Below are 72,089 nucleotides of genomic sequence, written 5' to 3' on the forward strand. Positions count from 1 at the left end.
GTTAAAGCAAGACTGGACGCATGTTGTCTGGGAAAGGCCCCGGGACCAGACCGTGTCCCAATTGACTTTTTTCACAAAAATCCAGACTTATGGATACCACTCTTGACAAACGTCCAGAACAGTATAGCCCTCGTAGGCCCCCCTCCTTCATGGTAATCAGGGGTCATTGTACCCATACACAAAAAAGGTGATAGGGCCAACCCTAAGAACTACAGACCAATCTCCTTGCTGGATACAACATAAAAGCTTATGGGCTGCCTTCTCCTATCTAGACTAGAGGGATGGGCAAAGGAGAAGAACACCTTCATTCAGGCCCAATATGGATTCCAGCAGGGAAGGGGCACTGTGGATGAATGCTTGAATTTAGAAATGACCATAGAAAAGTATACTAGAATGAAGAATGGGAAAACCTACATGGCATTCATGGACCTGAGTGCTGCGTTTGATTGAGTTGTCCATGATAAGCTATATAATGGAGATGATGGGGGTAGACTCAGCTATATTAAATTTTATCACGCAGTCGTATGTAAATTAGACTGCATCAGTGCGCTACACCAAAAATGGAGACTACTCGTTCTTTTAAAATCTCCAAAGGAGTACGGCAGAGATGCGTATTGGCTCCATTTCTCTTCTCCATTTACACAAATGGAGTTGAGGAAGCACTCATCATGGCCACGCGGGATGCCCCTCTTTTTGAAAATCATATGCTACCAATACTGGCTTATGCGGATGACATGGTGCTAATTGCCAAAACAGGCCTTGGGTTACAAAGGCTGATAACGGCATATGTCACATTCATGGACTCACTTTATCTGAAAGTGAATCAAGCAAAGTCTTTTATAATAGCAGCCGGGCCAACAAAAAGAGAAAAAAATCCACAATTCCATGCAGAAGCGGAAAAAATAGAGGTAGTAGATTCTTTCCCATATTTGGGGATTCTATTCGATAAAGATCTGACCTGGGCGAAACTGATGGAAGGAAGAAAGTTTGTGATGGAGAGGATGCTGTAAATTCCTTTGCTGGAAAACTGGGTGCTAAAGCCCTATTACCGATCAAAAATATCTACCAGGCAACAGTAAAGTCAGCAATGACCCATGGAGCCGGCGTTTGTGGCGTAGTGGCACCAACACCACTACAAACGATTGAAAATCATTTTTTAAAATCCATAGTGGGCCTCCCTTCATCTATTGCAAATAGTATCCTCTACACGGAACTAGGTTTGCCCTATATTTCAGATTACATACAACTAGCCCCACTCCTCCTTTGGCACTCAATATGGAGAAGAGATACAGTGCCACTTACCCAATCAATAATATGGAGCTGTGTAATTATGGATAAGTGGAAAAGGTCTAGGTGGCTTAGTTATGTAGAGTCAGTGCTAAGGGAGATTGGCCTCCATGAATTATTTAAAGATCCATTGACCTGTAAGAAGGTCTCCAAGCAGAAGGTTGCCAACATGTTCCTGCTAATGTCTGAGTACAAGAGTTGAGAACGCAGCATGTTGTTCCTTTGATGTGGGAATGGCAGCATTAACGATATTTCTTACGTGATAACGTTTGGGTTTAATACGAAAACCACTAATAGTATGTCCCAAGTATTCCACTTCAGATGCCTTAAATTTGCACTTATCAAGGCAAAAGCAAGACCCTTATTAGACAAAGCAGTAAACACTTGTGTTAAATTACTGTCATGTTTGTCAACATTCTTACCATAAACCAGTATATCATCCTGAAAAGCTATCACACTTGTTAACCCCTCCAGAGTTTCTTGTATCAACCTCTGAAAAACAAGGCTGCACTAGCTAGGCCAAACGACATTTGCCAATATCTGAATAAACCTTCAGGTGTAATAAGGCAGTAACATTTCTAGATTCCTCATCCAAAACAACCTGGTGGTACTCACTGGCCAAGTCAATACAGGAAAACACCTGTGGGCAGATTTACAAGCCCCATGTGCCACATTTACACAGCCGTTGCATCACTTCTGTGACGCAGCAGCGGCATAAACCATGCGCCACGTTGCGCCTTATTTACAACGTGACGCATCTAGGGAGATGTGTCATGTTGTAAAGCCCTGTGCCACATGAAACTTGTGTTAGATTTCATGTGGGCATTCCAGTGCAGGGTGGACGTTCTGTCACAGGAACGCCTCGTAAAAGTGACACAGTGAAATGTACAATATTTCACTGAGTCACTTTTTCGTCCATGCTGCGTCAAAACTCTGCACCTGCTTGAAGCAGGTGTAAGGAGTGATGCAGCATGTTAGGTATAGGGCGCCCCTGAGCATTGCTGGAGCCGCATCGCGCTTGTTTTACGACTCCAACAATGCGCCGCCCTTACGCCACAGGATGCGACACACATCGCCCTATCCTTGCGCCACGGTGCGCTGCATTGTAAATGCGGCACATTCATGTTGGCGCAGGGAGGGAATTGCGTGTCGCATTTGTTCTGGCACATCCCTGCTGATTTACAGAGATGCGCCAGAACTCGTAAATCTGCCCCCTGGGCTCCAGCTAATGTGGACACCATCTCATGCAGGTTGGGAAGTGGATGGCCATCTACCCAAATCACATAATTCAAACTGAGTAAGTCTACCGAGAACTGGAGTTAACCAGAAGATTTAACCCAATTCACAACCGGAGAAACACCTGCGGTGATGATTCTATAGGTTCTATGATATTTTTGTCACATAAATCTTTAAGCATGTCTTTGAGTGTGCTTCTGCAAGAGAGTGGAACAGTTCTTACCCAGTGACGGATGGTACAGCATTATCATGAAGTTTGATAGTGTGTTCAAAACCTTGGTAGTCCTCCAATTTGCTACTAAAAACACTTGGAAATTGTGTTTTTAATTCTGAAATAAAGTTGCCACTGACATTATCGAGGACTTTTAAAGGTTCTACCATGTAAACCGGAGGTTTAACTCTAGGATCAAGTCTAATCCATATCTGCTCTTTCTGAGGCCACCCTAGAAGTGATTGTCCTGACTGTGCGACATACACTTTACCGAATGTGTGACGTCCAAGGAATTCCAAATTGGCCCACAAATATCCGACCAGATCAATTTTGTGTCCAGTGTAACCTCCTGGTGTGACATCAGGAGTAATTACCTTCTTTTTGGGCCATTTGTGGTTTACAACTTCTAATGCAATAATGCTATAACATGCACACGAATCAACAAGAAATATTAAATCTCACACGAGGGAAATTTGCTGACTCCATCACTTCCACAAATATTGATAACAGTGTTAATATCATTGTCGTAATTTTCATAGATGCTATCACTTTCATCTGTATCTTGTATCATGTTTACCCTTCTATACATTGACCTGAAAACTTTGCTGAAATGACCCTTCCTGCAACACTTTGAACAGGTTTTATCAATAGCTGGACATAATTTAGAAATAGCTAAGTGTCCATTACTTCCACATCTGTAACAAACTAAGACGCTCTTCTTGTTTTCACTCCTTACCCCTTTAATCCTTCCTTCAGTTTTTGAATTATTCCCGATATTTTGTGAAAAGAGTTGCTTTGGTTTGTCAGTTTCATTTGGGACCCTAAAAACAACACTTTTCTCATTGCCTCCTATCTTTTTAACAAAATGTTCAGAATGTTCAATGGTTTTAGCTATACCGATGGCAGAATTTAATGACATATCGGATGTAGTCAACAACCTTTCTTGCACTTTTTTGTTGTTTGTTATTAATATTTGATGCCTGAGTACTTGATCGTAAGCGATATGCTCCAAATCGCATGTTACTGCAAGAGACCTAGAGGCTGAAACAAAGTCTTCAATTGACTCGTCAGGTTGTTGTTTCCTAGAATAAAAGATGAATCTTTCCATGACAATATGTTTCTTTTTCCCATATCTTTGATTAAGTTGCAAAGATGCATACTCATAAACATCAATGTTTCCAGGATTCACTAATGGAGGTAAGTTTTTGAATGCTTTTAAACCTATCCCACCTAAACAGTGTTTCAACGAAGCTAATTTTCTTTTTGGTTCACATTCTTCCCCCTCAAGTACTTCAACATAAGCCAGAAATACTGTTTCCCAAATTTCCCAGTCCATTAAAGGTTCCCCAGGAAATGCCAGAAAAGAAGGAGGTGGAACAATGCCACACATAGTTGATACAATATACTAATGAAACACAATGCCAGATATAGTTATAGAAATAAATTAGCAAAAGCAGAAAGTATGTAATAAATGAGATAAAACAATAAAAGTAGTCACGGTGGTCATTTACCAATATGGACAAAATGTGTGCATAACACAGGATGAAGTGTATGCAGTATGTTTCTTGGTTCCCATGATAAAACAACACGAAGTGCCTCCGGAGATAGCTGCTGGCTTGCTTAATGGAAATCCAAAGTATCGTGTGAGTAGCAAAGAGGAAGATTGTACAAAACAAAGTTGTGTTCCCAAGTTCAACAATAGTTGGAGCATATTCTCAAGGACTTATTGCCAAGTTATCAGCACTTTAGGGCAGGAAAAGTGGCGAAAGAATTATCGCCCCATTCTCATGCTGGTGCAAACTGACGATACCGCCAGTTTTCCAGCGATAGCTTCCACAAAAAACATTGGCACGGATGAGAGCGAAAACTAACTCTAATGATATGCAGAGTAGGTGTTCCCATGCAAAAACACAGGAAAACAACACTTCGCGATATTCTCAACGACCAGAAAAGATCTGCGATGCGATCCAAAAACAGGCGATAAGGCGCGTTAGCAGCAGGGATTTAACACCTGCTTTTTGCCGGTGTAAAGAAGGAAGACTGCCTGCAGTATGAAAGGTAGCCCAGCCCAGAGCCACATCTGAAGACCAACACATGCCATGGAGACACTGATCATGCCGCTTGGAGACCCAAGAGGTCCACAACACCCACCGCCACCACCCCCATACACCACCAGACCACACCTCCCCCAGACTACCACAGAGGCAGCGCAGAACAGGACAGCGGACGTTCCAAAAACGGCATGGCCCTACAGCCACACAATAGCAGAATGTGGGAAGAGGTGGGAACCAAGTATGTGTGAAGGAGGCAAGTCACCCATGAATAAGAATGCATACAATGCCAAGTGTGGCGGTGATGTGCTGGACAGACCTCAGTCTGCAGAGCACAGACTGGTCCATGTGGACATATGCTGCTGGTGTTTGTAGTGTTGTGGACAGTGAAGTAAACCATCTCACCTCAGACAGTGGGGAAGACCTCGGTCATGTAGCTGTGTCGTCGTCCCTGTAGGCGTAATCGACGTAAGCTGGTCCGGCGTACGCCAGTCCAGCGTAGGAGTGTGAATAAATAGGCCGGGGGCATGGTTCACTTCTGGGATGGCCAACAAATCTGCCAGGGTGGCGTCCCTCACCCTGCCATGAGTCTGCCACCATGACCACCGGCCTCATCGACACAGTCCCATGCTAACCCAGTGGCACAGCACCGCAGAGTTATGTCTGTGCTGACTACTGCCTTCGACCTACACTGCGGACAGCAGGGCTCACAATTCGGATCGAGTCGCGATTGCAGATGACGCAGTCCAGTGGGCAACAGACATTGCTACCAATGTGGCCCGCCCAGACCACGCATCATCGCTGGCTGCGCACCCCCTGAGCGCTTCAGGTGCCACTAACTCTGTGCACCACAAGTCAACGCCACGTGGCTGTGGGCCTCTGCTGACCTCTGCCTCCGGCCTACACTGTGGCCAGAAGGGCTCACACACATCCAATCCATTCCTGACCTTCACAGACAACGCATCATCACTGGTTGCGCACCCCCTGAGCGCTTCAGGTACCACTAACTCTGTGCACCACAACCCTTGGACCCTTTATGATTGCGTTACATACTGCGGACCCAACAATGTCACCTCAGGCAGTGTGGAAGACCTGGGACGATGATGATGAAGATGAGGCAGGTGTAACACACTCCACTGCAGCAGGAATATCCAGAAATGACACAATCATTGACAATTTCTTCACATGAGAATGCTCAGCTCTGGTGCCCCTACCTGAGTGCACCACAAGTCATGGCCGTGTCTGATTGAATATTGGGTGACCCCTATACTTGCTCCAGCTACCTCCATGATGCTTCACAGTTGTTTGTGTTATGTTGGTGTTTCTGTTTCCACTCTAATAGTGATCACTGTTCAAGTTGTTGCCAGCACCAACCACTCCCTGAGGGCTGGCTCACACTCACCCTACACCCATCCAGCACAGGCATCACTGGATATGTGATCCTGGTTATAAAAAGGGGCCGGGCGCACGTGACCATAGCCAGTTCCACTACCTATCCAAGTGTGTCTGTGTGGTCATTATGCATGAATGATGGCCTGGGCCCAACCAAATTATATTGTGCTGTGGACAGGGTATGCAACCGTGTCACCTCAGGCAGTGGGTAAGAGCTTGGACATGTAGCTAAGTCGTACCCCCTGTAAATGACAATGTTGCAATGTAGCATGCACCCGGAGGGCGGGCTCGCACGAACAGAGTAATGAAGGAGCGCAAGACTGCTCTGGGTCCAGGATCATACATAGGAAGTGTTGTGTGTATCTGTATTGCCGCAGCATGAGCCAAATGCCTAGCCACATTAGCAGTGCCAGTTCAACCACGCATGTATTCTACATCTGTGTCCGCACTATCCTTACCAAAGGTCTACACTCACGTGGCCCACCACCTTCAACGGCCAACATCACAGTGTCATTGTCAGGCTTGTGGACATGCACAGACATGCATGACAATACTGTGCCGTAGGAGTGCAAGTGATGCAATCGCGTAGCGCACATAAGTAAATGGGTTCGGGGGAGGGAGGAGCAGCTGTGAGGCAACGTAACACACAGTGATGCTGCTCATATGCGACATGCAAGGCATGTCAAACATGAATCCCAAAGTCGCACACATCCCAAACCCCACCCCCTCAAGCCACACTACATTTCCTGAATGCTAGCAGATGACAAAATAACACTAGGGATGAAAGCTCCTTTGTTTGAAATATGAGGCGGGAGCCCATCTGCACCTCCGACCTCAGAATTGCATTTGCCCGGCACACCCTGACAGATACCATAGCAGCTGATGACAACTCCCACACTATACACAGCCCGATGAAAGAACAACGTATACACACCCCACAGACTGAAGTCCTTGCTCGAAGTTATCTTGCATGGAATGGCCTTCACACTTACTCCCACACCATCCCAGGAGTACAACCGTTGCACACTAAAACAACTCATTGATCCAAGCTGTGACATTTCATCCACAGAACTGGCGCAGGTCAGAACAGTGCCGCTTCGTATGCTGCATTAACTGGGGGCACTGCCATTGGCAGTGATGCAGATCAGTTACCGCCTAAGCTTCCGCCTTCCAACGTCACCTGCTTGTGTTGCATTGTCGATTGTGCATATTCGAGTGGTGCATGGATGTCTGCCTATCCAACAGGACGGTAGCTGAACTGGATTTTGACATGTGTGTGCGCCCCCTGTAGGCACACAACCAGGAGTGTCACCATGATACCCATTTATGGGATGCCATGATAGTTGGCATACATGCTGCCAGCTGGATCTGGAAGATTGCACAAATCCTTGCAAGTTGGTGAAAGGGGGTGGACGCAGCACATCTGTCCGGACCTGTTAATGAATGGACTAGCCGTCCTGTTTGATGAAGTCGACAATGACCTTATGTTGGAAATATTAGCCTACGAAGCTGCAATCGCTTTCATGGACGAGTAACTACGTACATGCAGCCACTACAGATTTTAACACATTACACATGTCCCGACACCTTGTTGCATTTTGGAGATCTGGTCACATAACCCACGACAACAGTGGACACGGCTGCATTTGCCTGGACTCCGAATACATGAGCGGACAACAACGTGGCTTTACACACACCTGTGAAAGGTGAGGCACTCCCCCGGAGTGGACAGCAGCGCTTGGCAACGTTCCTCATTCTGACATACTGCTGCATTGGTCTTCATGTTGTGGCACTTATCTTGCTCATTCTGACACGCATATGATAATAAAGGCCACGCACCATCACTTGTATTCAACAGTAATGTGTACTGATTTGAATGAAAATGAGTTTCTCAATGCCTATCTGGGTCACGGCCATACCTGCGCATCGATAGCATTACCCAGGGAGTACCATTGTGTGGAATCGCTGTCCGTACATTCATCCATACTTTCATTATTAATTGATCATGGCCATGACACATCTGTGTGAATTGGAATATTTTATTCACATTCAGGGGAGTATTGAAGCTGGACTAGTACAGGGCCATGCAAACCCCATATTTACATTGTTGGCCTGCAGAGGGCCAGCCAGAGTCCTTTCGGGATTGACAAGTTCATAAGGAGGGGAAGACTACAGTCTGCAGTGTGATTGCTGTGTCACTGGTAACCAAACCAAATACGGCAGTTCATGTAGCGGTCCAAGGTGAGTGTCACTGAGTGTATAGCGGGACAGTGGGAGGTGTTATTCCAGGGCATGTTGCAGAGGGCAGAACCAAGCTGAACCGGGCCATATGGCGGAGATGAATGGTACCACTTCATTCTTACCACAAAGCCAGATTCATCATCATCTCTGTCCTCTGATGTGTCAGGTGCCTCACATGCGGGTGGTGGGGTTTTGTCTGCATCACTGTGTGGCAGTGACACATCATGGGCCGGGGTGGAATGTCTGCCGCACTGTGTGGTACAGACACTTCAGGGGGCACCAGCATCCATCCACGCCAGACGTTGTGTTGGCAATGCCATGACAATGATCTGCAGGGCATGGAAGATCACAGCTACATTTCGCTGGTGTGCAGCCGTGGCAGCCATTTGTGAGGCTTGCATCCATGTTCTCCATCATCATTAGCATGTGACGCAACTCCTTGCTGACATCGCTGGGGCCACTCTGACTAGACAGTTGTTCTTGGCTCAGAGTCATGACTCCAGGGATGCCAGCCATGGCTTGTTGTAGATCAAGGAGTGGACAGTGGGTGTCCGTTAGTGACTGTAAGTGGTCCCTGATGGGACTTAGACACCCACGTATGGCATCTAGTTTGGCTGCCATGAGGTCGAACCCCGCCCGCAGCTGGTCAGACATCTCCTCCTGGCACCCTAACACATGGAGTTGGAAGGCCATGTGGGGATCCTGGGAGACAACAGTGGTGGTGGGTGCTTCCTGCTGTGTGGTTTGTGCAGGGGGTGGGGTCTCATGGATGCAGCTGGGCTGCCCTGCTCCTGGAGGTGGGGTGCCAGAGCTGTCCCTGAGCCGTTGTAGTGTGTCGGTGTAGATGTTGGGGAGGTCCTCTTCATCATCAGTGCTGAGTTGCTGGGTCTGCTCTGCAGGAGGTGTTGATTTTCCCTCTGCAATGTGAAGGGGGAATACAGATTGACATTGTGTTCACATGTATGTTCACTCATTGTACAAGTTTACTGTTAGACTGCATGGCAATGTACATAGTGACTGTTTATGAGGAGACGCCTATTTGAAGCGAGACACTTGGCATTTCTACACCATCAAGGATGTGAGGTTGTACTTGCACATTGTCATCTCACAGTTTCCTGCTATGCCAAATGCAAATTGCCATTTTCTACACACAAGCGGCAGCAGTTGTGTCCTCTGTTCTGTTGTGAAAGTGTTGCAGTTTGTACCACATTGTTGTCAATGTTGGGGTGCTCTGCATCTTATGTGTGTGTGCTGCATTGTGGGTGAGTAGCCCCATCGGCTCTGATTTGGCTGGCATTTATTCCTTTCAGGCGGTGTGCCTTTTACTTTTCTGCTCATACAGTGGTGAGATGTTGCAGACTTTTTTTTTTTAAACTTTATTTTTGTAATTTTTTTGGTCACACAGTTTTACATCAGAAAATGCAGTAACGTTACACAGGTGAGGCACAGGCACAGTACAAACAATGCATGAAAGGAAAAAGAAATAGTACATTTCGTCCAAAACATATCAAGGTTGGCATAACAATCAAAGGAAGCAGGATAGTCAAGTACATTTCGTAGCACAATGATTCCCTTTTCCTGCACACCGCAGATCCCACGAGTCTCCAACAATTCAAACGTACACAGAGTATTACACGGGCAGTCTCTTCAGTTGGGCCCAGAGCCGCAGCATAGTGTGCGAAGGTGAATCAGACACCAATTGTGTCCCCCCCACCTCTCAACAACAGCACACGGTGGTACCTCGTACAGGCTTAGCATTGTTGTATCTATCTTGATGGTCTGGTATGATGTTAGGTGGGTGTCCCCTCTACAGAGTTTGCAGCACTCCTGGCAAGGTATCCCCGTAATGGAGCCCAAATGTCACACGGTCGAGAAGCAATCGGCAATAATTCCGAATAAGTATTTAATTGATCTTGACAATATATTAAATCATTCATCCAGTCTTTAAATTTAGGGGCTCTGCCTCTACCCCAGCGACACGCCACCCTCCTTTTGGCCACCAGAAGGGCCAGCGCAATAAATCTGCGATGTGCCGCTTGTATGGGCTCTACGTATCCCAGTAGCGCCAGAACCGGGGAGGGATGTATTGTAGTATGAGTCATCTCAGAAAGTGCGTTTATCACCTGAATCCAGTATTGGTTTATTGTGTCACACGCCCAGGCGAGATGTAAGAAGTCCGCCCCAGAGGCATGACACCTATCACAGTTGTCCGTTGCCCGTAGCTGAAATCTTCACATTCGGGCTGGGGTGTAGTATAGGCGATGTATGAATTTATAGTGTGTGATTCTGTGTCTACTACTAGCCGAGATGCGTTCTGTGTGTTGAAGGGAGAACATCCATTGCCTGTCCGTGAGGGGGCTACCAAGCTCTTGATCCCATCTTAGCCTAGCGGGTAGAGCCGTGTAGTCCATCTGCGTGTGTACTGCCCTGTAAATTGTCCATACCAATCTATATGGAGCTTCCAGTTGGAGTAGGGTCTGCAAGGGGGCCAACACCACCGGTTCCTGTGGAAAGTCAGGTGTAAGTGCTTTCACACCTTGACAGAGCCGGATATATAAAAACACTTCAAGTGGAGTGGGTTGTATCCCTTCATATAATTGCTCCATGGTGCAGAATGTACCGTTGCGGTATAGATCACCCAGGTCAAGTCTCGTACTTTGTGTACCAGTTTGCGGAATCCCGGTTCCTGTAATAGGGGCATATCCGGATGGTAGCTCAGCGGTAATGACGGAGCATATAATAACGTCTGGCCTATTTTAGCCAGTATTCGGGCCCATGCAGTGGCCGTGCTAAGTACTGTCGTAGATGTTTTGTCCCTGCCGGAGACCGCCGCGTAAAGTGCACCATCTATAGGGATAGGGTGGGCTAACCAGTGTTCAGCAGCTAGTTGGGGCATGTACCTGGGCTGGTGCACCCAAAAATAAGCATAGTGGGCTTGTGCTGCTTGATAGTACAGTTCAAAATCGGGTACTCCGAAGCCTCCGTGTGAGTAGGGGCGAGTCAGGGTGTCCCATTTGAGCCGAGGCGATTTCCCCCCCATACTAGTTTTATGAGTTCAGAGCGAAGCTGGCTAAAAAAGGATCTACCCGGGTAGAATGGGATGTTCAAAAATAGGTACAATAATTTCGGAAGGATTACCATTTTTATCAGGGAGGCCCTGCCTGCCATCGATAAAGGCAAGGTGATCCAACGCGCCACATTATCCATTATGCGATTCATGGCAGTGCCATAGTTGGCGCGCATAAGCTCCTCTCTGTCCTGCTCTATATGGACCCCTAGGTATTTAAAATCACCTTCGCTCCAGGTAAGAGGGAAGTCCAGGTCAAACCGCTCAGTAGAAGGTGTAAGCGGAAAGATGCAGGACTTACCCCAATTAATCTGGACCCCTGACAGTCTACCGAAGCGCACAAATTCTCTGAGGATGGGGTTAAGATTTACGCAAGGGTTTCGGACGTATAAGGTGATATCATACGCATACAGTGAGATTAAGATTTGTCGTTGAAAGCATTGGAGCGCACTGTCATTATGATGTTGTCTCAGTTTAGCGGCCAGGGGTTCCGTGGCAATCGCAAAAAGGAGAGGGTAAAGGGGGCATCCCTGTCTAGTCCCCCTCGTGATGGGGAATGAGGCAGACAGTTTACCATTAATAAGAGCTGTGGCCATAGGGCGTTCATATAGGAGTTGAATCCAGGCGATGAAAATCGCCGGGAATCCCATTCTCTCCAGCACTCGGAACACATAGTCCCATTCCAGGGAGTCAAACGCCTTGGTGGCGTCAAGAAAGACGGCCGCCATGGGCAGGTCTTCATGCACCGAGTTGAGAACAGAAAAGAAGGTACGTAAATTGTGGGAGGTAGCCCTGCCAGGGACAAATCCAGACTGATCTGGGAGTATCAAATTGGGAAGTAGAAGGCTGATGCGGTTAGCAATGAGCTTGACTAGCACCTTAACATCGCAATTTAGTAAGGACAGGGGGCGGTATGAGTCACACATATGCGGTGACTTGCCTGGCTTAAGGAGAGAGATAATAAGAGCAGTTCTCATTGAGGGCGGTAGGTGGCCCACCTCCAGGGCATCCTCATATACCTCTCGAAGTACAGGGGCCATAAAGTCGATGTAGGTTTTGTAAAATTCTATCGGGATTCCGTCCAATCCCGTGGCTTTCCCTGATTGCATTGCCATAATTGCGTCCCGCACCTCATCTAGCTCAAAAGGCGCACTCAGGAAGGCTCTTTGGGCCTCACTGAGCCAGCCCAGTGATACGTCTGCTAGATAATCCTGTAATTGCAGTTCTCCCACTCTAGAGGAGGTATATAGTGCGCTGTAGTGGGAAACAAAGGAGTTGAGGATTTGCGTCGTGTCCCGAACCACCACACCATCCGGACTAAGCATGAGCGCAAAATCCGCTACGCTCGCGGATTTTGCGAATTTTCGGTAAATCCGCGATCCGCGAACTCTCGCGAATTTACCGAAAATTCGCAATCCGCGAGCGGCGGATTCCGAGGCCAAAAGTTCAAGCCTTCCTGGCCTGTTGTTGTAACTATTTGACGATGGCGCCGGCAAACTGCCAGCGCCATCGTAAAATAGTTACTAAATTAGCTTCAACAGGAAGCACTAATAGATAAAATCAAGCAGGCGCTCGTGCATCTGCTGTATTTTATCTATTCGAGCTTCCTGTTGAAGCTAATTTAGTAACTATTTTAGGATGGCGCTGGCAGATTGCCGGCGCCATCGTAAAATAGTTAACAGGCCATGCAGCTGTGCCCTCTTCCCAAATATACCATCGAAAATTGGCTGTGATGCTGTACAGAGGCCTTTGCATCCTTGACTGTCACGAGCGCAATCCTTGTGCTGTTCTTGAATAAATATGAAGGGCAGGGTTCATTCTGGCACGATGGTCCTGGCACAAAAATTAAACCTCAACCAGAAGCACTTACAGATATCATTTAAGCATGTGCCCTAGTTGAAGCTTAAATTCAGTGACTCATTCATCGGCCCAAAAAACAATCGTGAGCGTTGTCAAGGCTGGGCAGCTGTGCCCTATTCCCAAATATACCATCGAAAATCGGCTGTGATGCTGGACAGAGGCCTTTGCATCCTTGACTGTCACGAGCGCAATCCTCGTGCTGTTCCTGTGGACAGGAGCTTTTATAGCTCACTCAAGGGACCCCTGCGCCCTTCGGCGCTATTGCATAGTAACACACACCTGGTCGCTGTAGACAACTCTCTGGCACTTTAGGCAGCTGTAGTGTATTTAGTGAAAGCACTATACATTTAGCCAACGAGGTATGGCACAAAACGGTGGCGTCTTCTTGAATAAATATGAAGGGCAGGGTTCATTCTGGCACGATGGTCCTGGCACAAAAATTAAACCTCAACCGGAAGCACTTACAGATATCATTTAAGCATGTGCCCTAGTTGAAGCTTAAATTCAGTGACTCATTCATCGGCCCAAAAAACAATTGTGAGCGTTGTCAAGGCTGGGCAGCTGTGCCCTCTTCCCAAATATACCATCGAAAATCGGCTGTGATGCTGGACAGAGGCCTTTGCATCCTTGACTTTCACGAGCGCAATCCTCGTGCTGTTCCTGTGGCCAGGAGCTTCTGTATCTTCTTCATCCGCTGCTCAGATCGGTCTCTGACCTTTTATACACACAAGAGGCATGTGCACTCGCATGGAAGCCCCGCCCCAAATCCACAAATCCGCTAATCCGCAAATACGCGGATTTTGCGGATCCACGATCCGTGAATACGCAAATCCGTGAATCGTGGATCCGCAAAATCCGCCCATGCTTAATCCGGACCCTCTATTTCAAGTATAATGTTGGGCTCGCGCATCAATTTAATCGTGGAGGCTAGGGCTTTCCCAGGACGGTCGCCTTTACCGTAGCGGCGAGCAGTCCAGTACTTGCCCCGGAATTTAGATTCTCTTGCCGCTTCAGCCGTGTATTCAGAGATTTTATCTCGGATCGTAAGTAGCGTAGAGTCGGATGGGGCAGTGGCCAATACCGTCTCCAAATCTTTAAGCTCTCTTTCGATAGTTCGTATGCGGGAGGTAATGTCTTTCAACAACCCTGACCCTTTAGCGATGCAAATCCCCCTTAACGTTACTTTGCATGCATCCCAAATAGTCTCAACATCCTTAACAGAGTCTTTGTTCCTCCTGAAAAATTCTAGGCATTCATCTCGGAGTTCCTCCTGAAACGTGGCGTCTAGTAGTAGTGAGGGGCGCATCCGCCAAGCAGTGGAAGGGGGGCCTAGTTCCGCTGAGCGCAGTGTGATTTTCACAGGGGAATGATCCGAGTAGGTTCTCGGGAGGTGGTGTGCACTAAGAAGGGATGTGTAGAGGTGGGATGTCAAGAATATATAATCCAGTCTGGCCCATGAGCGTGCTTGTGCGGTGAAGTGGGTGCCTTCCTTTAGATCTCCATGGAGTCGTCTCCAGGTGTCTACTAAGCTATAATCAGTAATTACTGCGCGTAGTTCCGCACGCGCCTTGGTATAGTGGTGTGGGGAAGGGTGTGACCTATCTAATGTGGGGTCCACGTCGTATTAAAGTCCCCCCCCATATGATTTGGTGCGGTCCCGTCCCCATAATGGCTGCCCATAATTCCGTAAAGAATCTCGGGTCATCAATGTTAGGTCCGTAGCAGCACACCAGGGTGACTGCCGTGTGCCCTAGTCTTCCTCATAGTATACAGTAGCGTCCCTGAGCGTCCACTTTGGAGCCAGCCATGACAAATGGTGTGTTCCGCTTAACCAGGATCGCCGCCCCCCCTAGCGTATGTAGAGTAGGAGGAAAACACAGCATGCATTGTCCATCTACTGGCAAAGGTGTGAGTGGTGGACCTGTTAAGATGCGTTTCTTGCAGAAAAGCTATGTGTATTGAGTGCCTATCTAAGTACGATAGTACTTGCCGTCTCTTCCTGGGATCTCCGAGCCCTCTAACATTCCAAGTTAAGATATTGAGATCAGTGTCACCCATCAGTAATGCGTAGCTTCATCCCAAATGTCATCACCTTTGCTATGACTCGTCCATATGTAACCAAGGAGGCCTTGAAATGTACATCCGTGTGTATAAGTAGTCTGTGACCTGTGTGTGCAACCTGTACTGCATGCCTTAAGTCTCGTATACAACAAGCTAAATTAGCCAAATCACCAGTTTGTGATATTTCAATCTGTATCGCAATCCTCAGTAGAACAAACCAAGTTAACCAAACAATCCCATCCCCCTCCCCCCAACCTTGCAGAAACCGTAGTGATTTAGTGCTAGCAACTGGCCAAACATGAGGGATATACAGTGCATTATATTCCACTGAAGTGCATACTGCGCGGCCCCACGTCTCCATTGAGATACACGAAACCTCAAACATAGCGGGCAGCGGCATAAGAACAGAGTTAGCATATAGGCACATATTATAGCAGCCTGGAAGTGCCCATCTTTGTCTGGTCATACAGCAGATGAAATGAAATACTGAGGCCTTACGTGTAGAGCACGACATGAATACAGCACAATAGACACTACATGGCAAAGCAGAAACTGACCAGAGCCCGCAGCAAAAATAGCCAAGCATAAACATCACAGTAGTTAGGTTTCTACAGAAAGGCAGAACACGATCAACAATCCAAAGTGCACCAACGTTGGTGCCCCCACCCCCCACCCACTGGAGCAATCCCAACTTGCCAGTAATCCCTTCCCTCCCTCCACCCTTAACAAGACCTAAACTCCCCAACATTTGCATCAGTTGCAGTGAATTCAATGGGGTACACCCTGCAGGGTGCAGTCTAGTAGCGCACTTAACCTCCCCCCACTCCTTGGCCCTGATTCCGATACCCAGACCAGTCCCGATTCAGGTAGTGGAGGGGGGGGTGCCTGAAATACGTTACCACCATCGTCTAGTGAACATCTGGACAGCAGTTGTAGTATGCGGCTAAACAGCAGATTGGGTCTCATTCAGCCATGTTGCAGCCTCCAAATTAGAGCAGGGGGACGCGTAGTCGATGAATAATGTCATTCATCTTCGTTAGCTGAGTGAAAGTCTTTTTGCCTGTCTTCTCCATGTCGTCTATTTTCCGCGCGTTCCCGTTTAATTTGTTTTACAAAGTCCTCAACCTGTTGCGGATTAGTAAAGAAGTGCTGTTTCGCTTGGTGTGTCACCCGTAATTTGGCAGGATACAGGAGCGCAATGTTGCAGACTTGCGTAAATTGGGCTCTTGGTTGGAGTTGTGACTCTTGGGCATGGTTTGTCTGGTGATGTGCTATACTTACTTGGGCATGTGTGCCATTGTGCCCATCTCCCCCGTACCCCCAGTCCCTGGTCGTTACTCACCCTGTTGCTGTTGGCTCAGGGCATGTTGTGCAGTGTCCAGTCCCCCAAATCCTGCCACCATCTACCCAATGATGGTCCCAGGCTGGACCTCCTTGGGGGTTGTGGGGTTCTGGTTGTCCTCTGTACTTGCTCCGGCTACCTCCATGGTGCTTCGCAGTTGTATGTGTTTTGTTTGTGTTTTTGTTACCGCTTTTATAGTGATTTTTCCCACCTGACTTGTGGGACTTGCAGGCGTGGCGCTGCTTATCGCTGCATTTTTTATCGTAGTTGGGCCTATCGCAACTTTTTTCACGTTCAGGTTTAGATTTTTATCGCTGTCCAGGTGATTTCATCGCGGGCATTTGACACATTATTGGGAGACTATCGCATGTTACCACTGTGTTATGAGTAGGACGTTAACACAGAGTATTTTTACTGCGATAGACGACGATATGAAAGATTGCGTTAACCGATTTTGACGATGATTATCGCACGTTCTTGAGAATATCCCCTGTAAATCTTCCCAAGGAGTAAAAATGGCTGCCAAAGATCGTGATGAACGTGCTTTTCTAAAGGAGGTTGGAGTAATTGTAGAGACATGAAGTTACGTCAGTGCATCATACTCCGTAAGCCCCATGGAATTCCAGTGAGTGAAGAAGAAGGAATAAGGCTCCAACGTTTGGAAGTAGGTGAGCAAGCGCTTTCTTTTAAAGAAAACAGGGGCCAGCCAACGTTCAATTAGTATGGACACAACTCTGAAAACCAAATACAAAAATGTCTTTAGGAGTGAAATGCACTCACTGTAGAGAGCTTGATGACCGTTGCGTGTAGAGAACCAAGCATGATGACTTGACATCACTGTCACCAAAACAAATGTAGAAAATGACTAGATGGACTCCAGTCCGCTTCTCCTCAACATGTACTTGTCGGCAATGAAATTCCAAAATGAATGTAGAAAGTGCATAAATGGACGCCAGCCTGCTTCTACTCAGCATTTACTTATCGGCAATGAAATTCTTCCTTCCCACTTAGTAGTAAAGCACACAAAGCATATATATATAAGCGGTAAAAATAATCCCACCGATGGGCTTGTGCCCACTCGTCACCAGTGTTAGAAAAGTCACTGCAGTAGTAATCTTCAGAAAAAAGAGGCAGGAAGCAGATATTGAGGAATCCGTCTTTGTTAATGAAGGACGTCTGTCCAGTGTGAGACCAAGCTTGTAATGCCGACTACAACGTCATAAACTGATCTCCCTCCAACCACAACATTGAAGCATAAACATCATAGATCGCGAGGAAGCCACAAGCATTGACATGAGTGCCATGCTCATGGCTACCTCGCGGAACACAATAATAACAGGGAAGCGCGCATGCACCCGACAATTACTTTACTGTTTATTAATATATTGGGCTTCTGGTATTCCCGACATATCTCAGCACTCCTGTTGCGTCCATCGAGCCTTCTGCACCATTTTGGGAGAGAAACCCCACTCTTCCTTTCTGCTTTCCGCTTTTCTTTCACCTTTTTTCCTGTGACCGCAAGACGTCGTTGCGCGGCCCTCTTCACGCTCCAACTTATGGAGCGTGGGCCATACCTAGATACCTATGCTCTCCAGTCCCCTTCGGTTCCTTCTCTTGGCCCGTACGGATGTCTCTGCTTTTTGGGCCTTTAAAACCTAGGGTCTCTCCTGCCTTAGAGGAGAGACCCTAAGTAACCACAGAATGATGCCCTACGCTTCCCTAACAGAACGCGCGTAGGTGAGGTACCTTGACTGCATCTCCCTTCAATGTTTTTTACCGCATTGCCTAGCAACGCATACGTGTACAGCATACAGCTGATCGCTCATGATGTCTCTTGACGGTTGAGACGCTACCGACAAGCTAAGTCAGATTTCTTCATTTGGGAAAGAGATTAGGCTAAAACATGAATACTACTACATTAATAGATTTCATTCACACATTAATACTATTTTGAAGACTTCTATTTTAAAGACTGAATTAATAGAATTACCTATTAATCTTTCCCAAGCAGTCTATATTATCTAATCAAGCGATTAAACGCTTGAAGCATACATTTTATTACACTATTTACCCAAATACCTATCTTTAACTTCCTTACCCAGGAGTTAATCGGTGTTAACACCTTTTATTCAACTTTTACCATGTCTGACATTGAATCAGATGATTCACAAGCCTAGGCCCCTACTTCAAACCCTAAAGTGCCTTTTGCAGAATTATTGATTTAATCGAAGAGTGCCACATTAACAGCTCTTCACCAAACATCGATTTGTTGAGGGGTTGGAGCCAGAGGACACTAATCCTCCTCGGCAACGCTAACGCAACAATTAACACAGAAAGAAGGAAAGTTGTTTTATCTAAAAGTGATCCTAAACTCTGTGACATGGCCGAAAAGAAACCCTCTGTCAACCCAAACGGACTTCTATTTGGGGCGGAGATGATCAAGCTACTAGGCAAATACGTGGCAACATTCACTACACTGGATAAGGCGCAAACTAGCATGCGCAGAGTTTTTAACCCAAGTGTTTTTGCCAGAAGGGGTCGGTCTGCCAGCCGCCCCTTCCAAAGACCCTTATATAGACAACAGGGGTTCGGTCGGCCCTACCCGACCAATTCCTCCTTCTACCATCAGAGAGGAAGACCCTTCTGTTCAAGAGGATTCAGAGCCAGAGGTCAGAACTCTTCCACTACTCCAAGTAAGTACTGTTTCACCTCATCCTTCCTATTCAACGGGGAAAGTGGGGGTTGCCTAAAACTCTTTTTACATACCTGGAGACAAAGTACACAAGACCTTTGGGTCCTACAGACTGTCCAGGGTTATAAAATAGATTTTATAGAAAAACCCAAACAAGTAACAACACCAGAGTGTTAAATCCGAACAATGTTCTATTGTAGCAGAGGAAATAATCTCTATTGTTGAAAGGAGCAATTGAGGAGGTGCCCTGGGAATGCCTGCCTAAGCAATATTTTTCTTGTGGAGAAGAAGGACAAAGGGTGGAGACCAGTAATACATCTCAGAGAACTGATCAAATCTCTCACTTACTGACATTTGAAGTTGGAAGGTATCCATCTACTCAGGGACATGCTTTTAGAAAAAGACTGATTAGTGAAACTAAACCTAAAGGTAGCCTACTTTACATTTCCAATGGCGCAAGAAACCCAGTCCTTTCTCCAATTTCCATGGAACAATATCCTATACCAGTTCCAAGCTCTTCCATTCGGTCTATCCTCTGCCCCCTGGTGTTTCACCAAATTCATGAGGCCAATTGCCTCAGTTCTGAGGGAAAGAGGTATCCGCCTTATAATCTATCTAGACGACATTCTCCCCATGTCTCAAGACCATTCTCAAATTCTGAAAGACTTGAATATTACCATAAACTTAATAGAGAGTACAGGTTTGATTATAAACAAAGAAAAATCAATAATGACTCCCTCTAAACCGCTAGAGTTCCTGGGCTTTACAGTAGACACTGTGAAATCTATGCTGTTACTTCCCCTGAATAAGATATCCAAGATTACATCATGTTCTGAAACTCTATCTGTTAACCTTAAGAGAACTAGCCAGACTCCTGGGCCTCCTCTCAATGTCAATCCAAGCCATTATTTCCTGGGTCATTTACACTATCAGGCCCTTCAAAGGCTGAAAGGCAGAGGTCCGCGATCTGGCCTTTGATTCAGAGACAAAATTTGTCTAGATTCAGAAGCCAAGACAGAACTGACCTGGTGGTTAGAAAATCTGGACACTTGGAATGGCAAAGCCACATTAGGCATTTTTCTCAGAAATTGTTTTGGAATCAGAAGCCAGCCTTCATGGCTGGGGTGCTTGCTTACAGAATCAAAACACAGGAGGCTTATGCTCCTCTTTGAAGAGTATGAACCATATAAATTTTTTGGAGTTAACCACCAGTTTTTATGCCCTTATGAGTTTCAAGCAATCCCTTCAAGGGAGGTCGGCCACTCTCAAGATGGACAACATGTTAGCCTTAGCCTACATAAATCGCCTAGGGGGCACCAAGTCACCAGACATCTCCAACCTAGCAAAACATCTATGAATGTTCTGCCTAGAACACAAAATATTATTAAGAGCAGAATACCTTCCAGGACAAAACAATGTTTGTGCGGACTAGAATTCCAGATTCCTATCAGATCACACCGACTCAAAACTGAACTCAAACGTGTTAAGAAAACTAGATTACCTTTGGGGTCCCTTAGAAGTAGACCTCTTTGCGAGCAGACTGACTTGCCAACTATGCAAATACTTCAGCTGGATGCCAGCCCCTGGTGCTCTGGCAGAGAATGCCTTTTTTCAACCTTGGAAAAGAATTTGGGGATATGCTTTTCCCCCCTTTTCAATGATCCAACGCTCCCTGCAGAAATTGAGAATGGAACAATGTTCAATAATCCTAATAACACCCTTCTGGACAGGTTGTATGACGTTACAACGCATGCTTTTACCACGCATGCTGTTACAACGCAGTTTTTACAACGCATGCTGTTACAACGCATAGCGCTTTGGGGTGCTGGATAGTGAATAGTTTAATTTACTATTCCAACTCCAGTCCCCGTGGATAGTAGGGAAGGTGTTGGATAGTACATTAAAACTATTCCCTATCCTAGAGCGCCCCCCCAGCGCAATGCGTTGTAATGGTTTTCATTGTAAAGCCTGCATTGTAAAAGCACTGCGTTGTAAAAGTTTTGTTGTAAAGGATGTTTCCCTTCTGGACATCCCAACCTTGATTTCCAACAACCTTGGAATTAGCTTACAAAATACCCTTTCTACTGCCAGCATCACCAGGCCTCCTAAGAGACATAGATGGTTTGGAACATCCCCTTCTTCAGAACTGTACTTTGAACCTTCTTGCCTGGAAAGTGGCAGGCGAGCCAATGAAATCGCTGATCTTTCGGCGCAGGCTTCTTCTTCCCTCCAAGAATCCTGGGCCCCTGTACATACGATAGATACAATGGTGTCTGGAAAAGATGGCTTTATTGGTTCTTGGAAAGGAACTTGGATTCCGTGGAGGCTCCTATTGTAGATGTAGCCAACTTTCTTGTTGAACAATTTGAAAGAGGTCTTACTTATAGATCAATTAACTGCTAGAGATCAGCCATTTCTGTGGGTCACTCCCTTTTAAATGGTAGATCTATTGGTAAGAATTCAATAATATGCAGGATTATGAAAAGCATCAGGCTTAAAAGACCTCCTAAACCTAAATACGAAACACTATGGGACGTAAAATTATTACTTGACCTATTTTGTAAATGGCCCAATAATAACCTGCTAGATAATAAAAAACTTTCTATTAAACTAGCTTCTCTCCTATGTCTAATATCCTGTTGGAGGATTTCAGATGTAAAAGCACTGGAAATAACCAATAGATCATATGACGCCCTCGGTGTAAAATTTGAAATTATCAAAAGAACTAAAACCATGTCTGACATGATTTTTTACCCTAGATTCAAAGCTTGCCCAAAGTTGTGCGTTGTAGACTGTATGAAGGAGTATGACTCAAGGATGAACAAACATCGCACTGCTGGTGTAAACCAGCTTCTTATTTCTTTTGTTAAATCCTTCAAACCTGTCTGTTCTTCCTCTATAGCTGGATGGGTTAAAATAGCTATGCAAATAGCAGGTGTTGACCTCCAAAGATTTCAAGCACATTCTTTAAGAGGCGCTATGGCTAGCCAATCTTTTTGGAAAGGAGGTAAGTTGGATAATATTCTTAAGGTGGCCAACTGGTCCAGTTCCTATAGTTTTTCAAAACATTACTGCAAGCCTGTGGAACAAATGTCTGATGTAGTTTTACTAGACTTCCAACATGCATAATGGTAGCCTCTGGTCTTGTAAAGAAATTGCAATTCTCCTATTACCATAACCAGAGAATCTGGATTTCATTAAAGACACGGAGGCGAACATTATCTCAACCCTTCCCTCCTGAGAGTGCACTCTCATAATAGCATGCTATTAATTTATTGTAATTAACTTTATTGCATTTGTTTAAAGTTTAGAATTATTTTAAAAAGAGTATGTATAATGAGGAAACATCTCAGTTATTTAATTGTATTATGCCTTTTTATTGCTCTATTTAATAATCTTAATTATCTCCATTTTTATAGAGCTTATTAGTCCAATTTTATTTCAATAATGTATCCTTTTTCGGATAATTCAACGTAATTGGTTCCTCCACAAGATGCAGGATCTCACCTGGAGTTCTAAGATTTCCTCCTCCTTCCTCCAGACAAGTCTCGGCATAGTGCTTTTTGTTCCTTTGGAATTCATCAGTTCCTAAAGGAGAATCATATTTTTCAGAATATTTGAACTCTGACTTTCATTGCATTTAAAAGAGGTAGATTTTTAGATTGTTTTATCACTTAATAAAGCATATTAAAAGAGGTAGATCTATCTAGCCTCATTGCCATTCTAATATATGAGTATTCTATTCTAGAGCTTTGTATTGTGATGTATTAACTTGAAAATGGCTGCTTGAAGTTGCATTTAAGGAATAATGCATAATGTTAGCCTCCGTGTCTATAATGAAATCCTGATTCTGTGGTCATCGTGGTAATTGGAGAATCGCAATTTCATCACACCACCGGAGGCTACCATTATGCAATATTCTTTTATTGCTTCCCCAACATGCAGCCCTTTAAAGAAAATTAATAAATCATAAACATTTGGAATGTTCGTGAAGAAGTATAAGTATCCAGTGCACAGGGCGAGCTTCCTCCTTTATTAGCTGATCCTCAACAAGATAAGTATACCTTACCTTCCTGTTGCATACTATACATTAATATGTTGTTTTCCCACTTAATTCACTTTATTATATAACCTATAACTAGATATACATACATATTGGTTTTTGCACTGTATGTATATTTATTTTTCAGGCTTAACAAATCTGTCGACCTTTAATAAACTGTGTTAATCTTAGCGTCCATAAGGGAAGAACTACATTAGCCCTTCCTTTCTGTTTATGTTTATTTGCAGCATAGCATTGGTACCAGCCCTTTCTCGAGCTGTAACGGCTACGCTGCAATGAAGAACTCCGGACAGCAGGCAAAAGCTTGTGAAAACAAAATAGAGAATAACTCTTTCTCCCCACCTCTTGGGCTTTTGTTGAAAATGCCAGCAAAACTAAAATTGAATAATTTAAAACGCAAGCAGCGCTTTAAATCGCCTGACTCATCGTGAGCAGCGCTCTATAATAGCCTGACTCAAACACCTTGAGACAACATATATATATATACGTATATAAAACTTTTACTGGCCCTCAAAACTAAAACTAGCATTAGATTAATTTAAACAAAATTAACAATTTTCAACAATGGAACTGACCAATCGCCAGAAGGAAGTACAGCCTGGGCTCTAGGGGACAGCATTAAAAGATTCTTAGAAGAGGAGCTAAGATCCGCTGTTAAAGAGGCAGTAGACGCTGCAATAACTAAGAGGAAGAGGGGATCTCCTTTGGAGGAGAATTATTATTCTCTTTCTGATGAAGAAACCCCTTCTACCTCTAAACTCCAGAAAGGGGGAAGTTTCCCAGAAAATGAAAAACGCAGAGAAGGCATTTGAACATGCCTATGGCACTGGTAGCCCCCGCGCTACAATAGACAATGGTGCTCTTAGCAGCACAAGAGAGGATGGCCACCTGCACAGAGAAAGGTTGCCCTCAGCGCCATGAAGAGAAGGGTTGACCTTACTGGTATAATATATCCTAGAGATAACTTTAATTCTTCGGCAGACAATATAACCTACGATTTGGAAATGGATTGTATAGTATTGTAATTGCATTTATATAGTGCTTACTACCCAAGACGAGGCGTCAAAGTGCTTTTTCGGCGAGTAGCACGCTACTCCGGGACCCATAGAGGATTAGTGTTGAATTAGTATAGTGAAACATGCAAATACATTTTAAGTGGTGGATAGGTTAGTCAGTTATTTGGATTCAGAAGGATAGCAGAAGGATAGAAGAGGAAAAAAATGTTTGTATTTTTATCGCGCTTGTTACCCCTGATGGGGTGTTGAAGCACGTTACTCCGGAAACCCATAAAGGATTAGTGGTGAATTAGTATGGTCAAATATGAAAGTAATTTAAGTGGTGGATATTAATCAGTTATTTGGAGTGAGAAGGATAGTGGAGGGATGGAAGGGGAAGAAAGGTTTGCATTCATTTAGCACCTGTTACTCCTGATGGGTGTTGAAGCGCTTTTCTAGCGAGTAGCACGCTACTCCGGAACCCATGAAGGATTAGTGTTGAACATTAGTATAGTGAAATAAGAAGTAATATGAGTGGTGGATATGTTATTCAGGTATTTGGATGGAAAAGGGTATGTGGGGAGATAGACGGGGGAAAGAGCTTTGTATTTATATAGCGCTTGCTACCCCAATGGGGTTTTGAAGTGCTTTTGTTGGCAAGTAGCATGCTACTCTGGAACCCATAAGGATATGTGTTAAATTAGTATGGTGAAATATGAAATTATTTTGAGTAGTGGATATGTTAGTCAGTTATTTGGATTGAGAAGGGTTGGGGTAGAAAAGGGAAAAAAGGTTTGCATTTATATAGCGCTTTTAACCTTGATGGGGTGTTGAAATGCTTTATTGGCGAGTAGAACACTTCTCTGAAACCCATAAAGGATTAGTGGTGATTTAGTATAGTGGAATATGGAATTTGTGAACTGAACATGTTAGTCTGGTATTTTGATTGAAAAAGATAGTGGAGGGACAGAAGAGTAAATACATTTTTTTTAGGTCATAGCAGTAGGAAGAGGCTTTTGGATGAGTAAAAAGGGGTTTTGGAGGATGACATAGATCATCCCACTACTTCTCAAGAAATCAAGGACCCCTTTGGGGGTGAAATGTTTAACCCCACCACAATTAAACACCCACACAGTGATGAGAGGTGGCCATTAGACCATGCCTCAATTTTCCTAAACCATTGGGTAAGGAAACCTCTTGATAAAGATACAGGTAACCTTCTTAGAAATGAGTGTCCAAGACCCTCAACGGGGGACAAGGTGTGTAACACACCTAATTTAGATCCCGAACTAATAACCTTCTTATTTAATTTCGGGAAAGATCCAAGAAATGGTATTGAGAAATGCCTTAAACAATCTCTGGATAAACTCCTAGATATCCTTGGCACATTGACACTCATCCAGGATATAGGAAAAAGCCAGAGGGGAGAATGTACCAAGCTCCTAAGAGGCTGGGCCCAAAGGGCATTATGCATATTAGGCAATGCCAACCTAATCATGGAAAGACCTAAAGCGGTCCTGATGAGGATGTACCCTAAGCTAGCAGATCTATCATCCAAGGAAGACATGGGTGACACTAAGGGATACCTATTTAGAGAAAATTTTGTTTAAACACTGGGAAAATGTGTTTCTTCTTTTACGGCCTTCAGAAAAGCCCAAACCAATAGGGTCAGAGTTTTTAACTTGCGTTCCCTTTTTGGAAGGGCTGACAGGAGGGGACTGCTATCAGCTGTGGAACCTTTAGGTCCCAGTTCTATCCTAAGTAACATTGAGGCCCTCCGAACTACTGGAGAGGTTGCCGCCAGAACTCAAGTTTCTACCCTCAAATAGGGAGAATCACCAAGAAACCGTGGGGGAAGAGCCAGATCTTCAATCCAAGGATATCAAGGTGAGCAACATTACTTCTTCTACCTTAAAGGTAGCAGGAAGACTAAGAGAGTTTACCCAATACTGGAAAACAGTTACAGGGTTCAAAACAGAATTTTGGGAGATCCCATACCAATTGACACAACCCAAAGAATTACTCGTAGACAGAAAAAATGACTCATGTAGATGTAGAAGTGACACAGATGGTAGACAAAGGAGCTTTAACAGAAGTGAAAAGTCAGGAAAAAACACATGGCTTTGTACGTACAATTTTCCTAGTAAAAAATAAATAAAAGGGCTGGCGACCAGTCTTAAACTTGAGAGAGCTGAACACATTTTTAAGACATTTCAAAATGGAGGGTATACACCTCTTGAGGATATACTACAAGTCAGGGATTGGTTTGTAAAACTAGACCTCAAAGAAGCCTATTTTATGATTCCTATGGACTAGGACAGCCAAAAATATCTCTGCTTCACATAGAGATGCGTGCTCTATCAATTTTTTTGCCAACCCTTCTGACTGTCCTCGGCCCCGTGGTGCTTCACAAAAGTACTTTACCCAGTAGTAACTTACCTCAGGGAAAGAGGAGTGTGTTTAATCATATACCTAGAGGGGGAGCCTCACCTGTTGTTTCAAGTTGTTCCTGAGGGCCGGGCGTAGCTCCGCCATATCCACTTGGCCAGGCTTGGCTCCGCCGAGCCCCAAATCCCCGCAGTAGCAGCATCTAAGGGCCGGCTTTGCTCCGCTTGTTCCTCCGGCTGGGCTTGGCTCCGCCGGGCCCCTCACACTCCCGTGACCAGCAGCGGACATCAGAGGGAAGCGCCAGGAGGCGCATAAAGGCTCCCTCGGTCCCTCGTCCCGCCGGACGCGCGCCGGTGCACGCGGGGAGAAGCCCGGGACAAGGGCGGGGCTGTCTGCGGCCGTCCTAGGCAGACCGAGGCAGGGCAGGGCCCCCCCTTTAACGAGTGACCTGGTTGTACACCAGAATAAATTAAGGTACTGTGAACACCCCTCGGCTGTATAATTCATTAAAGGACCATCTTTGAGAGTGCTTAACCAGCCCCTTCCTTTTTAAAATATTGCCATATTAGCGTAGGGAAAAGAAAGTCTATGGAGGGGTTGGGAGCCCCTGTTACTACAATTAAAAAAAGGAAGAAGTCTAAGAAATCATCACATGCCGCTACCAACTGTGTATTGTCAAGTTTTGAAACTATTGTTGAAGATTGTGAGAATATCTTATTGACTGCTACTGCTTCAAGTAATGTGGATACTTCTGACCCTTTGGTGGAAAGTATATTGCATAGAAAGAGCAAAGTCATCCCAGCTATCTTCACTAAAAACTCAAAATCCAAGTGTTTACTGGATAATACACACTCTAACTCCCCTAACCCCATAGAGGTAAATGTTATAGAGGCACATAAAGGGGTAAATGTTAATGCTATCACCGAAATGCCAAATGAGAACACAGATAGGTCCCCGTGCCACATAGAAAAGGAAGTGCGTATTACTTTTACCAATCAATTTGCGGTGTTGGAAGGGGAGTCAAGGGAAATAGGTGAGGTTTTAACGCAAAGGTTGGGGGAGGATATGAAGGATAGGAACAGTCCAGATGGATGTTCTAGATGCTTGAACTTTATTCATAGGCTAATGGGAAAAGTAAAAAGCCTGGAAAGGGACATAGCCCAAATTAAGAAAATGATGACGGACCTTATAAAATGGAAGGCTCCACATAAAGTAATCCCACCACATTCAGTGGCAGTACCTAACCCTGTTAAAGCCCCCATTCCACGATTGACCCCAATAATTCAGACCGCAGAGGTGGCATCATCTAAACGTATACCACGATCTGCCCCATTGTCAGTTGGCAAAACCGCAGGAGATTTACGCACTATGCATCCAGTCCAATCACCCCTTGCTACAACCACAGCTAGGCACAACACCTCAAGCTCAATCCCCACAGTAGCAAAACAGAGGAACCTAACATTACAACGCAGGGACCTGCAGGGGCATGACACTCATTATGGAGATAGGGATAGACTATCCACTGGGAGCAGAGCGGCAAAATTCCCCTGGGGCACTGTTGACTACATAAGCGGTAAGCTACCAGTAATTATGAGAATAGTGATTCCTTACGCAACAAGGCCATTCATTGGCTTCGTCATGTTAGAGGGTGCAGGTCAGTCTTTAGGGAGGACATGATCAATGTTAAAAGACTTTCCTTGCCCAGCTCGGCAACAGATTGTATTGAGATCGTGTTTGGTAATCAAACAATTGCTGAGAACTTAGTAGCCTTGGAGTATAGGACTTACCCCCCCAGGAATTGTAATATTCAAATTAGACCAACACCACTATGGTTTAACTATAGGCCAGAGGATCAATCAGGCCTTAACCATATAGATTGACCACCAAAGGGTGATCGTTTGAATAGTGCAACTCAAAAATATGACACACAAAATCCTGAGCATCAGATTAACTGTTCTGCAAACATTGTAGATAAGGAGGGCAGCGCGATCGATGATGAGGCTACTCCACCTAGGGATGGAAGTCCTAATGAAGTACCCATCGTTGATGGGTACCTAACTACAGCTGTAGGACGAATAGCTTCAGATCTAACCATCAGCAATACTAATCCAAACACGAAAACAATTAAACTGATTTCTTAGAATATAGCGGGCCTCCAGAAAAATATGTTAAATCCTGAATGGAGTGAATTCATAGATATGTTTGATATCTGCATGTTTCAAGAAACATGGAGTATATCCCCCCAATATAAATGTGGATATTCTACCCACTTTATTCCGGCCGTTAGTACAGGGAGAGGTCATCCTTCGGGGGGTTTACATGTTTGGATTAAAGTAGCGCTTAACCTGGTGGTTACTGTTCACTCTTTGCCTTCGCAGGATATACTGTATATCTTAGTTAAGGGCAACCATTCAATAAGCTCTTTTGAGCTGTTTAATGTGTATGCCCGAGGGTCCTCGGGAGGCCAAACTTCATCCACCATAGCCTTACTTGAGGGAGCACTGCCAGATATTCCTCTACTGTCCAGTGTCATCATAGGGGTAGACTTTAACTGTACCTACGAACCCTTAAGTGCTGACGATATCGTGGACATGAATGAAGACGATTGTAAAAAGTCTATCCCGCCTTTGACCCTAGCCCCAATCAAAACGTGGACTCCAAGAGCGATCCAACTAAATGCCCTAACAATAGAATATAACTTACGTGCCCTAAACGGTAGGACAATCTCTGACCCTAATGATGCGAATACCTACAATAAACTTAGCTGTCCATCCCGAATTGATTATATTCTGCTTGACATTGGCTCTTGGAATAGACTAATTGATATGGAAATCATACAGTCGCAGGATAGCGATCACAATCCGCTTTGTATGGAAATAAAATGGGGGTGGAGAGGGAATCCTCAGATGTTCCATTAATGATAACAAAAGAATTAGTCCCATCCAACTGCAATCGCAGGCTTAAATGGAACAGGGTGTTGTGTCAAGAAGACAGTCCACTTTGTATCAAAGATCTGGTGGAATTAGAAACCAGGGAACTTGTATTTAAAATCTGTGTCCACCACACCAATCAAAATTTCAGTCTCACAGACTCCTACAATACCCTAATGAAGAAAATTGGCTCCTTTTTCATAATAAAAAATACAGGGGGATTAAAAAGGAAGAATCCAGTAAAAGCCAGCACTCCATGGTACACGGTACAATGTAGGGAAAGGAGAAAGGCCATAGCAAATGCTATTAGAAAAAAGGATACCACAGCTGTACGGTTGGCTAGAAGGTAATACAATTTGTGTATCAAAAGGGCCAAGAGGGACTGGGAGGAGGAATATTGGCAGGAACTTAAGGTCGCAGCCAGCTCAAAAAACCCAACTTTGTTTTGGAACCTGATAAACAAATTAGACAGAACAGGTATGGAGCCCCTCGTCAACCACATAACTGAACAGCGATGGCACTCACACTTTACAAATTTGTATTGTGGTGAAGATGAGGTAGGCCCATCTGGTAGGGCACAAAATAACCATAGTAATGAGGGGTCTGTATCTGTAGAACCCTTCCCAACCCGGGAAGTTCTTGATGCTATTAGGAATATAACTCCCGCAAAAGCGGCAGGCCCGGATGGGCTACCGGGTGATTTATATATACATGATCCCAAGTTATGGTCGGATTTTATTGCCCCCCTCATGAATTTAATCCTTAGTGGTCATTCTGTACCCGACTCTTAGAAGGGTGCGGAAGTGGTTACTATACATAAGGTAGGTGATAGGGAGGACCCTGCCAACTACAGGCCGATTAGTTTAATCAACGCTATGCAGAAAGTAGTTGGCAGGGTCATTGTAAATAGAATGGACAGATGGTTAGAGGAGGGGAATATACTTTCCCACTTCCAGGCGGGCGTTCGTAAAAACGTGGGTACAATGGACCAGGTTTTTAGGTTCTGGGCAATATATTGGAAAACAGTAACTATTATGTAGGGGAATCTCTATTTGGCCTTTATAGACCTCAAAAGTGCATTCGACTTGGTACCTCGTGACAAACTCTGGAGGGTGTTGCAGGACATGGGGTTCCCTCGTTACCTCCTGGAAATTATATTCAAACTCCATGAGGACAGCTATGCTAGGATTAGATGGGGGAGACAGGGTCAGCTAACAGGGAGGGTGTCTGTGAACAGGGGGGTATGCCAGGGCTGTGTGATGGCCCCGACATTGTTCTCCCTCTTTATCAATGGGGTGGCAGACCATCTGAGAGAGTGCAGTGCAGACGCCCAAGTCCTGGCAGGGGAGAAAACACCAACTCTCCTCTTCGCGGATGACACCCTCCTGTTGGCCAAAACCCCATGTGGACTACAAAAATTACTGGATAGATTTAGCCTGTTCTGCCACGAACGTGGATTGACCATTAACACGACCAAAACCATGCTGATGGTTTTGCCCCGCTCCAAAAAAGCTAAGAAAATTAACATCATTCTTAATGGGACATCTCTTGAGGTGGTTGAGGATTTTGACTACCTGGGAATCAGAATCAATAGCAGAATGAAGTGGGATTCCCACGTGGCCAAGATGCTGCTAAACCTCAAGAGAGTCTCAGGTGCCATTCTAAGGAGCCAGCGAACGTCAGTCAGTAGACCTATCGCCCCGGCTCTTGCTGTTTATGACGGGAGGGCGTTGCCCTCTGCGACCTATGGGGCTGAACTCTGGGGTTGTGAAAATGTCCCAGAATTGGTAAGAGCAGAGAATAAATTCATAAGGGACTTAGTCTCCCTTCCTACTTCAACTCCGCGGAAACCCCTTTTCCATGACATGGGCAAACGCTCCATCCTAGATATAGTTAACCTTCGCCCCTTGCTGTTTTGGGTGTGCCTGAGGAGGACCCCAGAGCTAGCAAACTATGCCTTGGTTATGGATGAACTGATTGCCTTGAACAGTGCGAATAAAATACAGTGGGTAAATAAACTGAGACAAATGGTTATGAAACTGGGCTTGGCTGTCTTCTGGACTTCTCAGTCCCCCCCCCCCCAAAGCAAGTAATCAAGAAAATGTATTGGGAGTGGGTAGATGCGATGGAACAGAAGAACCAGAAATGGGGATCACTAACCATACAGTTCTTAGAACACAAGCCAAGCAGAAAGTTGGAACCGTTTCTGGACTTCATTAAAATACCAAGAGATAGATCGGTCTTCCTAAAAATGAGGTATGGGACATTACCCCTCAATATTACAGAAAGATGGAAAGGATCAAGGGTCTTAAACAGCACTTGCCCTTGTTGCCCGTGTAAATCAGAATCCTTACCCCATTTCTTGTTTGGCTGTATGGCTTATAAGAGGGCTAGGCTGAGATGGTTGAAACCAGTTTGTATAGAGCTGGGGGTCAGAGATTTCCGGGTTGCCCTACGTATCCTTACAACAGATACAATATCCCTTTTTATTGTATGCGGAGTGGCAAAATATCTATCATGCGCCTGGCTTATCCGCACTAGGATGTTAAACGGTAACAAAGTATAGATTTTATATATACTGTCACCAATTCATATTTATTTTAAATACTGTTGTACTTTAGTATTGTCATCAAATTGTTCTTATAACTGTAAATAATATATTATTGTCTTTTAATACATGAATTGTAATTTTTTACCAAATATGCTTTTTTTTAGAATGTATGTACTTTTATGATATGACAATATCGAATAAAGTATTACAACAACAATATACCTAGACGACATCCTCATGATGTCACAGGACAAATTGGAATTTTAAAAACACTTACTATGGGAAATGGAACTCTTCGGAAAAACTAGGGTTTATTATCAAAAATTAGTCTTCCTGGGCTTTAAAGGGGATTCCGTTTTATCCCAACTAATATGACCTAAGCGCTGCGAGGCCTCCGGGTAGTTATGCGCTATACAGTGCAATTTTTCCTTTCCTTTACCTCACAAAAAAGTGGTAAAGATAAAAAAGACGCTAGGATGATCTTATCCAAAAGCTCAATTCTACTCAGAGATCTAGCAAGAGTTATAGGGGGAAACATCCTTTACAACGGAACCGTTAAAACGCGGTACCGTTACAATGCAGGATTTACAACAAAAGTCGTTACAACGACTTTCGCTGGAGGGCGCTTTAGGATAGGGGATAGTTTAATTTACTATCCAATACCTTCCCTACTATCCACGGGGACTGGAGTTGGAATAGTAAATTAAACTATTCACTATCCAGCGCCTCCAACGCAAGTCGTTGTAACGACTTGCGTTGTTAAACCTGCGGCGTAAAGGTACGCGTTGTAACGGTACTCGTTGTACCGTCATACATCCGTTATATGACACCTATCTTCCTCCATTCAGGCCATCTCTCCAGGCCCTCTAGACTACAGAGTGTTACAGAGAATAAAATCTCTAGGACTAAGGAAAGGGTTATGGTACGGAGATTCGGTGACCCTATCACAAGACGCACGGAAGGATTTAACTTGGTGGCTAAAAATCCTCGATGGATGGAATGCCAGGGCCATTTTCAGGAATGTCCCACATTTTGTAATAGAATCGAATGCGAGCAACAGAGGCTGGGGAGCCCGGATAGGGAATCTGGAAACTAGGGAAAGATGGTCCCTAGAGGAACAGTCACTCCATATAAATTGCCTGGAAATTTTGGTAGCCCTGAATGCTGTTATGAGCTTCAAGGATCTTCTATAAAATTCAAACACACTGATTCACTTAGACAGTTTCTCTGCAGAGTCAAAACTAATCAGATTGGGGGGTACAAAATCGGAAATGCTCTCATATTTAGCGAAACAAATATGGTATTTTTGTTGGGAACACAACATAGTACAAATTAGTTTTAAGAGCAGAATGTATTCCAGGGGTACAGAATGTAAGGGCAGATTGGAATTCAAGATTTCTCAGAGATTCCAGTGATTGGAAGTTACATCCAGAAATCTTCTCGCTGATACAAGACCTTTGGGTCCAATACAGATAGTCCTATTTGGAAGTAGGTTAAGCTTCCAAGTACCAACGTACTTCAATTGAAAACCAGATACAGGGGCAATGGCAGTTGACACCTTCAATTTTGGGGCCAGAACAAAGGTTATGCATTTCCCCTCTTCTCCCTGATTCAAATGGTTCTGTGGAAAGGGAGAGTAGATTCCAGCAGTATTATCCTTGTGACTCCCTTCTGGATGCCCCAGGTGTATTTCCCAGGAGTGATGGAACTAGCTATAGATATCCCAAGCCTAATTGCAGTATCTCTGGGCCTCCTTCAGGGTCCAGACGGAGAGGAACACCCTTTGGTTCTAGAGGGGAAAATTAACCTTCTTGTCTGAAGGATCCCATGGGACCAAACAGATATTCAGACCTTTTATCAGAAGCTACAAGTTTATTGGATGAATTCTGGGCCCCAGGAACTTGAAAAAGATATAGTGGTGTTTGAAAAAAGTGGTGCAGTTGGTACATAGAGAGGAATTTTGATCCTGAGGAGGTCCCTGTACAGCCAATAGCCAATTATATAGCAAGCCTCTTTGATTCCGGCCTCTCTTATAGAACAATTGTTATAGATACGCAATTTCATCCAGACATGCCTTAGAGAATAACCTAGCGATTGGTAGAAATTCTCTAATCAAATGAGTAATGAAAGGCATAAGACTAAATAGACCCCCCCAAAGCACGATATGAATTCATGTGGGATGTCAGTCTAATATTCAAACTTTTCATATCTTGGCAAGAGAATACTTTCCTTTCCCCTAAACAGATATCCGTGAAATTAGCCACATTAATTTGCTTAATTTCTTTTAAAAGAGTAATATACGTAAAGGCACTAGAATTATCCAACATATTCTACTCCGGGTAAGGCGTACACTTTGACATATGGAAAAGAACAAAAACTGTGTCTGATTCTGTACTCTATCCCTTTTTCAAAGACTGTGAAAATGTATGTGTGGTAAGATGCATGAAAGTATGCAAAAGTGAGATCTCTGAATTTAGAGAGATTAATGTTGATCAACTCCTCCTATTCTATGTTAAACCCCATAGACCACTTTCAACAGCAACATAGCTAGATGGATACATATGATAATGAGTGAAACAGGTATAGAAATAGATTTGGAGCCCACTATTCTAGAGGAGCCATGTCTAGTAAGGTCATTTGGGCAGGAGGTTCCCCAGCGGAAATTCTTAGAACACCTGCCTGGTCAAATGCAAACATTTTGCAAAATTTTACTTAAGACCAATAGAGCATGTTGGTAATATAGCTCTCGATGGCTTTAAACATGCATAATGGTAGCCTCCGGCCTTGCAATGAAAAGACGATTCTCCAGTTATTATGCAGAGAGAATCTTGAATTCATTGATTGGTAGAGCTAATGAGCAGGAGCAAGATGAACAGAACACCAAATCCATAGCATAGCATCCCAAAAAATGAAATGGTGTCTCTGCAAAAATGTGGCGTAACTAAACTTTATTATTAACACACTTCCAAACCTCAATATAAAATCGTTTTAAGTGCAACACTAAAAATTCATCAGTTGCGACTATATTAATCATAAAATCATTAGCATTCAAAAATAATTTATCTCCCAAAATTGCACATTTAGAGGAAGCTTCAACAAACTCCGCCCTCTGATTATTTTTTAATAATCACTTTAAACCCTATAATGAACTTCAAGAATCAACCATCAACTAGTAGACGTCATCATCATCTTTAGATGCTTTCAAGAAGGTTCCTCCCTCATTTTACCTGGTTGTAGACATGATCCTTGAGACTCTCCAATAGATCTTTTTCTTTTCTTCAGCCTATTTACAACTTAAACTTAGTTTTTTTAGCTAATAATCATATACTCAGAAAGTTTAACAAAAGAAACAGAACTCATACACACATCATTATGATTGTTATAGGGCTTAGCATAGCCTGAAAATCATTACCACCTAAATTACTTAGCTATTCACCATTCTTACCAAAACTACTCCCTAACACACTAAACCATGAACCCACAGTTTTCTATTAGCTAGGGTCCGCAATAGTCTTAATTTAATGTGAAAGATTAGTTAAACTAGTAACAAAAGAATCAATAATTGTAATATTGTTAGGTATGAATGTACAACACCTTTTATCATCATCATCATCATCATCATGAAACTTTATTTGGTCGTGTATTTACAGTTAAAAAAGTATTAAACCATTATTATCTCGAGTACAAATGACAGTCCCTGGTCAAATACATAGATAAATAAATAAGGTTGACCTAATCATACATTAAAAAAATGCAAAAGCAACTGTCAGTGCGTAGGGATACAAAACCATATTTACAAAACTTCATGTTTAAAATATGTATACAGCATGGGAAAGTTAAATATCACAGCATAGCTATAGTAAAAAATGTTGGCAAATTATCCAGAAGGAGAATAAGAAACGACTAAGAGCAAAGACTATTGGCCCAGAGGTGTCTGTTTTTAAAATTCTAAATGCAGTCTGGTACTGTCTTGCACCCAAGTACTGGCAGATACGTAGGAGGTGGATCAGACCAATGTCTGATCCACCTCCTACGTATCTGCCAGTACTTGGGGCAAAAAAACAGGACATGTTCTTAAATTTCGTTAACTTCGGTGCAGGCAGGACAAGAATCTAAAACTAGGCCAACCGCCTCTTTCCCGGGAAATTTCAGGAGCAAGTTGCCATATCTAAACCTAGTATACAAACATTTGGCAAGGGGGCGAGATCAGATCGAAGAAGGGTTCTAATAGAGAGCATGATTATTTATTAAAAAAGTTAGATGTTAATTGACCACTTGTTTGATTAGTGTTGTAATGTCCCCCCACTACCTTCCATTACATAGCTTTGAGGGTCAAAGTATCACGTCTAGAGGCCCTATCTGGATGCTCCCACAGGCCCGTCAGATTCAGTAGTTTGCACCAGTTAGCAATATGCTTGAACCATGGTAGATGTTTTGAGCCACTAATCACCAGGACCTCCCGTAGGGAATTACGATAATCAGTTAATTGAGAAGTGGTCCATAGGCTGTGGGGTGAGTGGTGTTGTGATAGGTAGCAAAATGAGAGCCCTAGCAAGTGTTCTCACAGAAGTATACCCCCAAATCTCTGCTCCATACAGGGCTCCACTTTGGGCTTTTGCGCGACAGATTTCGAGAGCCGGAGAGAGGGGTTGGGTATAAGTTAAATCTTAATATTGATTTAGATCTTTGGCATAGTGTTAGGAAACTCTTCTTCAATTGATATTCCCAGCTGAGTGTCTCGTTCAAACCTATGCCTAGATAATCAAAACTTTTTACCCATTCCATGGGTTCTTGTAGAATCTTAATCTCCCGTAGACCACACCGTACTCTACTGAACACCATATATTTTGTCTTTGAGGAGTTCAGTTCCAATCTCCTCTCCTTGCAAAAACCCAGGAATTTATCCAATAAGACCTGCAAGCCCATAGGTGTTGTAGATATTAATAAAGAGTCGTCTGCAAAGAGCAGGATGGGGACTTTTGCATCATTCAATGAGGGGGCATCATTCTTACAACCCATTACCAAACTCACCACATCATTAATAAACAGGGAAAACAGCGTGGGGGCAATGACACACCCTTGGCGAACCCCACATTGTATCAGTATCTTCTCTGTTAATTCCCCTTTTTTCCCCCACCTGACCTTGGCATAATTATCCTTATGCAGTCTGGCAATCACAGTCACCAAATTCTCTGGGACGCCTTGGTCAAGCATGGTCTTCCACAGCAGATCACGTGGTACCAGGTCAAATGCAGATCGCAGATCCACAAAGGCTAAATAGAGCTGCTGTTTCCTGAGTAGCACGCACTTCCATGTTAGCAGGGAAAATCTAAAAGCTTTGTCGCCAAGGCTAATTTTTGTGCGAAAATCCACCTGAGCTGAGGACAATATCATATTATCGTCCATCCATCCTTGGAGTTTATCTAGAACTTGCCTGGCAAAAACCTTTTGTAAATTGTCTATCAGGCTGATAGGTCGGTAGTTGGAGGGGATAGAAGCATCGCCCTTTTTGTAAATAGTTATTATCTCTGCTCCCCTTCAAGTTTCCGGAATATCCCCACCAGCCACTATACAATTAGACAGAAGGTTTATGTACGGCGCCCATATCGTAGGTTCTGATTTGTACAGGTCTCCCGGTATCAAATCAGGGCCAGGAGCTTTACGTGCTTTCAATTTACTAATTGCTGACAAAGTATCCTCTAAGCTAAAGACCAGTGATACATTATTTACAGTTGCATCATAGACTGTGGCTTCTAAGTTTAGGGCAACCCAGTCAGTATGTGGACTGACAATGGCCTCCTCTTCTGAGTATAATCTCCAAGAATGATCCACCCAAAACTCAGACTGAATGTGATAATTATTGGAGGTGACTCTCTCCATGCTGCCCCTGGATACAATGTGGCAGAAAATACAGCTGTGTCTAACTTGAACTGCTGAAACCAGGTAGTTCCAATGTGTATCTGCATAATCGTGCTGGGATTTACCCCAATGCAATTGGTAGTTTGACATTTGGATGGAGCAATGAGGGGAGCCATTACTGGGCCTGGACCAGGGTTGATGGCTTATCATTTAGACAGCAAATGAGCCCAGTAGACTGGGCATGTTTAAAGCTGCCTAAGCTAGCCTGAGTTAGCTGAAAAGAACTAGTGTTCCCATGGCTTAGCTGCTTCTGCTGGTCTAAGGAAACAGCACTTGTGAGCTTTTCCAGTTTGTCAATGCCCGCATCCAGTCTAGATATGTTTTGCATCAGCGGGTTCAATAAAGCTGATACAACGTCACCTAGTTTGGTCCAGAACCCCTCGCTATCATTGAGCAGCAAGGAAGGTGAGGATGGCGGAGAAGAGGCAGTATTGGCCACTGGGTCATCAGCTTCCTCAGCAACCTCTTTTGCTACACCTCTACGCCCTCTTTTAGGTAACGGGTAGGGTAGTTTACCAGGACCCGGCCCTTTCCATTTCTTAGACTGGGGTAAAGAACTATCCCCTTGAATCCTATTGCTTTTTTGGCTTCTAGTGTGCTCTTTCGGTCTAGAGACTATTTTGCTTGTCTTTGGGGTGGCACGTAGCACAAGGACCTGATTAGGCAACGTAGTAGTAGTAGTAGTTAGGGGTAGGGGGGATCCAGCAGAGGGGCCTGGGTTAGAATGGTCATCTGGGTCTATGTGACCAGAGGTTTCGGCTTGTAGAAAGGGGGGTTGGGGCTCTAGAGAAAGTCTACCCTCAGTAAGAGCAATTTGGTGAATGAGGACTGACTCAGCCCTTTGGAGAAAAGCGGCTAGAGTCCCTACCACTCCGTGACCCATTAGCGATTTCCTTTTGGCTAATTGATTCTGCGCCATGTCCCCAAGGAAGATGTTTGACAAACAATAGTACAGGTAACCCCGTACCTTTATTTCTTGGTTCGTCGAGTCTCAAGTCAGGTTCCTGTGTTTTACAATGAGGGTCCGTGCAAGATGAATGAGTCCTGCCAGAAATGGAGATCAAATGACGTGGCCCAGCCAAGCCTCCTTCGGCCTCTGGTGGGCCCGCCCTTGGTCCGGGCTTTGTCCCGTGCGCGTCCTGTGCTGCAGGTGGAGAGGCAGCGCTTTATGCATGATGACCACGCCTACCTCTCACTCGTGGCAGCTGTGGCAGAGGTGTTGCACCCTGGGGGTTGAAGTCCTCTCCCAGGGTGTTGACCTCAAGATTAGAGGGATTCCTCTGGAGTCAGCATGGGCTTGCCAGCAGCAGCAGATCTGACAACACAATTAAACGATAGAACTCCCGCGACGCGGGGGTAGAGCCAGCGCTTTATGCGCGATGACCATGCCTTCCCCTCACTCGCGGCAGCTGTGGCAGAGGTGTTGCACCCTGAGGGTTGAAGTCCTCTCCCTGGGTGTTGGCGTTGAGATTAGAGGGATTCCTCTGGAGTCAGCACGGGCTCGCCAGCAGCAGCAGGTTTGGCAACACAATTAAAAGATATAACTCCTGCGCCATGGGGGGGAGAGCCAGCGCTCTATGCGCGATGACCACGCCTCCCCCGACTCGCGGCAGCTGTGGCAGAGTTGTTGCACCCTGAGGATTGAAGTCCTCTCCCTGGGTGTTGGCGTTGAGATTAGAGGGATTCCTCTGGAGTCAGCACGGGCTCGCCAGCAGCAGCAGGTTTGGCAACACAATTAAAAGATATAACTCCTGCGCCGTGGGGGGGAGAGCCAGCACTCTATGCGCGATGACCACGCCTCCCCCTCACTCGCGGCAGCTGTGGGAGAGGTGTTGCACCCTGGGGGTTGAAGTCCTCTCCCAGGGTGTTGGAGTCGAGACTAGAGGGATTCCTCTGGAGTAAGCACGGGCTCGCCAGCAGCAGCAGGTCTGGCAACATAATTAAAAGATAAAAGCGCCGCGGGGGGAGAGCCAGAGATTTATGCGCGATGATCACGCCTCCCCCTCATTCCCAGCAGCTGTGGCAGAGGTGTTGCATCCTGGGGGTTGAAGGCCTCTCCCTGGGTGTTGGTGTTGAGATTAGAGGGATTCCTCTGGAGTCAGCACGGGCTCGCCAGCAGCAGCAGGTTTGGCAACACAATTAAAAGATAGAACTCCCCACACAATTTAAAGATAGAACTCCCCACACCTTTTATCACCTTACACACTCAATCTTTATCCCCTAGAGAATATTAAATGCAACACAATTTTGCCACCATTTCTACATTTACTGGCTTAAATGATTTTGGTGTATCACGGACACCAATGTTAGACTCAAATGCGCGCTTCTAACTGCAGATCGGCTGTTAAACATGCTGCGGACATTGCCGACCTCATCCTTGTCCAAGATCTTGACCTTGTAATGTTGACTGAAACCTGGGTAAATAACTCAACCACTCCCATCCTGGACTTTTTAATGCCTCCCAACTTTGATATCATTAGGTTGGACAGAACTAGTGGTCAAGAGGGAGGCATTGCATGCTTACATCATAGTAATCTAACAGTGAAAGTAATTCATGTTGACCTCCTGCCGTCTTGTGAATACCTATGCATTGAAGTGACTGGGGGCACCGATCATTCATGCAAACTGCACAAGTTCCACCACCCCCCTCGCGACAACCTTCCCTTCGCAGATCAGATCACGGACATTATTTCGGCCAACGCTGATATCCAGGGCACACAGATCTTCCTGGGAGATTTCAACCTCCACTGAAATGATGTAAATGATGTGGTGGTCAATAACCTTAAATCCTTCCTACTTGACCTTAACCTTATCCAAATATGTAACCGCCCTATTCAAATCAAAGGTGTTACGCTAAATCTGGTCATTGGTAAGCCTAACTCTATCCCCCTGGAGTCGATCCTACCATGTGATTGGACAGACCACTACTGCATCACCTTCCTCATCCTTGAGTCGGTAAGAGCAAGCAGAGCCCAACCTAAGAACCCAAAACAGTTGAAAAGATGTCTAAGGAACATCAACTCGCAAGACCTGATGGCGCTCTGCGATAACTTCCTGCCCCCCCCTATGAACATGTTGGATGTCCATGACCTTACAGCCCACTATAACCACTCAATGCTTAATGTACTTGACTCAGTGGCACCACTTCAGCTTAAAAGACTGTCATCTAAACTCTCCAAACAGTGGTTCAATGATAGTCCTAATTCCGAAATAAGAAATGTTAAGACTTGCAGAAAGGAAGTGGTGATCGTATCCCTCCCTTGATCATAATTGTCACTTGAGATCCCTGCAAAGCATATACAATAAACGCATCAGATGCTCGAAGGTCACCTTTTTCAAAACTCAACTAGATCAAGGAAAAAATATCCCCAAAAATTGTTTGATCTCATCAAGTCCCAAGCTAACAATCATCCTAACCTCTTGGCACAGGGTCAAGGGACACTGCCGAACTGTGAAGAATTCGCTGTTTTCTTCCCTGATAAGACTATTTAGATCGAGACTGAATTACTGTTGACCCGTGATCTCCTCTCGAGCAGTTCAATGAACACACTCCGCCCCTCAGAGTTGGATATCACTGACCCTTCACAGCCCTACCTCCCAAAAAACAATGCATCTTGGAGTCTGTAACAAACCTTGGATGAATGCACTATAAGCAAAATGCTGTTGACTTTGAAACCTTCCAATCACTACAATGAACCTCTGCCATTGAACTTTTTCCCAGAAGTGGGATCTGCCTTACTATCACTCTGGACACTTCTGCAAGGTGCTATTCCAGATTGCCTGATATCAGGTCAAGTTACCCTGATCCTAAAGAAACCAAATGCTGATCCCACGGACCTTCTTAACTTTTGCCCAATTACTAACATCCCCACCTTGGCAAAACTCCTGGAGAAATGTCTGCTCGCCGAACGTTGTCATCACGTTGACCATTTCCAACTCCTGGACCAATGCCAATTTGGTTTCCGCCCGGGTCATAGTACAGAGTTGGCGCTAACGCACATCGTGGATGATGCACTTAGAATGTTGGATCACAATGAGTCGTGCCTTTTGATCCTTCTTGTCCTTTCGTCAGCATTCAACACTGTCAAATATGCTAACCTAACTGACCTCCTGGAACACAAGATGTGGCTGTTTTGACCTGTACTAAACTTGTTCTCTTCGTTCCTTCAGAACAGATCAGCAAGCTTTAAGGTGAACCAATCCCTGTCCCACCCTGCACCGGTCACCCTGGGGGTTCCCCAAGGTTCAGCTCTGTCCCCCACACTCTTTAACCTGTTAATGGAGCCTCTGACAGAAATTCTAAAATCATCTAGCATTCACTATCATACGTTTGTGGACAATACCCAACTATACCTGAAGGTCGCCTCCCCCAAAGATATTCACTCCCTCAACTCAGTCCTGCTTGAACCACAAAGCTGTTTGATACATAATCACCTGAAGCTAAATGCTCTTAAAACAGAATTCCTACTAATCTCACCCCACAACCAATCTCTCGTCATGGAACAATGGTTGAATCAGCTGACTGCTCTTAACTGTAAACCGTACCTCGTGGACTCAGCATCCTCTCTGGGTATCATACTTGACAAAAGCCTGAACATGCAGAAGCACATCAGTTCCCTCACCAAAGAAGCGAACTTCCAACTCAGCATACTTAGAAAACTCAAACCCTTTCTCCCTGCACATGACCTAAAGGTTGCAGTACAAGCATTAGTGATCTCAAAGCTGGACTATGGTAGCGCAACACTGTGCGGCCTGACTAGACTGAAGACGGCTTCTCTTAGGGCTACCCTCAATTCCACTGCTAGGCTCTTAACTGGCACTAAAAAATACCACCACATCTCCCCAGACTTGCAGGACCCGAATTGGCTTCCATATGAAGCTCGGATACAGTTAAAAACTGCATGCATGGCTCACAAAGCCATCCACTGTACCCACTGTACCTCGCACAAAAACTGGAGCTCTCCTGTGGTTCTAGAGCCTCCAGAAGCACCAACACCCTTTTGCTCAAACCACAAAAATTCAAGAAAAAAAGACCTGTAACCAAGCTTTCTCAGGGATGGCTCCAAGGATCTGGCACTCCCTTGCCCCGAAGTCAGGGTGAACCCTTACACTGTCTTCTTCAAAGAAGAAGTCAAAGGGCTCCTGATGAAGACATTTCTGCCATAGCCTGGCCCCTCCAGCTGATTTTGGGTCTATAGCCGTTGACTTTGGCACAGCCGCCTGATTCACGAGTATGTCGGACAATTTTGACTGTGGATTTGTCACTTTGATGATTCTGTTGTGTTTGCTTTTACCCTCACGAGAATCTTGGACAATATTAGACTTTAAATTTGTGACTTTGCTTGATTCTGTTGTATTTGCTTGTACCCTTTGTGCTGCATAATCTGTAAAGTGCTCTGATACCCTCGGTGGTCATGTTCACGATATATAATACTTTCAAAATTAATAAATAAATCTACTGCAAGCCCTTCTGCAATTGTAGACAAATGCCTAATTTTCACCTCTTTCATTGCCATCCCTACAGAAGGAATTCTAGCACCTATTATATCTAACACTACTTGTCCAAAATGTGTTTCACTCTTCTGAAACTATCATCAGCATCTAATTCATTCATGTGAGAAACTCTAGGGAACACTAAGTATAAAAACAAGAACCAACCCAATATCTCTTCAAATTGAAATAAGCAGTTTTCCATAACCATAATAAATTTCCCTCAAAACAGGTTCTTCACCAAGCAAATAGTCCCCACTAACTTCATAAGTTAGCACACATTCTCCCTTACAAATGCTACCTAACCTGAAACTTCACTTTCTGAGTTACTAACCCTTACCATACTCATCTCACCTCTTCTCTACTGTGCCATTCTCAATCAGGGATGTAAACCTTACAATCTAAATTCCTATTCCTCTTTTACCTTTCCCAATGCAATCTTATGCTCCTCGCAGTGTTTTACAACCCATACTCCTCTTGCTTTGTATTGTCTAATAAAAGTATGCTCCTAACTACCCAAAGACATACTGTTGGAACCTAAATATGTCAGGTCACCTAGGGTAGCCTGGCCTAGGGTAAGACACTATCACCAGAGGTACATGTATAAAGGTTGCAAACCACCCAACAGTAATCCCACGCAATCCCACTCAAAAATGACGCTACACCAATATTTAGGAAAATACGAGCTTGTTTATAAAAACAATCTTTGCTCTCTTGTTTTTAGAAATCACAGCTTAGTACATTACAGTTTGTCATGAAATTAATAATAAAACTTTTAACGTTACTAAAGTATATAATTCCCAGCATCAACAGTACTTTACATTAGACTTCAAAATTTGTCAGACTTGACTTCTGTGCAGTGCTCTATACTTTTACCCCCTCAGCACCTCTAACCACCAACCACTGAGAGATTTCCGGTATACAAGAGTTTTACACAGGCACCAGCAGCCTCTATGAGGGGCTTATAATCTTACTTAGACAGTAGGTACTTTCAGCACTACATTGGCAGTGGCACTACCCCCAGATTCTGGTTTATTAGCTGTCTTTCCCCAGACCTGTAAGCAATGTGGTTTGTATCATCAAGTTACACCCCCACCTTCTAGGACACAGTACAGGGAAAACGATTAGTGAATCTGAACCTCTTTGTCATGCACTAGCACTAACTTTCCTCTACACAGGAAGTCCTCTTTCAGAACCCCACTCCTCTGTCTCACAGGGCGATTAGTCCTCAGGGCTCAGTCTTCCCCCTTCTCCCCACACTCTCCTTACTGTGCCATAGGGTCTGCACTGTCAGGCAGTTCTGCCGAGGTCCCAATCTGTAGCTGCTGAAGCTGTTTCCACCCGCCCAGCCAGCTGATCTCAGGGCAGGCGCGGGGAGGACCAGGGAATGTCTCGCATTTAATCCGGAATCGCCGCTGGTTTTCTCCGCTACTGGCCACACAACCCCAGGGCTGGCGCTAGCAAGGCTGACGGACGCTAACGAGCGCCGCTTCCGCTTCTCTTCATTAGCCGGCTCCGCCTCCCAGAGCCGGGCGGCTCAACTGGGCATGTGCGGAGGGGAAGTGTCTCCCCGCTGGAGCCCGTGCTCCTCCGCCGGCACTTCCCCTGTCACTCCGCCCACTCCGGAAACAATGAAGATACCACCAGAACCGCTCCTCACGGTGAAGCAATTCCCTCGCTTCGCTTCTCCCCTCACCTCAGGACCGGCGGCCACGGCTCCGAACCTGCGCTGCTCACCTCGCACTGGTTCGAGAACGGCCCAGTCTGTTCCCACTCCTCTTTTGCTTCCTCAGTGACCGCTACTCTTCTCAGCCAGAAATCGGCCACGACAGGTAGGAGGAGGAACTCTGTGGGGATTTATCACTAGGGGAAATCACGGCAGCCACGGGCAGAGTTCAGTTGAGGAGCTGAACGAGGGGGCCACAAAGATTAACCCCTCTCCTTCTGAGCAACACTCAGCAAGAGTCTTTCTACAGTCTTTCTAACTAGGCAGAGGACTGCGCTCCACAGCGCCGCAGTCTCCTTCTCCTACTCACACCCCCGTACTTCCAGACTAGGGGTTAGTCAGGCGCCCAGGGTCTCCAGTAATCCTGTGCAGCGGGGACAAGTCAAGTAACCCAAGGGAAGAAGGGTGGTGAATCAATAAGGCAGCGTCCTTAGACTAGGAGGTCAACCCTTTGACTATCCTACCCCCACCTTCTGCTACAGCCTATCCTCCAGCTGACTCTCTCTGGTAAGACAAAATGGCTGACCAGCATTCCGCCTTATATAGGCTGACCCTCAGAGATCCAGAAGGGACCAGAAGGTTCTGGAATGCCCTACTCTATCCTATGGGACATGTTCCAGGTATGTCAGTATGACAGTTGGTAGCCACCATTTTGTGACTCCAAAGAAATTCCTGTCAGGAAAGGCCTCTAGGCCTGAGGTGAAAAACTATGAGGGCGAAAGAACACCTATCCCCTAGACCAACACTTTGAAAAATCTAGTGGACACAAAAATTAATAAGGGCATGAGGGGCAAAAAGGGGACAAAATAAATAATAAATTGGAGGGACTACGCAAAAGGCCAGACAGGTCTAACACACGTCCCCCCCAGCTGAAAGTGGGGAGAACTACCCAACCCCTTGGGAGTCCTCATCACTAAGGCGGAAATACCTGGAGAGACCGTCTGCATTGGCGTGGTCCACTCCAGGCCGATGTTCCACCCGGAAGTCCATTCCCTGTAGGGAGATGGACCATCTCAGCAACTTGGGATTCTCCCCCTTCATCTGCATTAGCCAACGAAGGGGTCGGTGGTCAGTCTGAACGAGGAAGTGCGAGCCAAACAGGTATGGCCGCAGCTTCTTCAGAGCCCACACCACCACAAAAGCTTCCCTCTCAATTGCACTCCACTTCTGTTCCCGGGGAAGCAGTCTCCTAGATAGGAAAACCACAGGCTGATCCAGGCCCTCTTCATTCAGTTGCGATAACACTGCCCCAATGCCATGTTCTGATGCATCTGTCTGGACAATGAACTCCTTGGAGAAGTCTGGGGCCCTCAGGACCGGTGCTGCACACATTGCCTGCTTCAACTTTTCAAAGGCTTGCTGACAAGCCTCCGTCCAAACTACCCGTCGAGGTTGTTTCTTTGAGGTGAGCTCCGTGAGGGGCGCTACAATAGTGCCATACCCCTTCACAAAGCGACGGTAGTAGCCTGTGAGGCCCAGGAAAGCTCGGACCTCAGTCTGTGTCTTGGGGGGTTCCCAGGCCATGATTGCCTCAATCTTTGCCTGCAGGGGCTGCACTGTCCCCCTGCCCACCAAGTGTCCAAGGTACACAACCGACCCCTGTCCAATCTGGCATTTGCTGGCCTTGATTGTCAATCCAGCTTGTTTCAGTGCCTGGAGAACTGCTTGCAAATGTTGCAAATGGTCCTCCCAACTGCTACTGAAGACAGCAATGTCATCCAGGTAAGCAGCAGAGAAACCCTCCATTCCAGAGAGGACCTGATTTACCAGCCGCTGAAATGTGGCAGGGGCATTTTTGAGACCAAAGGGCATCACACAAAATTGGAAGTGTCCCTCAGGCGTGGAGAAGGCTGACCTTTCCTTTGCTCCATCTGTCAAGGAGATCTGCCAGTACCCTGAAGTGAGGTCAAAGGTACTTAGGAATTGGGCAGCTCCTAGCCGGTCAATGAACTCATCCGCCCTAGGGATCGGATGGGCATCAGTTTTTGTAACTGAGTTCAGTCCCCGGTAATCCACACAGAACCTCAGTTCTGGCGTGGTGCCCGGTGGAGCGGCTTTTGGCACTAGCACCACCGGTCTGGACCAAGGGCTGTTGGAAGGTTCTAGCACTCCTAGCTCTAGCATCTTGGCAACCTCTCCATGGATGCTAGCCTTCACCTTGTCTGACAGCCGGTAGGTCTTTGACTTCACTGGTGGGCTGTCTCCTGTGTCCACATCATGGGTACACAGGTGGGTTCTTCCCGGGACAAGGGAGAACAATGAAGAGTACTGCTCCAATACCTGGCGGCAATCCTCTCGCTGCTCAGGAGTTAGGGATGGGGAGAGAATCACTCCCTCCACCGACCCATCCTTCTCTTGAGATGAGAAGAGATCAGGGAGAGGCTCGCTTTCTGCTTCCTCGGCACCATCAGTCACCATCATCAGGATGACCTCTGGCCTCTCATGGTGGGGTTTGAGGTGATTGGCATGCAGCACCCGTAGGGGCTGTTGAGGGGTCTTAAGATACACCACATAGGTGGCCTTACCCTTCTTTTCCAACACCTCAAAGGGGCCAGCCCAGCGATCTTGAAGGGCACTTAGCTCTCCAGGTTCCATCACCCACACTTTCTGGCCAGGCTCCAACTCCACCGGGTGAGCATTGTGGTCGTACCATTCCTTCATTACTGCCTGGCTGGCCTCCAAGTTGTCAGAAGCTTGCTTCCACAACTTTGCCATTTGGCTCCGGAAGGCCAGCATGTAGCTCACCACATCCTGAGGAGGCTTTCTGGGAGACTTTTCCCATCCATCCTTCACCAGGCTGAGAGGTCCACGCACAGGGTGCCCGTACAACAGTTCAAAAGGGCTGAAGCCCACTCCCTTCTGCGGCACTTCTCGGTAGGAAAACAGCAAACAGGGCAGGAGGACGTCCCATTTTCTCCGTAGGCTCTCGGGCAGACTTCTTATCATGCCCTTCAGGGTCTTATTTAACCTCTCTACCAGTCCATTGGACTGGGGGTGGTATGGAGTGGTGAACCGGTAGGTCACTCCACACTCCTTCCACATTGCCCGCATGTACGCTGACATAAAGTTGGTCCCCCTGTCAGACACAACTTCCTTGGGGAAACCCACTCGGGTAAAGATCCCCATTAGGGCCCTAGCCACCACAGGTGCAGTAACTGTCCTCAGAGGAATTGCCTCTGGGTACCGTGTGGCATGATCCACCAGAACCAGGATGAACCTGTGACCAGCTGTTGTTGGTGGATCTAAAGGCCCTACAATGTCGATGCCCACCCTTTCAAAGGGGGTGCTAACGACTGGAAGTGGTTCCCGGGGAGCTTTCAGCTTCACCCGTTTTCCCACTGGCCTGGCAGGATACACATGTCCGACAGTAAGTGTTGGACGCCACTTTCATCTGAGGCCAGTAAAAGTGGAGGACAAGCCGAGCAAAGGTCTTGTCCTGACCTAGGTGTCCTGCCAAGGGTATAGCATGAGCCAATTCCAGCAGAAAGGCTCGGTATTGTTGCGGGACTACCAAGGCCCTTGATGAACCAGGTAAGGGTACCTTGGGTTCACTGTAGAGGAGTCCATCCTCCCAGTAAATATGGTAGTGTCCCGTAACATCACCTGCTGCCTGGGCTTCAGCCTGTCACCTCAGTCCCTCAAGGGTAGGGCACTCCCTCTGCCCCTTACAGAATTCCTCTCTGGTAGGTTCTCCCTCCACATGCCACTCAGCAGGGATTGGTAAATCCTCCAGAGAGTCTACTTCCCCCTCCACGGACTCCCGGTCCACCACTGCAGGTGGCCGATCCGTCACATGGGGTGCGGAAGCCGAAGCAGGCTCTTCCTGTCTTCGGGTCTGTCCCTTTTTGGCAGCGGGTTGGGCCATTGTTCCAGGCTCCAACCCAGGCGAACTCCCTCTCCGGGCAGTCGCAGACCTTGTGCTCACACAGGCCCAGTCAGGTGTACCCAGCATCGCAGTGTGCGTCCGGTATTCCACCTCTCTCCAAGTGTTGTGCTCCATATCATTTCCCAGCAGACAATCAACTGGCACGGCAGGGCTTACGGCAACTCGAAGTGAACCTGCAACCCCTTCCCACTCAAAGGGAACCTCAGCCACTGGATAGTGGCCCATTCTGCCGTCAGCCATCGCGGCGGGGTGGAGTACATTGGGAATCACCTGCTCTGGAGACACCAGTTGACTTCTCACCATAGTCATACTGGCTCCTGTATCTCTCAGAGCCTCCCCTCTCTGGCCATTGATGGTGACCCATTGCCCATACTTAACAGTATTTGGGGGCACCTGGATCTTTGGAACCATCTCCCGTTCTCCCAGGGACACTAAGGTGACACCCGCCCACTCACCCCCCTTATTTAAGGGCAACTCCTCCCCGAGCGCTACACTAGCTACTCCCGGTGGTTTTCCTCCGGTGGGAGGGGGTGGTCTCTTTGGGCATCTGACATCTCCTTTATAATGTCCAACATCACCACACTCAAAACAGTGGAGAACCCTTGGCTGCTGGCTTTGGCCAGGATTAGGGTTTCTGGGCGGGTTTGCCTTAGGGGTGAAACCTGTTCCCTTCCCTTGGAAACTGTTTTGGGGACCTTTAGAGAACTCCCTCTTTTTATCTCCCCCCTCCTTCTTCTGGGGGGCGCCTTGTCCGGCCTTTTGGGAATCCCCTCCAGTCCCCTTTGAGGACACCCGGGTACTTGCCCAGATGTCCGCCTCCTCTGCAAGCTTCCGGGGATTGGTCAGCTTGCTGTCCACCAGGTGTTGGCGCAGCTCGGGAAAACTTTTCTCGAGGAGGTGCTCTTTCAAAAATAGATCATACAACCCCTCATAATCCTTCACCTCACTGCCCTTTACCCAGCCCTCTAATGCCTTTCTTGCGTAATCAAGGAAGTCCACCCAGTTCTGAGTGCTTAACTTGTGGCTCCCCCTGAACTTCTGACAGTACCTTTCTGGGGTAAGCCCAAACTTCCTTACCAATGCTAGCTTCATGGTGGGGTAGTTGGTTTGCTCCTCTGGTTCCAGGGCCAGCAAGGTGTCCCGACCAGTAGGAGGCATGTACTTATACAATCCACCCCCCCAGTGCTTCTCCTGCACCCCATGGACTCTTAAGGAGACCTCATAGGCAGCCAACCATTTGGCTATGTCATCTCCCTGACTAAAGCTAGCAATTAGGTCTTTTGGCAAATAGGGTCTGGATTCCCTGGCTGTTTCTTTGGATTCGCTGCCACCATTCATTACAGGAGAGGACCCCCGTTGTAGGGCCTGGAGTTCCAACTCTTTCAACTTGAACTCATGAGCCATCCTCTTCTCTTCCTTCTCCTGCTCCAGCTTAGCCATCTCCCATCTTAACTGCCTCTTTTCCCTCCTGTCAGTGAGCTCTGCTTCGGTCAATCCTCCCCCAGAGACACTACTGCCTTTCCTGGAGTAGGACACTGGTCCTGGGAGTAGGTTTTCCCCCTCAGAGTGGAATAATCCTTCTATCTCCACAACCGTGTCCCGGTCTGTCCCTTCATCCTCCTCCTTCCCTTCTTTGTGTGCCTCCACCCAAGCCCTTAGACTGGTCTGAAGTTCCCCCTTCTTGGCACCATGCTTAAAAAATACCCCCATTTTCTGGCAGAAATCTTTCAGCTGAGCCACAGAATAGGTGTCTAGGTTTTCTAGTGCAAACTCCATTTTACAATAGGCAATACCAAGTTATACACACAAGGAAATTTGAGTTGCAAGGGCAACCTGAAGCTACCTCCACCCCACCACCAGGAACAAATTTGGAAAAACAAAAGTAAAAATTAGGAGGGCCGCTAGGAGAAAACTCCTGGTGTAGGCTAGTGAATTACGCTCAATTACTACTGAGTAGCTGCAACCACAGTCAGGATCCCACCGCTAGACACCAACTTGTTGGAACCTAAATATGTCAGGTCACCTAGGGTAGCCTGGCCTAGGGTAAGACACTATCACCAGAGGTACATGTATAAAGGTTGCAAACCACCCAACAGTAATCCCACGCAATCCCACTCAAAAATGACGCTACACCAATATTTAGGAAAATACGAGCTTGTTTATAAAAATAATCTTTGCTCTCTTGTTTTTAGAAATCACAGCTTAGTACATTACAGTTTGTCATGAAATTAATAATAAAACTTTTAACGTTACTAAAGTATATCATTACCCAGAATCAACAGTACTTTACATTAGACTTCAAAATTTGTCAGACTTGACTTCTGTGCAGTGCTCTATACTTTTACCCCCTCAGCACCTCTAACCACCAAGAAGGTACACAACCACTGAGAGATTTCCGGTATACAAGAGTTTTACACAGGCACCAGCAGCCTCTATGAGGGGCTTATAATCTTACTTAGACAGTAGGTACTTTCAGCACTACATTGGCAGTGGCACTACCCCCAGATTCTGGTTTATTAGCTGTCTTTCCCCAGACCTGTAAGCAATGTGGTTTGTATCATCAAGTTACACCCCCACCTTCTAGGACACAGTAGAGGGAAAACGATTAGTGAATCTGAACCTCTTTGTCATGCACTAGCACTAACTTTCCTCTACACAGGAAGTCCTCTTTCAGAACCCCACTCCTCTGTCTCACAGGGCGATTAGTCCTCAGGGCTCAGTCTTCCCCCTTCTCCCCACACTCTCCTTACTGTGCCATAGGGTCTGCACTGTCAGGCAGTTCTGCCGAGGTCCCAATCGGTAGCTGCTGAAGCTGTTTCCACCCACCCAGCCAGCTGATCTCAGGGCAGGCGCGGGGAGGACCGGGGAATGTCTCGCATTTAATCCGGAACCGCCGCTGGTTTTCTCCGCTACTGGCCACACAACCCCAGGGCTGGCGCTAGCAAGGCTGACGGACGCTAATGAGCGCCGCTTCCGCTTCTCTTCATTAGCCGGCTCCGCCTCCCAGAGCCGGGCGGCTCAACTGGGCATGTGCGGTGGGGTAGTGTCTCCCCGCTGGAGCCCGCGCTCCTCCGCCGGCACTTCCCCTGTCACTCCGCCCACTCCGGAAACAATGAAGATACCACCAGAACCGCTCCTCACGGTGAAGCAATTCCCTCGCTTCGCTTCTCCGCTCACCTCAGGACCGGCCGCCACGGCTCCGAACCTGCGCTGCTCACCTCGCGCTGGTTCGAGAACGGCCCAGTCTGTTCCCACTCCTCTTTTGCTTCCTCAGTGACCGCTACTCTTCTCAGCCAGAAATCGGACACGACAGGTAGGAGGAGGAACTCTGTGGGGATTTATCACCAGGGGAAATCACGGCAGCCACGGGCAGAGTTCAGTTGAGGAGCTGAACGAGGGGGCCACAAAGATTAACCCCTCTCCTTCTGAGCAACACTCAGCAAGAGTCTTTCTACAGTCTTTCTAACTAGGCAGAGGACTGCGCTCCACAGCGCCGCAGTCTCCTTCTCTTACTCACACCCCCGTACTTCCAGACTAGGGGTTAGTCAGGCGCCCAGGGTCTCCAGTAATCCTGTGCAGCGGGGACAAGTCAAGTAACCCAAGGGAAGAAGGGTGGTGAATCAATAAGGCAGCGTCCTTAGACTAGGAGGTCAACCCTTTGACTATCCTACCCCCACCTTCTGCTACAGCCTATCCTCCAGCTGACTCTCTCTGGTAAGACAAAATGGCTGACCAGCATTCCGCCTTATATAGGCTGACCCTCAGAGATCCAGAAGGGACCAGAAGGTTCTGGAATGCCCTACTCTATCCTATGGGACATGTTCCAGGTATGTCAGTATGACAGTTGGTAGCCACCATTTTGTGACTCCAAAGAAATTCCTGTCAGGAAAGGCCTCTAGGCCTGAGGTGAAAAACTATGACGGCGAAAGAACACCTATCCCCTAGACCAACACCTTGAAAAATCTAGTGGACACAAAAATTAATAAGGGCATGAGGGGCAAAAAGGGGACAAAATAAATAATAAATTGGAGGGACTACGCAAAAGGCCAGACAGGTCTAACACATACTCTCACTCTTTGTTGTTTTGTTACATTTCATTTCTCCATTATTTTCTCTAAAAAGCATATCCCCTCAAGACACATTACGACCAGTCAAATAGGGAGAAAGAAATTCTTCACGATTAAAACTTGCAATATATATATATATGTTTACACGTGGGGCTATGGGAGGAACAGGTCCTAGCAGGCCAACACCACAATTTTATTTCCAACAATATTCTACTGTACCTACGTTATATTGACAATGTTTTTCTTGTTTGGAAAGGCAGTGTTGAGAGTGCCAGAGCCTTTGTTGATGTGACTAATGTAAACAACGTAAATTTGAACTTCACCTCAAATATGAGTTCCATCTCCATATGTTTTTTAGATGTAGAGGTATTCGTACAAGGCTTTAGATTGGGTACCAGACTGTATAGGAAGCCCAGTGCTGGCAATACTATTTTACACGCAAATAGCCAGCACCCAGCACACTTGATTCGGAGCATTCCCTTTGGAGAAATGCTCCGGATCAAAAGGATCTGCAGTACAGCACCCGAATGTGCGGCTGCACAGGAGGCGTGCAGATTGCGCTTCTTAGCCAGGGGCTATTCCAATTCCAGTCTGGTAAAAGCAATTCAGCGGTCCAATTCGGTTAGCAGACAAGAAGCATTAGTTCCAAAAGATAGAACCAATCTTGGAGTTGATCAATCGGTAGCTGGGGCCCAGACAATTTCCCCACGAGTCATTTTGTCTTACAATCACCAACATGGAGATCTCAGAAAAATTCTATATAAAAACTGGAATTTAGTACAAAGTGACCCTGTTATCGGGCACAAAGTGAGCCATAAACCCATGCTCACTTTTCGTAAGTCTCCTTCCATGTCCAAAGTATTGGTCAACAACACCATTGAACCTAGGGCTTCGAACACTTGGTCGGCACTTAAGAAGGGTTTTAAAACCTGTCCTCAATGTAAAGCCTGACGTTTCGGCAGCAATAGGACACATTTCAAGAGCCCTTTCCGCGAAGATCCGATTGCTATTTCCAAGTGACTCACCTGCAAAACCGAATTTGTGTGTTGGAGTGTCCGTGTGGGCTACAATATGTGGGCAGTACCAAACTGCCCGCCCACAAACGGATACTCCAACACATTCGTGCAATTTCGGGACATGACCAAAATTATCCGGTTGCAAGGCATTTCCAAGTTAAACATCAAGACATACCTGATCAGCTCCAGTATTTTCTAATTGATTCAGTGGAGGCATCAAGAAGAGGGGGGGGGACCGTGAGGCCAAACTCCGTCTCCTTGAAACTAGATATATACTGGAGCTAAACACAAAGAATCCGAATGGATTAAATGACAGGGAAGATCTTTATACCTGCATTTAAAATCTGATTGTATGCCCATAAGACCTGTCCGGATATTGTCATACTCTACCCTGGTTTTAGTTATTCTTTTCTTTTCTTACTGAAAAATATTTGACAATGTGGTGACTCTTTTTAAATTGTTGAAAGAAATTATTTTTAATTTTTATATAACAATAGGGATCTGTTGTTTTACCTAATACCATTGTACTTTACATCAATATTTTGCACTTTATAGGCTTTAGCAGGCATTGTTAAGGTGGCAGGCCCACTTGGGCCCTATTTAGAATTTATTTGAATAATTCAAATTAATTGACATGAATTTTACAATACTGGAGTTTGTTCACCAGTTTATAAAATCCAACGCTGTTTCTCTATGAAGTAATATATAAAACTGTTTATATGTAATAGTAATACACTTATTACCATTTGATTCCAACTGATTTTATAGATGATACTTCTATATGATCTACTGATTTCCTCACATAGGCACATTTGGTTGTCATGTTTACTTAAGGACATCAATCATTATTTTCTAAAAATGTATATACTCTCGTATTGAAGGAATTTATATGTATCATGTATTTATAGTTTTAGAGTTGTTTTTACAATTTTGATACTATTATACTGATAAACAGTTTTTTATCTCTATTTTTAGCATGTGTCTAAGAATAAGGAGATCACGGCGTTGCTTTGCACAGTATGTTTACTATGTCGATTGTTTATTATGTTGCACTGTCACTTTAAATTGTTCCCGCTATGGCGAGCAGTTTGTCATGTGATCAAGCCTCCTTGGAGGCGAAACGCGTCATGGCGGCAGCGCTGGCATTAATTGAATAAACCACGCTTTGCACCAGCAACCTTTGGGTCGACTCTTCGTCATTTGGTAACTTGGCAGTACGTTTCTGTGGCGTATGACGAACTGCATGGATATATATATATATATATATATATATATATATATATATATATATATATATATATATATATATATATATATATATTCATCCACATTAATCTTTCACGATTAAGGAAACCACACTCACAACATGTGAATTTCTCTATTAGTTTATTTCAACAAAGTATCCAGCTCGAGGAACAACCTCGAACTGGATACTTTGTTGAAATAAAAGATTAATGTGGATGAATATTTACGGCATGCCTCTGCCTTGAAACACGCACCGAAAATAAAGCGCCAGGGCCTCAGCAAAACCGAGGCAGGAGAGAGTAATATATATATGTATATATATATATATATATATATATATATATATATATATATATATAGATAGATATATATAGATATATATATATATATATATATATCATATCATGGTGCAAGCAGCAGCTGCACCTCGCTATGGCCCCTCCACTTTTAACAGCGGTCCGTACTGGGCAGCGAGCCCCAATTAATTCAGAAATCCACACCAAGGTCCTATGCTAGGACGATATGAATTACGGATATCTATATATATATATAAAAACCAAGAAGCTCCTTCCAGATTTCACAGACCCTCGAAGAGTGGCACGCACGCCAGCGGAGTAAACCAGCTGTCAATATTTCCCATAAAAGTCATAAATTAGGGCGCTCTCAGAAAGGACAAACAACAACTCGTCAGGGTGTCCGTTCTTTAATCACAACGCGTTTCTCCTCCATCGAGGCTTGATCACGTCAAAAGGGCAATCACCATGGCAAACAATAAATACAACGTATAATGGTAAACATCAAAACAGGACTGTCACAAAGCTGATCGCGGACATGTAAAATGATCCAAAACAATGCGAGCACACTGGTTATGTATCATGAATCACACTGATATGTGTATATTCAATGCATAATGAGCAACATAAAGAGTTTATGATAATGATCGCCGTGATATCAATGCATTAGTGGATGTGTTCCTAAAATAAAACAAACATCGCAATGCTAATACTGTTGGAGCGAAAATAACAAACAATAGTGTGCATAAACAAAGAGAAGTTAAAAGAACATCATCTCCGAGTGGGATACTGTCTCAGAGATGCTTGATGTAAAGTTCCGAGTCTCCCCTCCCGAGTCTGAAATAGCTCACGCAAAATGCGTGAGCCGCGTTGTCAGCAGTAGTTAATAAAGTTGTGTTGACATAGCGTATCTCATGTGCATCTTGATTTACGAATGCGAAGCTTGCTTGAGCAAGAAATTACGGGGGCCATCATTAAATAAGTATGCCGCGTGGGGAATTACAAAGTAAATGTAATGACACGTGTAGGGCAACAAGACCCACGAATTAGTCCAGTCAGTGTTGGCAAGTGCCTCGAGATTGTGTGACATGTTGGGGTCAACTTCATTGGGTCGATACTGCTAGAGTAAGGTCTCTAGTGTTACCAAGTGGTCAAAAGCACACACATTCGAAGTCGAATAGATAAAAGGACAAGTCCAGTGCATGTAATGTTACCGTCATCACATTAAAGCAAGCCGTGATAAATGCAAAACGTCCCGGTGCTTGTGAAGGAGAAGAGAAAAAGGGTAGGAAGCCCGTGAGCTGTGAGTGCTCGTGACTTGGGCCCCTTCCTTTCCTCTTGAAAAATAGAAAAAGAGAAAGAAAACAAGGATTAAAATACAGGATCACACAGTCCTGTTTCATATTAAAGGTATCTTAACAGTTAAAACATTAATCACATCTTGGGCACAGAACTACACAATGAAAGACGAAAAGTGAAAAGCAAAAAAGCTGAAAGCAGTTATTCTTTTAAATGCACTGACAATTCCTCTTCTTGATTCAGACCTCCCGGTGTCTTAGTTTGGAAGTCAATGATCAACTTAGACTCTCTTTGTCTCAATTTAAGGACCCTGTTCCTGCCCCTGGGGTTCTTATTGACTCAAGATATATGCTCCAGTGGTTTTTACGAAAATTAACTTTGAAAAAATATATATTGGGCTACATTGGGCTATATATATGTTAGAGCCCAAATGTAGCCCAATGTAGCCCAATGTAGCCCAATGTAGCCCAATGTAGCCCAAAGATGGCCACCAGAGACAAATCTCAGCCAGATGTAGCCCAACTATAGCCCAACTATAGCCCAATGACAGAATGTCCCAGAGTGTTCTAAAGAACAACTAGAGCGCTAACAGTCTTACTTATGACAAAAGTATGGCACACCTGAAGTCATCTTGATTGGAATAAAGTGTTAACACTTAAAACATTTAATTTGCAAAGGAACAAAATGAGGGGGTTCATTTTGCCATAGAAATTATGATTAGTGCTGAAGAAAGAAAAATGAGGGCACATTTTGAGTGACTTCTCAAATCCTCTTATATTTCATTAAAAAAATTCTGATATGCAGTCTCCCAAGATGGCCACCAGAGACAAAAGAGCCCAAATGTAGCACAAATATCAGCCAGATGTAGCCCAACTATAGCCCAATGACAGAATGTCCCAGAGTGTTCTAAAGAACAACTAGAACGCTAACAGTCTTACTTATGACAAAAGTATGGCACATCTGAAGTCATCTTGATTGGAATAAAGTGGTAACACTTAATACATTTAATTTGAAAAGGAACAAAATGAGGGGTTTCATTTTGCCATTGAAATTTTATATATATATATATATATATATATATATATATATATATATATATACATATACATATATATATATATATATATATATATATATATATATATATATATTCACTGAAAAAACCATAGGTTTAAAACCAGTTATAGTTAGCTAGTGACTGATGTCACTGACCATGTCATGAGTGATGTAATATGTGACGTCATCAGCAGTGCATTGCACGCACAAGTTATAGTGAGTCCAACTAACTATAACGTGGGAATTTCATTGGTTTTATGCGAGTAAAATTTCCAGCTAACTATAACTGGTGTCCAACCTATGGTTTTTTCAGTGAATTTCATAGGTTTTGTAAATGCAATTTCCTAACTATAACGTGTGTAAAACCTATGGTTTTTTCAGTGAATTTCATAGGTTTTTTAAATGCTACTTCCTAACTAGAACGTGTTTAAAACCTATGGTTTTTTCCGTGAATATATATTACCTACTGGCGGTCGCCAGTAGGTATATATAGTTAGGATTTTTTCTCTATGGGTTTTTTGAAAATTCTATGTCTAATAACTTTGGCGTTTGTGGACGGAATTGGCTGAAATTTTCAGGAAAATGGCACATTTTGTTTCTGAGCAGCCCTTGAAAATTTGGGGGGGGTTCGTCAAGGGGGGGCCGAGAAAAAAGGGGGGTCCCAAAACGTGTTTTTAACATTGAGTTTTCCATAGGGCGGTTGGCCTCACTTTTAGCCCGAACGGCTGAATGGATTTGCACGAAACTTGGCAAAATTGTAGGGACTGGTAGCCCGATGTGCCTTTTGTAGGTCTCAATATATGTGCTCCAGTGGATTTTGAGAAATTAACGTTTAAAAAAAGATATATATCTGTAACAGCGGACCAGGCAGCGCTCCGGTTCGCGTACTTTACGCGCAACGGAGCTTTGTGAAGCGAAGCTGATTGGTTCTCCGGCGTCTGTCAACATTCCAAAAAGTCCGTAGCGGCCGCCATCTTGTCTCTCGGTAGGATCGAGAGACAAGAGGAGGTCAAAACAAAGGGGGAAATAACTATAAGGGGGCATAGTAGATCCTCGCTGACCCCCTAGGTTTGATGTGGAGGTTTTAAAAGGGCCCCGCGGGGCAAAAAAAAATAATAATAATAATAATCGAACGGCTGAATGGATTTGCACGAAACTTGGCAAAATATTAGGGACTGGTAGCCCGATGTGCCTTTGCTAGGTCTCAATATATGTGCTCCAGTGGATTTTGAGAAATTAACGTTCAAAAAAAGATATATATCTGTAACAGCGCTCCGCTTCGCGTAACGGAGGTTTGCGAAGCTGATTGGTCATTCTGTCACTGGGCTATAGTTGGGCTACATCTGGCTGATATTTGGGCTACATTTGTTTTTTTGTGTGTCTGGCGGCCATCTTTGGGCTACATTGGGCTACATTGGGCTTCATTGGGCTACATTGGGCTACATTTGGGCTCCAACATATATATAGGCCAATGTAGCCCAATATATATTTTTCAAAGTTAATTTTCGTAAAAACCACTGGAGCATATATCTTGAGACATAGCAAAGGCACATCGGGCTACCAGTCCCTACAATTTTGCCAAGTTTCGTGGAAATCCATTCAGCCGTGCGAGCTAAAAGTGAGTCCAACCGCCCTATGGAAATGAAGGAAATGAATGGGTAATTTGTAATTAGCAAATAGCTAATCGCAAACTAGGAATGGTAAAGAATCGCTATTTATTCCTTAAAGTTCGCTATTTAGGAAATGCAAAAAACTTTGATGATACATATGGCGGTTCATCTCTAACAAGATAAGAAGCATAGGGATACATTTATGATGACTGGCGCATCACCAGGGATGTGTTAGTCATTCTGTGCCGCTGTTCCGTCACCTATGGTGTGCTGCATTTACAATGCGGCGCATCATGGGGCAAAAACAGCACAGATGCGTGATGTATCTGTGCCGTAAAGGTGGCGCATTGCTGGAGTTGTATCGCAAGTGTGATGAAGCTCCAGCAAGGGTCGGGGGTGCCCCTGTCGCAGGGTTTCTGTTCTCACACAGAACTGTGGACAGAGGATTGGAACCTCGGCGAATTAGGGTGTCCCAAAACTCACGTTAGTAATCAAAAACTCCTTAGCAAGCTAGGTACAGTGTCACATTGGATATAACAAACTCTCAATGTTTAGACAATCCAGAATATGAACTTATAGTACCTCAGGATACGTGGAACTCATGAACAGTCGGTCGTTATATATTTCTTAGAAACCAGAACATGGAGTTAAGAAGAACACATGTGTATTTGAAATGTTTATTTACTAATGCCGTCTTCTCAGGCGTAGTATCTTAGATAATAGAAGTACACATATTATCAGTAGCAAAATTACCAGCATAGTTACTAGTACATAAAAAGCGAATGGTGACAGTATGTTAACATGCTGTAAATGAATAAGAGTTAGCAACACTTATAAGCAGCCGCGGGCCGTGGAGGGAGTTACGGTGGGGCAGGGAGGCGGGGAGGGGGAGGGGCAAGGTAGAGAGGGCTCCACCCTGCTTCTCCCCCTCCCCGCCTCCCTGCCTCACCGTAACTCCCTCCACGGCCCGCGGCTGCTTATATCTCACCCTCCCTAATACACATAATATATTATTTGCTAAGAAGGTCTCTTTGTGTTGGTTTAGGGCGTGCCCATACTTTAGTGTCTTAGATTTGAAGGAATCACATCAGCATACACCAGCTCTCTCTTCATGTGAACCGCATCAACTGTTGTGTATGTGTGTTCGGCAAAGCAATATAAAACTCGCCTCATGCCCAGAATTGGCAGAAGTTGCACTTATGTTATGAGTATGAAGTCGTGGAGATCAGACCTCATAACAATTCTGTATCGTGTTGTTCTTGAAACTTTAGCACTCGCTGTACAGATATAGTTTAACAAGCAAAGCAGATAGTAGAGCAATAACATATTATTCTCATGTAAACCACGATGAACTACTAGGTGGAAAGCTAAAGCAACAACTAAGTGTCGTGTGCAGAAGTTGCAAAAAAGGAAAAATGGCGTTTAAACCGGTAATGAGCCCATGCTAACTTAACACGGTGTAAAGATATCCAGGACCTAGATGACACCTCCCCATGATCCGGAAACGAACTGAATAAGATAATAGAAGTGCCATCTCATGAGAGCAGATTGCAAGTTTATATGTGGACGGTCCGCAAGGTAAAGCATTAAAAACTAGGAAAATTTAATGCTAAAGAAAAATAAAACAGCCAAGTACTTTATCGAGTCTTAAGCCAATAGGCAAGGTAAATAATAAAAACTTGACAAATAAGTCAATGAATTGTCAATGAAATGCTAGTACTCAGCATATCAAACATGAAAAAGGTCTATGACATAACTGTGTATGCAAAATAAGCTGCAACAGCCTCCAATAGGAAGTCACCGTCTTCATCCGAAAACAGTTCAGCCATCCAATTTAAAAGCGGAAAAGAACATACGTGCTCTCCCAGCACCGGATCCTCTATCACCATCAGAGGACAGCTCGGTGGGTTTTCAAGAAAGCTCTGTTCCAAGAAAGACTGTGCTGCCGCCAGTAAATTCCAGGGACCAAGTAGTCCATGCATCAATGCCACAGCCATAATCCTTTCGCCAGGACAAACCAACTCGTGAGTAATGATAGGAGTCATCAGCTGATTAAAGTCGACGTCAGGAGAAACCGGTCCGCAGAGACACAAATCAATGGCCCAATCGAAATTACAGGTCAGGCAGTGAAATACAGGCTGGACACAGGTGAAGTAGGAGAATCGAAAAGATAATCCATATGCCGTGCTTAATATCGCCAACGGCATTGTGCCATAATATTCTAGCATGCGATTGCGGAACAGTGTCAGCAGCTGCAGGGTGGGAGGTTGCATAGGAGGGACATCCATATTTAAAAATGTAAAAAAGCACAAGAGCGTCCGCTGGTAATGCAAGTAAAAATGCCAATCCACGAACCGGAGTGGAGAAAATGGAATGAAAGGAAGCAGGGATGACTCCAAAGATTTTCTCAAATGAAGTCACGAGACCACTGGTAACAACTTTAAAAAAGTGCGCCAGGGTCTTTGTGGAGGATGCGTTAAAGATAGTCGGAACCATCTTGCTGAAATTGAAAGGCAAATCTGAATTAAAAGTATTCCTTTTATCGTAACAGTAAGTGAACGGGTTATTTGCTGCAGAAATGTTCTATTTCCTCCCACACATGAACATAGGGAGTTTTCAATCTGGCCACAAATACCAACCTTGGGACAGATTTCAACGGCATGGCAAGAATAAGAGCTCTTTTGTCTCAGAGAGAGGTGGCCTTGAGTTCGGCCCGTGAAACTTTCGTGCTTCACATAGCGAACACCCGTACAGAGGTGCAGACCCTTTTCAATTAACTCAGAACAATCTTCATTATTGAGCATCAAATAACTACCATTTTCCAACAACTTGAACGTGGGGATGATAGCAGGAACTGGCGTGCCTTGCAACACGCAAGCCATATTTGGTCGGTGTTTGTTGCATGAACCGTGTAACTGTATGTGCCTACACATTAGTGAATGATCTGGCGTCTCAGTGCATTCCTCTCCATTCAGATAAACTTCTTGATCATCTTTGAAACATCTGTATGTGTATGGAAGCGACCAGACCTCATGAAGAAAAGCACTACCTAAAGGTTCATAACGACCTATTGGTATATATTTCATACAATTTGAAAACTTATATAAAGCAAAAGGCAGCGTTATTAAACCGTGGATAAGGCACGTTGCCAAAAAACCCGCAATCCTCTGCTGATGATGTCACTGAGCATGTCATGAATGATGTAATATGTGACATCATCAGCAGTGGATTACGGGTAATAGTATCTCTAGTTTACTCCCCTATAGCTGTCTTTCTTTTAACATAAGTGTCTGTTTCCTTCCCTTATACTTACTGTTTTTGGTTCGCTTCTAGTTCGCGTACCGGCGAGCGAACTGGGAAGCGAACTAAGAGAAATAGAGGTTGGCACAGTTCCAAATATTGTACCAATTTTTTAATAACGGGGAGGTAGTTCTGAAAAGAACTTTTTTTTTTATTGTTTTTGTTTTATATTTTTTTTATTATTTTTCGGAACATTTTTTTACTTTTTTTGAATTTTTTTGAAGTTTTATATTTTTTGAGGTTTTTCTTGGAGGGGGCAATGAAAACGATTCATTGTAAAGGGCTCAACAGGAGCAACAAAACAAAAAAAAAGTATTTATTATTTTGGGCGTTTCGTACAAACTTGCATATGATAGTCAATAGCTCTGTTGATCAGAGTGATGCTTTTTTCTCCGTAGGAAATGAATCCATCGCAAAATACGCAGGTGTGTTTTACTTCACCAAATTTCATTTGTATATTTGGCACCATCTCCCTGCCCTCTGGTCCCGTTACTTCCGGTACAACAGATCTTCTGGCCATAATAGGGAGATTATCTAGGTCGTTCCGAAACTGTGCAGCACTGTAGTTGTTAGGATGCCACCTAGTCATATGGCGATGCATTGTGTAGTTTCCGAAACTGTATTTTTTCTCGGTTCCTCTGGACAGTCTATCTTGACATATAAGGCAAGTTACGTATCTTGCATTTACTTTTTTCTGACCTTTGGGAATTTTAAAAAATTGCCAAATGAAGTTTTCTTTCCGGTGAGACGTCCTGGGCTGCTCAGGCAAAAACTGCCTCTCTTCGTGCTCGTCGTCCTGTTCCTCTTCTTCTTCTTCTTGTTGAATTATAACTTGAGCAGGTGGTCCACTCTTCCTTGGATGTGGTGGAGGTGGTGGGGAAGCACCAGCTGAAGCTACTAAAGAAGCCATTGCTCAGTGATCACAAAGGGTCTTTCTCTCACAATGATGAAAGTCAGAGTGAGGAAAGAAGGAGGGATTTTCATCATTTGGGAAAAACAAGAGTTCTCAACCAATCAAAAGTGTTCATTTTAGATTATATGACCTAGTCTTACATCATTAGGAAACCAAAAGTGAAATGAACCAATGAAAAGTGTTATTACCAAGTCACATGACTTGCTGTGTTTACGTTAAGCGCTTTGCAGGGCCTCCCGGTTTGCTTCCAGAAACCTGCGCTTTGCGACTCGCTTCGCGTACCAGTTCGCTAACGTAGCACGTTATATGACGTATCACGCGACAACGTGAAACGTCATGCGGACGGGAGGCGTCACGATGTTGTTTTCTAACGCGGCACTTGCGGTAAAGAAACGTTTACCGGCTCGCGGTCTATTTCGCGGCATCAAGGTCAGCTAACGGGAAGCTTCCCGATTCGCGAAGCGGGAACGAAGAAAAAAAAATATTTAAAAAAAAAATTATTCATAAACATATAAAATATATTTTTGGATTTAAAGAAGAATACATTTTACAGCTACAGATATTAGCTGTTAAAAAACCAATGAAATTCACAGAAAAAACCATAGGTTATAGACCATATATAGTTAGGAATTAGCATTTACAAAACCTTGAAAATTCACTGAAAAAACCACAGGTTATAGACCATATATAGTTAGGAATTAGCATTTAGAAAACCTTATTTTACTCACACAAAACCATTGAAATTCCATATATAGTTAGTTGCACTAACTATATATCGTGCACCCGCAATCCACTGCTGATGATGTCACATATTACATCATTCATGACATGGTCAGTGACATCACTGATGACATCACTGATGACATCTCAAATGACATCACTGATGACATCACTGATGACATCTCATTTGACATCAATGACCACATCACTGATGATATCATTCATGTGACAATACAATGCATCTCCTCACATTTTAATATAACCTCTGTTTCACCCAGTGTTAAAAAGAGAGTATAATTTTTGAAACCATTGACACACCAATACTAGTTACTACATACGCACTCACTGATTGCTACGTCTACACACACCTTCACTCATTCACCCATACAATCATTCATACATACAATCACTCATCTTTACAACACTATCATATGCACTCATACACCTATACAGACACTCACAGTCTGCCACTCATCCATGGAGTTACTCACACACCTAGTCAGTCCTGTAAAGAATCAATGACACTTCCATTTTCTTGTCTATACAGTTAAACATAGAGCACCTTACATTTTCAAACATATACTAACACATACTTACCTTCTTATACAATCATTGATACAAGTACAGATTGATCTGCACAGAGTCACACACCTCCCAGCTAGCCACACACACACTCAGTCTCCCATACAAATACTTGGGCAATCAATCAATAACCCATATAGTTACTCATATAGCTACTGATCAACACATGCAGCAGTTTACAGAACAACAGACATAATGATGCACAAATTAAGACAGTTTAGTCACTAACCCATGCAGTCAGTGAGACACATTTAATCACTCACTCATACAGTCAGTCATGCACCTACTAAATCCTTCGTCCAGACACTTACACATCCACTCATTCTTCAATATGTAAGACATATTTAAACTTTATAGAAACAAAAAATCACTGGATGTTGTTATCAGTGATGTCATCAGTGATGTCATTTGAGATGTCATCAGTGATGTCATCAGTGATGTCACTGACCATATCATGAATGATGTAATATGTGACATCATCAGCAGTGGATTGCGGGTGCACGATATATAGTTAGTGCAACTAACTATATATGGAATTTCATTGGTTTTATGTCAATAAAATGTCCAGCTACTAATTTTGTGTGAGTAAAATAAGGTTTTCTAAATGCTAATTCCTAACTATATATGGTCTATAACCTGTGGTTTTTTTCAGTGAATATATATATATATATATATATATATATATATATATATATATATATATATATACATATATATATATATATACATATATATATATATATATATATATATATATATATATATATATATATATATATATAAAATTTCTATGGCAAAATGAAACCCCTCATTTTGTTCCTTTTCAAATTAAATGTATTAAGTGTTACCACTTTATTCCAATCAAGATGACTTCAGGTGTGCCATACTTTTGTCATAAGTAAGACTGTTAGCGTTCTAGTTGTTCTTTAGAACACTCTGGGACATTCTGTCATTGGGCTATAGTTGGGCTACACCTGGCTGATATTTGGGCTACATTTGGGCTCTTTTGTCTCTGGTGGCCATCTTGGGAGACTGCATATCAGAATTTTTTTAATGAAATATAAGAGGATTTGAGAAGTCACTCAAAATGTGCCCTAATTTTTCTTTCTTCAGCACTAATCATAATTTCTATGGCAAAATGAACCCCCTCATTTTGTTCCTTTGCAAATTAAATGTTTTAAGTGTTAACACTTTAATCCAATCAAGATAACTTCAGGTGTGCCATACTTTTGTCATAAGTAAGACTGTTAGCGCTCTAGTTGTTCTTTAGAACACTCTGGAACATTCTGTCATTGGGCTATAGTTGGGCTACATCTGGCTGATATTTGGGCTACATTTGTTTTTTTTGTCTCTGGTGGCCATCTTTGGGCTACATTGGGCTACATTGGGCTACATTGGGCTACATTTGGGCTCTAACATATATATAGCCCAATGTAGCCCAATATATATTTTTTCAAAGTTAATTTTCTCAGCAACTATTGAACAGATTTACACCATTCAAAGAAAAGCGTAATCTGCGAGCCGGACTCTACCTTTCTACCAAATTTCTTATAAATCCATTCAGCCGTTCGAGCTGTAGCCGTGTCTAAACGTCCTATGGAAAATAACATGGGGAAAACACGTTTTGGGACCCCCTTTTATCTCAGCCCCCACTTGACGAATCCCCCCCTAACTTTCAGGGAAGGAGCGGAGTGGAGCAGGCCATCCTCTTTGAGAAATTCGCAAAGATTCGTCCACCGGCGCCAAAGTTATTCTCAATAGAATGTTGCGGATTTCCTATGGAAACTAGGTCCTAACTACTGTCATTGGGCTATAGTTGGGCTACATCTGGCTGATATTTGGCTACATTTGGGCTCTTTTGTCTCTGGTGGCCATCTTGGGAGACTGCATATCAGAATTTTTTTAATGAAATATAAGAGGATTTGAGAAGTCACTCAAAAGGTGCCCCAATTTTTCTTTCTTCAGCACTAATCATAATTTCTATGGCAAAATGAACCCCCTCATTTTGTTCCTTTGCAAATTAAATGTTTTAAGTGTTAACACTTTATTCCAATCACGATGACTTCAGGTGTGCCATACTTTTGTCATAAGTAAGACTGTTAGCGCTCTAGTTGTTCTTTAGAACACTCTGGGACATTCTGTCATTGGGCTATAGTTGGGCTACATCTGGCTGATATTTGGGCTACATTTGTTTTTTTTTGTCTCTGGTGGCCATCTTTGGGCTACATTGGGCTACATTGGGCTACATTGGGCTACATTTGGGCTCTAACATATATATAGCCCAATGTAGCCCAATATATATTTTTTCAAAGTTAATTTTCTCAGCAACTACTGAACAGATTTACACCATTCAAAGAAAAGCGTAATCTGCGAGCCGGACTCTACCTTTCTACCAAATTTCTTATAAATCCATTCAGCCGTTCGAGCTGTAGCCGTGTCTAAACGTCCTATGGAAAATAGCATGGGGAAAACACGTTTTGGGACCCCCCTTTTATCTCAGCCCCCACTTGACGAATCCCCCCTAACTTTCAGGGAAGGAGCAGAGCGGAGCAGGCCATCTTCTTTGAGAAATTCGCACAGATTCGTCCACCGGCACCAAAGTTATTCTCAATAGAATGTTGCGGATTTCCTATGGAAACTAGGTCCTAACTACTGTCATTGGGCTATAGTTGGGCTACATCTGGATGATATTTGGGCTACATTTGGGCTCTTTTGTCTCTGGTGGCCATCTTGGGAGACTGCATATCAGAATTGTTTTAATGAAGTATAAGAGGATTTGAGAAGTCACTCAAAATGTGCCCTACATTTTCTTTCTTCAGCACTAATCATAATTTCTATGGCAAAATGAACCCCCTCATTTTGTTCCTTTGCAAATTAAATGTTTTAAGTGTTAACACTTTATTCCAATCAAGATGACTTTAGGTGTGCTATACTTTTGTCATAAGTAAGACTGTTAGCGCTCTAGTTGTTCTTTAGAACACTCTGGGACATTCTGTCATTGGGCTATAGTTGGGCTACATCTGGCTGATATTTGGGCTACATTTGTTTTCTTTTGTCTCTGGTGGCCATCTTTGGGCTACATTGGGCTACATTGGGCTACATTGGGCTACAATGGGCTACATTTGGGCTCTAACATATATATAGCCCAATGTAGCCCAATATATATTTTTTCAAAGTTAATTTTCTCAGCAACTACTGAACAGATTTACACCATTCAAAGAAAAGCGTAACCTGCGAGCCGGACTCTACCTTTCTACCAAATTTCTTATAAATCCATTCAGCCGTTCGAGCTGTAGCCGTGTCTAAACGTCCTATGGAAAATAACATGGGGAAAACACATTTTGGGACCCCCTTTTATCTCAGCCCCCACTTGACGAATCCCCCCCTAACTTTCAGGGAAGGAGCGGAGTGGAGCAGGCCATCTTCTTTGAGAAATTCGCAAAGATTCGTCCACCGGCGCCAAAGTTATTCTTAATAGAATGTTGCGGATTTCCTATGGAAACTAGGTCCTAACTACTGTCATTGGGCTATAGTTGGGCTACATCTGGCTGATATTTGGCTACATTTGGGCTCTTTTGTCTCTGGTGGCCATCTTCGGAGACTGCATATCAGAATTGTTTTAATGAAATATAAGAGGATTTGAGAAGTCACTCAAAAGGTGCCCCAATTTTTCTTTCTTCAGCACTAATCATAATTTCTATGGCAAAATGAACCCCCTCATTTTGTTCCTTTGCAAATTAAATGTTTTAAGTGTTAACACTTTATTCCAATCAAGATGACTTCAGGTGTGCCATACTTTTGTTATAAGTAAGACTGTTAGCGCTCTAGTTGTTCTTTAGAACACTCTGGGACATTCTGTCATTGGGCTATAGTTGGGCTACATCTGGCTGATATTTGGGCTACATTTGTTTTTTTTGTCTCTGGTGGCCATCTTTGGGCTACATTGGGCTACATTGGGCTACATTGGGCTACATTTGGGCTCTAACATATATATAGCCCAATGTAGCCCAATATATATTTTTTCAAAGTTAATTTTCTCAGCAACTACTGAACAGATTTACACCATTCAAAGAAAAGCGTAATCTGCGAGCCGGACTCTACCATTCTACCAAATTTCTTATAAATCCATTCAGCCGTTCGAGCTGTAGCCGTGTCTAAACGTCCCTATGGAAAATAACCTTGTTGAAAACTCGTTTTGGGACCCCCCTTTTATCTCAGCCCCCACTTGACGAATCCCCCCCAAACTTTCAGGGAAGGAGCGGAGCGGAGCAGGCCATCTTCTTTGAGAAATTCGCAAAGATGTGTCCACCGGCGCCAAAGTTATTCTCAATAGAATGTTGCGGATTTCCTATGGAAACTAGGTCCTAACTATAACTACCTACTGGCGACCGCCAGTAGGTAATATATATATATATATATATTCACTGAAAAAACCATAGGTTATAGACCATATATAGTTAGGAATTAGCATTTACAAAACCTTGAAAATTCACTGAAAAAACCATAGGTTATAGACCATATATAGTTAGGAATTAGCATTTAGAAAACCTTATTTTACTCACACAAAACCATTGAAATTCCATATATAGTTAGTTGCACTAACTATATATCGCGCACCCGCAATCCACTGCTGATGATGTCACATATTACATCATTCATGACATTGGTTTTTTAACAGCTAATATCTGTAGCTGTAAAATGTATTCTTCTTTAAATCCCAAAATATATTTTATATGTTTATTAATAATTTTTTTTTTTTATATTTTTTTTTCTTCGTTCCCGCTTCGCGAATCGGGAAGCTTCCCGTTAGCTGACCTTGATGCCGCGAAATAGAGCGCGAGCCGGTAAACGTGTCTTTACCGCAACTGCCGCGTTAGAAAACAACATCGTGACGCCTCCCGTCCGCATGACGTTTTGCGTTGTCGCGTGATACGTCATATGATGTGCTACGTTAGCGAACTGGTACGCTTACCGAGTCGCAAAGCACAGGTTTCTGGAAGCAAACCGGGAGGCCCTGCAAAGCGCTTAACGTAAACACAGCAGGTCATGTGACTTGGTAATAACACTTTTCATTGGTTCATTTCACTTTTGGTTTCCTAATGATGTAAGACTAGGTCATATAATCTAAAATTAACACTTTTCATTGGTTGAGAACTATTGTTTTTCCCAAATGATGAAAATCCCTCCTTCTTTCCTCACTCTGACTTTCATCATTGTGAGAGAAAGACCCTTTGTTACCAGTGAGCAATGGCTTCTTTAGTAGCTTCAGCTGGTGCTTCCCCACCACCTCCACCACATCCAAGGAAGAGTGGACCACCTGCTCAAGTTATAATTCAGCAAGAAGAGGAAGAAGAGGAACAGGACGACGAGCACGAAGAGAGGCACTTTTTGCCTGAGGAGCCCAGGACGTCTCACCGGAAAGAAAACTTCATTTGGCAATTTTTTTAAATTCCCAAAGGTCAGAAAAAAGTAAATGCAAAATACGTAACTTGCCTTATATGTCAAGATAGACTGTCCAGAGGGACCGACAAAAAATACAGTTTCGGAAACTACACAATGCATCGCCATATGACTAGGTGGCATCCTAACAACTACAGTGCTGCACAGTTTCGTAACGACCTAGATAATCTCCCTATTATGGCCAGAAGATCTGTTGTACCGGAAGTAACGGGACCAGAGGGCAGGGAGATGGTGCCAAATATACAAACGAGATTTCATGAAGTAAAACAAGTCTGCGTATATTGCAGTGGATTCATTTGCTACGGAGAAAGAAGCATCACTCTGATCAACAGAGCTATTGACTATCATATGCAAGTTTGTACGAAACGCCCCAAATAATAAATACTTTTTTTTTGTTTTGTTGCTCCTGTTGAGCCCTTTACAATGAATCGTTTTCATTGCCCCCTCCAAGAAAAACCCAAAAAAATATAAAACTGTTCAGAAAAATTCAAAAAAAGTAAAAAAATGTTCAGAAAAATAATAAAAAAAATATAAAACAACAAAAACAATAAAAAAAAAGTTATTTTCAGAACTACCTCCCCGTTATTAAAAAATTGGTACAATATTTGGAACTGTGCCAACCTCTATTTCTCGTAGTTCGCTTCCCAGTTCGCTCGCCGGTACGCGAACCGGAAGTGAACCAAAAAATTTTTTTTTAAAAAAGAACAGTAAGTATAAGGGAAGGAAACAGACACTTATGTTAAAAGAAAGACAGCTATAGGGGAGTAAACTAGAGATACTATTACCCGTAATCCACTGCTGATGATGTCACATATTACATCATTCATGACATGCTCAGTGACATCATCAGCAGAGGATTGCGGGTTTTTTGGCAACGTGCCTTATCCACGGTTTAATAACGCTGCCTTTTGCTTTATATAAGTTTTCAAATTGTAAGAAATATATACCAATAGGTCGTTATGAACCTTTAGGTAGTGCTTTTCTTCATGAGGTCTGGTCGCTTCCATACACATACAGATGTTTCAAAGATGATCAAGAAGTTTATCTGAATGGAGAGGAATGCACTGAGACGCCAGATCATTCACTAATGTGTAGGCACATACAGTTACACGGTTCATGCAACAAACACCGACCAAATAT

The sequence above is a fragment of the Lissotriton helveticus genome, chromosome 5_1, assembly GCF_964261635.1.
Source record: "Lissotriton helveticus chromosome 5_1, aLisHel1.1, whole genome shotgun sequence".
NCBI classification, from domain to species: Eukaryota; Metazoa; Chordata; class Amphibia; order Caudata; family Salamandridae; genus Lissotriton; species Lissotriton helveticus.